The sequence below is a fragment of the Rattus norvegicus genome, chromosome X, assembly GCF_021556685.1.
Source record: "Rattus norvegicus strain SHRSP/BbbUtx chromosome X, alternate assembly SHRSP_T2T, whole genome shotgun sequence".
NCBI classification, from domain to species: Eukaryota; Metazoa; Chordata; class Mammalia; order Rodentia; family Muridae; genus Rattus; species Rattus norvegicus.
Genome location: NC_141554.1, coordinates 142,625,805 through 142,697,893, shown reverse-complemented (window position 1 = coordinate 142,697,893; position 72,089 = coordinate 142,625,805). Strand labels below are relative to the sequence as shown.

The following is a 72,089-nucleotide window of genomic DNA, read 5'->3' as shown; positions in this document are numbered from 1 at the left end:
CATTCTGGAAATCAGTCTGGGGGTTCCTCAGAAAATTGGACATTGCACTACCTGAGGACCCAGCTATACCACTCATGGGCATATACCCAAAAGATGCCCCAACATATAAAAAAGACACGTGCTGCACTATGTTCATCGCAGCCTTATTTATAATAGCCAGAAGCTGGAAAGAACGCAGATGCCCTTCAACAGAGGAATGGATACAGAAAATGTGTTACATCCACACAATGGAATATTACTCAGCTATCAAAAACAATGCCTTTATGAAATTCATAGGCAAATGTTTGGAACTAGAAAATATCATCCTGAGTGAGGTAACCCAATCACAGAAAAACACACATGGTATGCACTCATTGATAAGTGGCTATTAGACCAAATGCTTGAATTACCCTAGATGCCTAGAACAAATGAAACTCAAGACAGATGATCAAAATGTGAATGCTTCACTCCTTCTTTAAAAGGGGAACAAGAATACCCTTGGCAGGGAATAGAGAAACAAAGATTAAAACAGACAAAAAGGAACACCCATTCAGAGCCTGCCCCACATGTGGCCCATACATATACAGCCACCCAATTACACAAGATGGATGAATCAAAGAAGTGCAGGCCGACAGGAACCGGATGTAGATCTCTCCTGAGAGACACAGCCAGAATACAGCAAATACAGAGGCGAATGCCAGCAGCAAACCACTGAACTGAGAATAGGACCCCCGTTGAAGGAATCAGAGAAAGAACTGGAAGAGCTTGAAGGGGCTCGAGACCCCATATGAACAACAATGCCAAGCAACCAGAGCTTCCAGGGACTAAGCCACTACCTAAAGACTATACATGGACTGACCCTGGTCTCTGACCTCATAGGTAGCAATGAATATCCTAGTAAGATCACCAGTGTAAGGGGAAGCCCTTGTTCCTGCTAATACTGAACCCCCAGTGAACGTGATTGTTGGGGGTGGGGGTTAATGGGAGGAGGATCGGGAAGGGAACACCCATAAAAAAGGGGAGGAGGAGGGGCTAGGGGGATCTTGGCCCGGAAACCGGGAAAGGGAATAACACTCAAAATGTAAATAAGAAATACTTAAGTTAATAAAAAAATTAATTAAAAAACACTCAAACTTGGAACATGAATAAAACCAATCATTGTCAAAATGGAAGAAAGGAGGAAAGGGGTCTTGTGATGTGGGAGCAGGGCAGAATGTCCAGGAAACGGGCTGTATAGAATGTCTTGACTTCCTCCTCATAATGAGCAAGTTGAGTAGGTGCTAAAACACCCAGAAGACATGTTGCCCTACGGGACTCTGCTCCCCCACACTGCTTATTACAAGTACCCATACCGCACAGAGAATTCAAAAGGAGCTAAATCTCTCCAAAATGTCTCTCAAATCATGCATTAGCTGTTGTGCCCCGGCTCTCTCAGGGTCAGCTTCATGGTGATCAATGGTTTATATGCGCTAGCTTGTCCGTGTGCATTTCTATTCCCTACGTAGATTCCTTGCTAAGATCCTGTCCCCTGCCAGGATTCCCAGCGAAGCCATCAGCGACTTCCAAGTTATAGACGGGACCAACATTCCAGCTGTGTGCCTATGCAAGTTGCACTGCTGGGGTAGAGCACTGTCACGAGCCCTTCTCCACCAGCAAAGTCCCACTAACGCTCTCAAAGATTCTCATCCATGACCGTATACCCCACCTATGAAAAGTAGCAAACAGCCCTGCTTTCACAAATGTCTGAATGTCATTGCAGACTAAGAAGTTCCAAGTTCTCACTCCACAAGTGTTTGAGCAATCCATTCCTTACCCAGTGTCCAAACTTGTTGCAAATCTACATGCCAATATGGTTTCTGGTTAACGTTCTACTCACCAGCCGCTAGCAGCTACTCCCTCGTCTCTCTCTAAGGGAAGGAAATAGAAGCAACCTGCAAAGGCAGCTCGTCTGCTCCTGTCACACCACGGAGAATTTGTCTACCTAGGAGTCTTTGGCATCCCAGGGATTGCTTTTGTGCTCAGAGTACTTTCCCCTGAAGATGTGTCCACCAAGCAAAGAGTCTGTCTAGCAAAGCCCAGCAAGCAGTTCCTCGTGCAAAGTCCCTCCTCCCCGTGCTGTCCATGCCTATGGGGGCGGGGGGCAGGCTCTATATCCGCGGTATTCTGTGAGGTCGCACAAGGCCATCCCACTCTCCAATTCTACTTTTCCAAGAAGAGGGAGAGTCTTAGTCTACGCTTCATTCACTTTACTTTAAGATACGTGAAGGTGGCTATAGTTGGGTGTGTACATGTGTGTTTGCATAGAGACTTCGTGTAAGCAGTAACTGGATGGTCCAGAAGAGGGCGCAGCAGCATATGGCTCCGGAATGCAGGCAGTGAGAGCCACCATATACCTGCTAGGAATCGAATCCCTGACCTGAGTGAAACAAACAAGACTCTGCAAAAGATAAGTCTTGGCGCAGCTGCCGGACATAATCTGATAGTCACTTGAAGAATGTATTTAAGGGCCGGATTCTGGTGACAAGCTGACCTGCTGAAAATAATGGAATCCCTTATAATGAATTCTGGTCAATGGGCCATGGACCTTAATGAACCCTGCTGCTTCTAACCTATACCCTGTCCAGTTGTCGACCTGAGGCTTATCTGAGAGATTGCTGCTGTGAATCTGTAAAACGGTGGCTCTTTCTGGCTAGATCCCATGTCGAATAAGGCAAATACAATTGGACCAATCTTTCTTTTTTTTTCGGAGCTGAGGACCGAATGCAGGGCCTTCCGCTTTCTAGGCAAGCGCTCTACCACTTAGCTGAATCCTCAACCCCCAATTGGACCAATCTTAGCACTGGTTAAAGTGAGGTACCTGCCTGGTTTATGCTTCTCGGTACAGCGATCATTCGGGCAGTAGTACAGTCCTGGGGAGACCTCCCTTAGATCACCACCAAACTTCCTTTTCTGCTTCTTCTCTTTCTCATTCTTTGATCCTGTTATTTTTGCCTTGTGTTTTCTGTTCTTTTCTTTTCTTTCTTTCCCTGTAGTCCTTGCATGCATTAATCTAAGCTATAATAAACCGTGACCTTCTAAGAAACTTTCTAAAGAACACCCTTCATAAGACAGGAAAAGACATGGAGCTGCAGACGTGCTTGGCTAAGAGGGTAAGAGCACTGGCTGCTCTTGCAGAGGAACCGGGGTTCAATTCCCTGGGCTCACTCTGTATCACACAGCCACCCCTAAATCCTACTGTGGGGGTTCTGACACTAGCTTCTGACCTCCACGGCTGCAGACCCAGCCAACAAACACATTCTTGATGGTACAAACATACCTACAATCGAAATGATGAAAAGTATACATTTTACAGAGTACCAGGTACAACTTCACATCCAAATAATCACAGACATTATCAGGGGCAGACCTCAAAATATTGATGTAGGTCAACCTGTTTGATATATTTTGTCCTTATTTCTTTTTCATACTTTGCTGTTTATTTTCCCCGCATTTGTGTGACTTGGAGGAGAGGAAGCCAGGGTGCTACCATAGCCTCTGCTTCAGTTCCTGTCTCCATGGTACAGTTCTGATTCAGGTCCTGTCCTGAGTTCCCTAGCTGATGCAGTTTAGACAGTTAGAGTTGTAAACACAAGCAATCTCCTCCTCTAGTATTTTGACCCTGGTATTTATGATATTGAAAGAAAGACAGCATTTAACTCTCTCACTGAAGCCATCTTACTGCACTTAACGTATTGGTTACAAATCATTTTGTTGAGAGCTCTTATGAACAGCAGTTAATTTCAATTGTTGCCCTATGAATTTGGAATACAGCTTTGATTTTGTTAGTGAATCATATCAAATTAAATGGTTTCCCTTCAATCAAGAGAGTAAATGGTGATAGAAAAAGAGTTCTACAGTAGATTTTTTTGAAAAATGAACTAATGATCGTGTTACCACAGTAGTAAGGGGAAAGCAGTGTCAGACTCAGAGATAGAGTCTGAGTGAGGGTCAGAGTCAGGAGCAGGAACAAAGTAGCATTCAGAATCAGAGTGAGAGATAGAGTCAGGGTGAGAGTGAGAGTCAGAGACCGAGTCCTAGTGAGGGTCAGAGTCAGGACTAGGGTCAGTGTCAGTGTCCGCAGCAGATTTAGATTCACAGTCAAATCAGAGGCAGAGGTAAAGTCAGATTCAGAGACAGAGACAGAGGCAGAGGAAGCACAGAGAATTCAAAACCACACTGAGATGTATAATTGAGGCTTTATTAGAAATTCATTTATTTATGATACATTAGTACACTGTGGCTGTCTTCAACACACCAGAAGGGGCATCAGATCTCATTTCAGATGGTAGTGAGGAACCATGTGGTTGGTGGTATTTGAATTCAGTACCTCTGGACGAGCAGTCAGTGCTCCTCAGCACTAAGCCATGTCTCCAACCCTGAGGCTTTATCTTTAGAAACCCTCAATTTCTCAAGGGTCCCGTGTATTTCCTGTCCCACTATTCACAAGTCTGGCATGATTACACTTTGACAGTCTTTGCACGTAAGATTTTCATATTAGGAATTTAGTATGACAGTAATTTCTTGTGAAAGAAATTCATTTATTCATCATGTTATTTTGATACTTTTGTTTATAAATTCAGATAGGGCTCCTTGGAATATTATTAGCTCTCCTGGTACGTGCTCTATAGAACAGGCTGACCTGGAACTCAGAGATCAACCTGCCTCAGCTCAGTGAGTGCTGGCCTTAAAGAATGTAGCACCATTGGCTGGCTGCTTGGAATGAATTCGAAGACTTAATACATTCCTTCATATAACTTACTCTCCTAAAATGTGACAAAAAGAAGGCCCAGCACATTAGTTCACGCTTTAACCCCATCACCAGGGGATGGAAATAATAGGATCGCTTTTGTCTTCATAGACACCCTGATCTACTACATAGTCACATGGAGGGAACAAGGAATATTTAGTAGAATCTTCGGATAGAGAGGATCGTTCAAGTCTTTAAGCCTGTGCTCAATTAAACTATTATAGACAAACACACACACGCACACACACACAGACACACACACAGACACACACACACACACACACCACATCAATTGCAGAAAAATTTATGTCTCCTCAAGATGTCTTCTGTTGAGAATGGCAAGTTGACTCAGGGACTAAAGGAGCAGACAAATTCCCCTCATGACTTGATTTACATCCCTGGGACTCACAGGATCTCAGAGGTGGCTCAGAGTCTAAGAGCATGCACTACCACTTCCGAGGACCATGGTTCGTTCCTGACACATTACATGATGTCGGACTGACTTCTGTTCAAAAATACAGTGCCACAGGAACAGTCATGTCTTCTGGTTTCCAAAGAACCAGACAAATTATAACACACATACCGGCAGGCAGGCAAGCATACAAGAATCAAGGGAAAACACTCATACTTGGAAAATGAATAAAACCAACCATTTTTCAAATGGAGGAAAGCAGGGACAAAGGCCTTCAGCTGGGGGCGACAACCTGCTACCCCAGGAAACCAATTATGGAAAGTGGGTTGGCGTCCACATGAACAAGTAGCAATTTGAGGAGGACCTAACACACCGAGAAGACGTGGTGTCCTTAAAGAGGACGTTGGGTTCTAAGTCAAAGGAGGAAATAGGCCGAGTAGCAAGGCAAGCAGCAGCAGCAGCAGTAAAACAAGAAAAAAAAAAAAAAACACCACCATACCAAAATAACTCCAAATTCCTTCACGTAGTAATGTTAGTAATGTGAAGGATTTTTTTAAATGGCTTATTGGTTCTGGAGATTTGGCTCAGCCCTTATGAGCATTGTCAGCTCCTTGGGTAGCCCAGACTTCCACTTGCAACCATGCCACAGAAAGCTTACATTTCCTTCTACAGCAATGACCATTGGGATACGATGTCTCGGCTGCCCTACACTCCCTATTCAAAATACCCATACCACACAGAGAATTCAAAATGAGCTAAATCTCTCCAAAATGTCTCACGAATCATGCATTAGGTCCACTACCCCAGCGCTCTCACGGTCTGCTTCATGGTGGTCAATGGTTGACACGTGCTAGCTTGTTCATCTGCACTTCTATTCCCTATGTAGACTCCTTGCTAAGATCCTGGCCCCTCCACAGATTCCTTGCAAAGCCGTCAGAGACTTCTAAGTTTCAGACAGGACCAACGTTCCAGCTGTGTGCCTATGCAAGTTGCACTGCTGGGTAGAGTGCTTTGAGAAGCCTTCTCCACAAACAAACCCATAAAAATGCTCTCGATATTCTCTTCCATGACAATACTCTCCACCTATGAAATGTAGCAAAGCAGCCCTTCTTTCCCTAATGTCTGAATGTCCATGCAGATTAAGACGTTTACGTATGGTCTCCGAAGACTCACTCTCCATGAGTGTTTGAGGCATCCATTGCTTACCCGGTGTCCAAACTTGTTGCAAATCTAGAGGCCAATAAGGTGTCCGGTTAAAGTCCTACTGACCAGCCGCTAGCAGCTACTCCCGGCCTCTCTCTACGGAAGGAAATAGAAGCAATCTGAAAGGCATCTGGTCTGCTCCTCGTCACACCAGGGAAAATATGCCTACCTAGGAATCTTTCGCATCCCAGTGGTTGCTTCTGCGCTCTGAGACCTTTCCTCTGTAGCTGTGTCTGCCAAGCAAAAAGTCCGACTTCAAAAGCCCAGGAACGAGTTCCTCAGTTCCTGGTGCTAAGTCCCTCCTCCCCGTGCTGTCTATGCCTGGGGGAAGGGATAGGCTCTATTTCTGCGGTTTTCTGCGAGGGCACAAACAGTGATCGCAGTCCCCTATTCTACCTTGCCCACAAGAATAAGACTCTTACTCTCCACTTCATTCATTATAGTTTACAACCTGTGAAGCAGGGGGATGGTTCTGTGTGTACCCGAGAGTTTGTGTGGACATTTGAGTTGTGCAATACCTGTACGGTCCAGAAGAGGGCGGAGCAGCGTAAGGCACCAGAATGCAGGCAGAGACAGCCATAGTGTAGGTGTTGCAAATCGAATTCCTGTCCTCAGTGAAAGAACCAAGCCTTTGCAAGAGACAAGTCACCTCTGCAGCTGCCCGATCTCCTCTGACAGTCAGGTGAACAACATATTTAATCTCTAGGTTCTGGAGACGAGAAGACCTGCTGGAAGCCATAGGATCCTTCAAAATGGTTCCTGGCCTATGGGACATGGACTTTAATATATCCTGCTGCTTCTAACATTTACCTTGTCTAGTCGTCGACCTGAGGCTTATCTGATAGAATCTTGTTGTGGATCAGTTAAACCGTGGCCCTTCCTGGCTAGAAACCCATGGTCAATAGGGCCAATACATTTGGACCAATCTTAGCACTGGTCAGGGTTGGGTACATGACTGTTTTATGATTTTTCAGTAGTGTAGTTCCGTCCCGGACAGAACTCCCCATAGATCACAGATTTCCCTCTCAGGTTTTTCTCTGTCTCTTTGAACTGTTTTTGTCTTTGTTTTATTTTGTGTTCTGTCAGTCACCTGCAAGCTTTTATCTATAGTTATCTCCTCTGGACCTGTTGAGGAACATTGCATTTCTACTCCCTTCTTCAGACATGAACAAATGTGGAACTGCAGGCCTGCATGGCTAACTGGGGAAGAGCACTGGCTGCTCTTACAGAGGATCCTGAGTTCAATTCCCAGAGCCCACTCTGGATCACACAGCCACCTGGAATTCCTACTTCAGGGGATCTGTAGTAACCTTCTGACCTCTAGAGGATTTAGACTCAGACAACAGACACCTTCTTTAGGGGAAAACACTCATAGAGTAGAAATAATGAAAAGTATACATTGTACAACCTGTCAGGTAGAAGTTGATCTACCATCCAATGATCACACACATTATCAGCGGCAGACTTCAGTATAATTATGTATGTCAACTTTCTGACATACTTTGTCCTTTTTTCTTTTTCATACTTTGCTGTTTATTTCCCCCACATTCAGGCGACCTGGAGGAGATTAAGCCAGTATTCTAACTTATTTCTTTTTCAGCTCATATCTCCATGGTCCACCTCTGATTCAGGTCCTATCCTGACTGCCTTAGCTGAATCGATTTAAAAAGTGTGAGTTGTCAATTTCAAAAAAAAAAGCTCTTTTTCTCCACTAGTAGTTTTGGCCTTGGTATTTATCCCACTGAAAGCAAGACAATATTAAAATCTCACACTAATGCCATCTCCCTGCACTTAATCTATTGGTTACAAATCATCCTTTTGAGAACACTGGAGACACTGATGAACTACAGTTAAGTTTCAATTGTTGCCCGATGAATTTGGAAGACATCCTTGATTCGATTGATGACTGAAAGTAATTAAAATGATTCCCCAAAAATTTTCAGAGAAAACAAGTGGTGATATAAAAAGAATTCTACAGTAGATAGTTTGAAAACTGAAATAATCTGCATGTTAACCCGTCACTAATAGAAACCTATTGTCAGAGTCAGAATGAGGGTCAGGATCAGGTCACGATCAGTGTCAGAGTGAAAGTGACTGTTAGAGTGAGAGGCATGGTCAGGGTCAGGGACAGGGTCAGGGTCAGGGTCAGTGTCAGGGTCAGGGTCAGAATCAGGATGAAGATCAGGGTCAGGGTCAGGGTCAGAATCAGGGTGAGGATCAGGATCAGGGTCAGGGTCAGGGTCAGGGTCAGGGTCAGGGTCAGATGCAGATGCAGAGGCAGAGATAGATACACAAGGAGAATTCCAAGCACCACTGAGATGTATAATTTTGCCTTGTAAAAAATTATTACTTCTGATATACAAGTACACTGTAGCTGTATTCAGAAGACGCATCAGATCTTTTGACAGATGGTTGTGAGCCACCATGTGGTTTCTGAGATTTGAACTCAGAACCTCTTTGATAGCAGTCAATGCTCTTACCCACTAAGCCATGTCGCCAGCCCCGGAGGATTTCACTTTATAAATCATCATTTTCTCAAAGCTTCTGTCTATTTCCTGTCCCACTATCCACAGGGTTGGCAATATTACAGTTTGGTATTATCTTACGGTAAGATTTTCATATTAGGTAAGTATTATGACTGAAATTTCTTGTGAAAGTAATTCCTTTATTCATTCATTAATTATGTTGTTTAAAAATTATTGGTTTTAGTTTCAGACAGGCCTCATTGGAATATTCCTGGTTCTCCTGATAAGTGCTCTATACTCCAGGCTGACCTGTAACTCAGATTTCAATTTGCCTCAGCCCAGTAAATGCTGGCATTAAAGTATGTCCCACGATTGGCTGGCTGGTACGAATTAATTAGACGACTGCCTACATTTGTTTTTATGATTTGCTGTCTTAAAATGTTAGAAAAAGAAGGCCCAGGACAGCATTTCATGTTTTAACTGCAAGACGTGGGGATCAATAGGATCTCCGTTGTCCTTATAGACACTCTCATATACAAAGTCAGGTCCAGAGAAAAAGGGCTACTTAGTACAGTATTTGGAAAGAAAGCATCTTTCAAGTTTTTCGCACTGTGCTCCATTAAATTATTATAGACAAATGAACACACACAGAACACACACAGACACACACTCACAGACAAACACACACACACACACATACACACACACAAACATGCCACCGCACATACAGGCACACATGCACTCACAGACCAGCAAGCATGTAGAAAACACTTGCAGAAAAATTTACATCTTTTTAAAATGTCTTCCCTTTAGACTGGCACTTTGTCTCAGGGACTAAAGGAGCAGACAAATTCCGTCATGACTTGATTCACATCCCTGGGACTCACAGGATCTCAGAGGTGGTTCAGAGTCTACGTGCATGCACTACAACTTCAGAGGACCATGGATTATTCTTACACCCCACATGCTCTCATACTGACTCCTCTTCAAAAGTACAGTGCCACAGGAAGAGGGATGTATTCTGGCTCCCAGGATCACGAAAAATTATAACATGCATACATGCATGGAAACGTAAAAAAATCCGGGTAAATCACTCATCCTTGAACCATTGTGGGGGTTGGGGATTTAGCTCAGTGGTAGAGTGCTTGCCTAGGAAGAGCAAGGCCCTGGGTTCGGTCCCCAGCTCCAAACAAAAGAACCAAAAAAAAAAAAAAAGAAAATTGGACATTGTACTGAGGACCCAGCTATACCCCTCTTGGGCGTATACCCAAAAGATGCCCCAACATATAAAAAAGACACGTGCTCCACTATGTTCATAGCAGCCTTATTTATAATAGCCACAAGCTGGAAACAACCCAGATGCCCTTCAACAGAGGAATGGATACAGAAATTGTGGTACATCTACACAATGGAATATTACTCAGCTATCAAAAACAATGCCTTTATGAAATTCATAGGCAAATGTTTGGAACTAGAAAATATCATCCTGAGTGAGGTAACCCAATCACAGAAAAACACACATGGTATGCATTCATTGATAAGTGGCTATTAGCCCAAATGCTTGAATTACCCTAGATGCAAAGAACACATGAAACTCAAGACGGATGATCAAAATGTGAATGCTTCACTCCTTCTTTAAAAGGGGAAGAAGAATACCCTTGGCAGGGAATGGAGAGGCAAACATTAAAACCGAGACAGAAGGAAAACCCATTCAGAGCTTGCCCCACATGTGGCCCATACATATACCGCCACCCAATTAGACAAGATGGATGAAGCAAAGAAGTGCAGGCCGACAGGAGCCGGATGTAGATCGCTCCTGAGAGACACAGCCAGAATACAGCAAATACAGAGGCAAATGCCAGCAGCAAACCACTGAACTGAGAATAGGACCCCCGTTGAAGGAATCAGAGAAAGAACTGGAAGAGCTTGAAGGGGCTCAAGACCCCTTATGAACAACAATGCCAAGCAACCAGAGCTTCCAGGGACTAAGCCACTACCTAAAGACTATACATGGACTGACCCTGGTCTCTGACCTCATAGGTAGCAATGAATATCCTAGTAAGAGCACCAGTGTAAGGGGAAGCCCTTGGTCCTGCTAAGACTGAACCCCCAGTGATCGTGATTGTTGGGGGGAGGGCGTTAATGGGGGGAGGATGGGGAAGGGAACACCCATAAAGAGGGGAGGGGGAGGGGTTAGGGGATGTTGTCCCGGAAACCAGGAAAGGGAATAACACTCAAATTGTAAATAAGAAATTCTTAAGTTAATTAAAAAAGTAATTAAAAAAACTCAAACTTGGATCATGAATAAAACCAATCATTGTCAAAATGTAAGAAAGGAAGGAAAGTGGTCTTGCGATGCGGGAGCAGGGCAGAATGCCCAGGAAACTGGCTGTATAGAATGTCATGACTTCCTCCTCATAATGAGCAAGTTGAGTAGTTCCTAAACCACCGAGAAGATATGTTGCCCTAAGGACTCTGCTCCCCCACACTGCTTATTACATGTACCCATACCGCACAGAGAATTCAAAAGGAGCTAAATCTCTCCAAAATGTCTTTCAAATCATGCATTAGGTGTTGTGCCCCGGCGCTCTCAGGGTCAGCTTCACGGTGAACAATTGTTTATATGCACAAGCTTGTCCCTGGGCACTTCTACTCCCTACCTAGACTCCTTGCAAAGATCCTGTCCCCTGCCAGGATTCCCTGCGAAGGCATGAGCGACTTCTAAGTTACAGACAGCACCAACATTCCAGCTGTGTGCCTATGCAAGTTGCACTGCTGGGGTAGAGCACTGTCACGAGCCCTTCTCCACCAGCAAAGCCCCACAAACGCTCTCAAAGATTCTCATCCATGACCGTACACCCCACCTATGAAAAGTAGCAAACAGCCCTGCTTTCACAAATGGCTGAATGTCATTGCAGACTAAGAAGTTCCAAAGTTCTCACTCCACAAGTGTTTGAGCAATCCATTCCTTACCCAGTGTCCAAACTTGTTGCAAATCTAGAGGCCAATATGGTGTTTGGTTAACGTCCTACTCACCAGCCGCTAGCAGTTCCTCCCTCGTCTCTCTCTAAGGGAAGGAAATAGAAGCAACCTGCAAAGGCAGCTCGTCTGCTCCTGGTCACACCACGGAGAATTTGCCTACCTAAGTCTTTGGCATCCCAGGGGTTGCTTTTGAGCTCGGAGTCCTTTCCCCTGAAGATGTGTCCACCAAGCAAAGAGTCTGTCTTGCAAAGCCCAGCAAGCAGTTCCTCATGCAAAGTCCCTCCTCCCCGTGCTGTCCATGCCTATGGGGGCGGGGAGCAGGCTCTATTTCCCCGGTTTTCTGTGAGGTCGCATAGGGCGATCCCACTCTCCTATTCTACTTTTCCAAGAAGAGGGAGCGTCTTAGTCTACGCTTCATTCACTTTACTTTAAGATACGTGAAGGTGGCTATAGTTGGGTGTGTACATGTGTGTTTGCATGGAGACTTCGTGTAAGCAGTACCTGGATGGTCGAGAAGAGGGCGCAGCAGCATATGGCTCCGGAATGCAGGCAGTGAGAGCCACCACATACCTGCTAGGAATCGAATCCCTGTCCTCAGTGAAACAAACAAGACTCTGCAAGAGATAAGTCACTGGCGCAGCTGCCGGACATAATCTGATAGTCACTTGAAGAACGTATTTAAGGGCCGGATTCTGGTGACAAGCTGACCTGCTGAAAGTAATAGAATCCCTTATAATGAATTCTGGTCCATGGGCAATGGAGCTTAATGAATCCTGCTGCTTCTAACCTATACCCTGTACAGTTCTCGAACTGAGGCTTATCTGAAAGATTGCTGCTGTGAATCTGTAAAACGGTGGCCCTTTCTGGCTAGAAGCCCATGTCATTTATGGCAAATACAATTGGACCAATGTTTTTTTTTTTCGGAGCTGAGGACTGATCCCAGGGCCTTCTGCTTGCTAGGCAAGCGCTCTACCACTTAGCTGAATCCTCAACCCCCAGTTGGACCAATCTTAGCACTGGTTAAAGTGAGGTACCTGCCTTATTTATGCTTCTCGGTACAGCGATCATTCGGACAGTAGTACATTCCTGGGGAGACCTCCCATAGATCACCACCAAACTTCCTTTTCTCCACCTATGAAAAGTAGCACTTATAGGCACTCTCATATACAAAGTCGGGTCCAGAAAAAAAGGGCTACTTAGTAGAGTATTTGGAAAGAAACAATCTTTCAAGTTTTTAAGACTGTGCTCCATTAAAATATTATAGACAAATGAACACAAACAGAACACACACAGACACACACACGCAGACACGCACACACACACACACACACACACACACACACACACAAGCCACCCGCACAAAGGCACACATACACTCAAAGACCAGCAAGCATGTAGAAAACACTTGCAGAAAAATTTACATCGTCTTAAAATGTCTTCTGTTGAGACTGGCAAGTTGTCTCAGGGACTAAAGGAGCAGACAAATTCCCCTCATGACTTGATTCACATCCCTGGGACTCACAGGGTCTCAGAGGTGGCTCAGAGCCTAAGAACATGCACTACCACTTCAGAGGACCATGGTTCATTCTTACACCCCACATGCCCTCATACTGACTCCTCTTCAAAAGTACAGGAAGAGGGATGTATTCTGGCTCCAAGGATCACGAAAAATTATAACATGCATACATGCATGGAAATGTAAAAAAATTCCAGGTAAAACACTCATACTTGAACCATTCTGGAAATCAGTCTGGAGGTTCCTCAGAAAATTGGACATTGCACTACCTGAGGACCCAGCTATACCTCTCTTGGGCATATACCCAAAAGATGCCCCAACATATAAAAAAGACACGTGCTCCACTATGTTCATAGTAGCCTTATTTATAATAGCCACAAGCTGGAAACAACCCAGATGCCCTTCAACAGAGGAATGGATACAGAAATTGTGGTACATCTACACAATGGAATATTACCCAGCTATCAAAAACAATGCCTTTATGATATTCATAGGCAAATGTTTGGAACTAGAAAATATCATCCTGAGTGAGGTAACCCAATCACAGAAAAACACACATGGTATGCACTCATTGATAAGTGGCTATTAGCCCAAATGCTTGAATTACCCTAGATGCATAGAACACATGAAACTCAAGACGGATGATCAAAATGTGAATGATTCACTCCTTCTTTAAAAGGGGAACAAGAATACCCTTGGCAGGGAATAGAGAGGCAAAGATTAAAACAGAGACAGAAGGAACACCCATTCAGAGCTTGCACCACATGTGGCCCATACATATACAGCCACCCAATTAGACAAGGTGGATGAAGCAAAGAAGTGCAGGAGGACAGGAGCCGGATGTAGATCGCTCCTGAGAGACACAGCCAGAATACAGCAAATACAGAGGCGAAGGCCAGCAGCAAACCACTGAACTGAGAACAGGACTCCCCTTGAAGGAATCAGAGTAAGAACTGGAAGAGCTTGAAGGGGCTCGAGACCCCATATGTACAACAATGCCAAGCAACCAGAGCTTCCAGGGACTAAGCCACTACCTAAAGACCATACATGGACTGACCCTGGTCTCTGACCTCATAGGTAGCAATGAATATCCTAGTAAGATCACCAGTGGAAGGGGAAGCCCTTGTTCCTGCTAATACTGAACCCCCAGTGAACGTGATTGTTGGGGGGAGGGCGGCAATGGGGGGAGGATGGGGAAGGGAACACCCATAATGAAGGGGAAGGGGAGGGGTTAGGGGATGTTGGCACGGAAACCGGGAAAGGGAATAACACTCAAAATGTAAATAAGAAATACTTAAATTAATAAAAAAAATTAATTAAAAAAACACTGAAACTTGGAACATGAATAAAACCAATCATTGTCAAAATGGAAGAAAGGAAGGAAAGGGGTCCTGCGATGTGGGAGCAGGGCAGAATGCCCAGGAAACTGGCTGTATAGAATGTCTTGACTTCCTCCTCATAACGAGCAGGTTGAGTAGGTCCTAAAACACTGAGAAGACATTTTGCCCTAAGGGACTCTGCTCCCCCACACTGCTTATTATATGTACACATACCAAACAGAAAATTCAAAAGGAGCTAAATCTCTCCAAAATTTCTTTCAAATCATGCATTAGGTGTTGTGCCCCGGCGCTCTCAGGGTCAGCTTCATGGTGAACAATTGTTTATATGTGCTAGCTTGTCCCTGTGCACTTCTATTCCCTACTTAGACTCTTTGTGCAGATCCTGGTCCCTGCCAGGATTCCCTGCGAAGCCATCAGCAACATCTAAGTTACAGACAGCACCAACATTCCAGCTGTGTGCCTATGCAAGTTGCACTGCTGGGGTAGAGCGTGGTCACGAGCCCTTCTCCACCAGCAAAGATCCACAAACGCTCTCAAAGATTCTCATCCATGACCGTACACCCCACCTATGAAAAGTAGCAAACAGCCCTTCTTTCACAAATGGCTGAATGTCATTGCAGACTAAGAAGTTCCAAAGTTCTCACTCCACAAGTGTTTGAGCAATCCATTCCTTACCCAGTGTCCAAACTTGTTGCAAATCTAGAGGCCAATATGGTGTCTGGTTAACGTCCTACTCACCAGCCGCTAGCAGCTCCTCTCTCGTCTCTCTCTAAGGGAAGGAAATAGAAGCAACCCGCAAAGGCAGCTCATCTGCTCCTGGTCACACCACGGAGAATTTGCCTACCTAGGAGTCTTTGGCATCCCAGGGGTTGCTTTTGTGCTCGGAGTCCTTTCCCCTGAAGATGTGTCCACCAAGCAAAGAGTTGTCTTGCTAGCGCAGCAAGCAGTTCCTCGTGCAAAGCCCCTCCTCCCCGTGCTGTCCATGCCTATGGGGGCGGGGAGCAGGCTCTATTTCCGCGGTTTTCTGTGAGGTCGCACAGGGCGATCCCACTCTCCTATTCTACTTTTCCAAGAAGAGGGAGAGTCTTAGTCTACGCTTCATTCACTTTACTTTAAGATACGTGAAGGTGGCTATAGTTGGGTGTGTACATGTGTGTTTGCATGGAGACTTCGTGTAAGCAGTACCTGGATGGTCGAGAAGAGGGCGCAGCAGCATATGGCTCCGGAATGCAGGCAGTGAGAGCCACCACATACCTGCTAGGAATCGAATCCCTGTCCTCAGTGAAACAAACAAAACTCTGTAAGAGATAAGTCACTGGCACAGCTCTCGGACATAATCTGATAGTCACTTGAAGAACGTACTTAAGGGCCGGATTCTGGTGACAAGCTGACCTGCTGAAAATAATGGAATCCCTTATAATGAATTCTGGTCCATGGGCAACGGAGCTTAATGAATCCTGCTGCTTCTAACCTATACCCTGTCCTGTTGTCGACCTGAGGCTTATCTGAAAGCTTGGTGCTGTGAATCTGTAAAATGGTGGCCCTTTCTGGCTAGAAGCCCATGTCATTTATGGCAAATACAATTGGACCAATCTTTTTTTTTCGGAGCTGAGGACCGAACCCAGGGCCTTCTGCTTGCTAGGCAAGCGCTCTACCACTTAGCTGAATCCTCAACCCCCAATTGGACCAATCTTAGCACTAGTTAAAGTGAGGTACCTGCCTTATTTATGCTTCTCGGTACAGCGATCATTCGGACAGTAGTACAGTCCTGGGGAGACCTCCCTTAGATCACCACCAAACTTCCTTTTCTGCTTCTTCTCTTTCTCATTCTTTGATCCTGTTATTTTTGGCCTGGTGTTTTCTGTTCTTTTCTTTTCTTTCTTTCCCTGTAGTCCCTTGCATGCATTAATCTAAGGTATAATAAACCGTGACCTTCTAAGAAACTTTCTAACGAACATCCTTCATCTGACATGAAAAGACATGGAGCTGCAGACGTGCTTGGCTAAGAGGGTAAGAGCACTGGCTGCTCTTGCACAGGAACCGGGGTTCAATTCACAGAGCCCACTCTGTATCACACAGCCACCTGTAACTCCTACTGTGGGGGTTCTAACGCTAGCTTCTCACCTCTAAGGCTGCAGACCCAGCCAACAAACACATCTTGAAGGTACAAGCATACCTACAATCGAAATGATGAAAATTATACATTTTACTGAGTACCAGGTACAACTTCAGATCCAAATGATCACAGACATTATCAGGGGCAGACCTCAAAATATTGATGTAGGTCAACCTGTTTGATATATTTTGTCCTTACTTCTTTTTCATACTTTGCTGTTTATTTACCCTGCATTTGTGTGACTTGGAGGAGAGGAAGCCAGGGTGCTACCATAGCCTCTGCTTCAGTTCCTGTCTCCATGGTACAGTTCTGATTCAGGTCCTGTCCTGACTTCCCTAGATGATGCAGTTTAGACAGAGTTGTAAACACAAGCAATCTCCTCCTCTAGTAGTTTTGGCCCTGGTATTTATGACATTGAAAGAAAGACAGCATTTAACTCTCTCACTGAAGCCATCTTCTTGAGCTTCACATATTGGATACAAATAATTTTGTTGAGAACTCTTATGAATGGTAGTTAATTTCAATTGTTGCCCTATGAATTTGGAATACATCTTTGATTTTGTTAATGAATCATATCAAATTAAATGGTTTCCCTTCAATCTAGAGAGTAAATGTTGATAGAAAAAGAGTTCTACCGTAGATGTCTTTGAAAAATTTACTAATGGTCCTGTTACCACCGTAGTAAGGGGAAAGCACTGTCAGACTCAGAGACAGAGTTTGAGTGAGGGTCAGAGTCAGGGTCTGGAACAAAGTAGCATTCAGAATCAGAGTCAGAGGTAGAGTCAGGGTGAGAGTGAGAGTCAGAGACAGAGTCTGAGTGAGGGTCAGAGTCAGGATTAGGGTCAGGGTCAGTGTCAGCAGCAGATTTAGATTCACAGTCAAATCAGAGGCAGAGGTAAAGTCAGAGTCAGAGACAGAGACAGAGGCAGAGGGAGCACAGAGAATTCAAAACCACACTGAGATGTATAATTGAGGGTTTGTTAGACAATTCATTTATTTATGATACAGTAGTACACCGTGGCTGTCTTCAGACACTCCAGAAGGGGCATCAGATCTCATTTCAGATGGTAGTGAGGAACCATGTGGTTGGTGGTATTTGAACTCCGTACCTCTGGACGAGCAGTCAGTGCTCCTCAGCACTAAGCCATGTCTCCAACCCTGAGGCTTTATCTTTAGAAATCCTCAATTTCTTAAGGGTCCTATCTATTTCCTGTCCCACTATTCACAAGTCTGGCATGATTACACTTTGACAGTCTTTGCAGGTACGATTTTCATATTAGGAACTGAGTATGACACTAATTTCTTGTGAAAGAAATTCATTTATTCATCATGTTATTTTGATACTGTTGTTTATAAATTCAGATAGAGCTCCTTGGAATCTTATTAGCTCTCCTGGTACGTGCTCTATAGAACAGGCTGACCTGGAACTCAGAGATCAACCTGCCTCAGCTCAGTGAGTGCTGGCCTTAAAGAATGTAGCACTATTGGCTGGCTGCTTGGAATTAATTCAAAGACTACCTACGTTTCTTCATATAACTTACTCTCCTAAAATGTGACAAAAAGAAGGCCCAGCACATTAGTTCATGCTTTAACCCCAACATGAGGGGATGAAAATAATAGGATCGCTTTTGTCTTCATAGACACCCTGATCTACTACTTAGTCACATGGAGGGAACAAGGAATATTTAGTAGAATCTTCGGATAGAGAGGATCATTCAATTCTTCAAGCCTGTGCTCAATTAAACTATTATAGACAAACACACACACGCACACACACACAGACACACACACAGACACACACACACACACACACACCACATCAATTGCAGAAAAATTTATGTCTCCTCAAGATGTCTTCTGTTGAGAATGGCAAGTTGACTCAGGGACTAAAGGAGCAGACAAATTCCCCTCATGACTTGATTTACATCCCTGGGACTCACAGGATCTCAGAGGTGGCTCAGAGTCTAAGAGCATGCACTACCACTTCAGAGGACCATGGTTCGTTCCTGACACATTACATGATGTCGGACTGACTTCTGTTCAAAAATACAGTGCCACAGGAACAGTCATGTCTTCTGGTCTCCAATGAACCAGACAAATTATAACACACATACAGGCAGGCAGGCAAGCATACAAGAATCAAGGGAAAACACTCATACTTGGAAAATGAATAAAACCAATCATTTTTAAAATGGAGGAAAGCAGGGACAAAGACCTTCAGCTGGGGGAGACAACCTGCTACCCCAGGAAACCAATTATGGAAAGTGGGTTGGCGTCCACATGAAAAAGTAGCAATTTGAGGAGGACCTAACACACTGTGAAGACGTGGTGTCCTTAAAGAGGACTTTGGGTTCTGAGTCACAGGAGGAAATAGGCCGAGTAGCAAGGCAAGCAGCAGCAGCAGCAGCAGCAAAATAAGAACAAAAAAACCAGCACCACCACCGTACCAAAATAACTCCAAATTCCTTCACGTAGTCATGTAAAGGATTTTTTTAAATGGCTTATTGGTTCTGGAGTTTTGGCTCAGCCCTTATGAGCATTGTCAGCTCCTTGGGTAGCCCAGACTTCCACTAGCAACATCGCCATAGAAAGCTTACATCTCCTTCTACAGCAATGACCATTGGGATACGATGTCTCGGCTGCCCTACACTCCCTATTCAAAATACCCATACCACACAGAGAATTCAAAATGAGCTAAATCTCTCCAAAATGTCTCACGAATCATGCATTAGGTCCAGTACCCCAGCGCTCTGACGGTCTGCTTCATGGTGGTCAATGGTTTACACGTGCTAGCTTGTTCATCTGCACTTCTATTCCCTATGTAGACTCCTTGATAAGATCCTGGCCCCTCCACAGATTCCTTGCAAAGCCGTCAGAGACTTCTAAGTTTCAGACAGGACCAACGTTCCAGCTGTGTGCCTATGCAAGTTGCACTGCTGGGTAGAGTGCTTTGAGAAGCCTTCTCCACAAACAAACCCATAAAAATGCTCTCGATATTCTCTTCCATGACAATACTGTCCACCTATGAAAAGTAGCAAAGCAGCCCTTCTTTTCCTAATGTCTGAATGTCCATGCAGATTAAGACGTTCACGTATGGTCTCCCAAGACTCTCTCTCCACGAGTGTTTGAGGCATCCTTTGCTTACCCGGTGTCCAAACTTGTTGCAAATCTAGAGGCCAATATGGTGTCCGGTTAAAGTCCTACTGACCACCCGCTAGCAGCTACTCTCGGCCTCTCTCTAGGGAAGGAAATAGAAGCAATCTGGAAGGCATCTGTTCTGCTCCTGGTCACACCATAGAAAATATGCCTACCTAGGAATCTTTCGCATCCCAGGGGTTGCTTCTGCGCTAGGAGTCTTTTCCCCTGTAGCTGATTCCGCCAATCAAAGATTCGGACTGCAAAAGCCCAGAAACGAGTTCCTCAGTTCCTTTTGCTAAGTCCCTTCTCCCCGAGCTGACTATGCCTAGGGTGTAGGGATAGGATCTATTTCTGTGGTTTTCTGCGAGGGCACACACAGTGATCGCAGTCCCCTATTCTACCTTGCCCATAAGAAGAAGACTCTTACTCTCCACTTCATTCATTATAGTTTACAACCTGTGAAGCATGGGAATGGTTCTGTGTGTACCCGTGAGTTTGCATGGACACTTGAGGTGTGCAATACCTGCACTGTCCAGAAGAGGGCGGAACAGCGTAAGGCACCAGAATGCAGGCAGAGACAGCCATAGTGTAGGTGTTGCAAATCGAATTCCTGTCCTCAGTGAAAGATCAAAGCCTTTGCAAGAGACAAGTCACCTCTGCATCTGCCGGATCTCCTCTGACAGTCAGGTGAACAACATATTTAATCTCTGGGTTCTGGAGACGAGCAGACCTGCTGGAAGCCATAGGATCCATTAAAATGGTTCCTGGCCTATGGGACATGGACCGTAAGAAATCCTGCTGCTTCTACATTTACCTTGTCTAGTCGTCGACCTGAGGCTTATCTGATAGTTTCCTGTTGTGGATCAGTTAAACCGTGGCTCCTCATGCTAGAAACCCGTGGTCCATAGGGCCAATACATTTGGACCAATCCTAGCACTGGTCAGGGTTGGGTACATGACTGTTTTATGATTTTCAGTAGTGTAGTTCCGTCCTGTACAGAACTCCCCATAGATCACAGATTTCCCTCTCATGTTTTTCTCTGTCTCTTTTAACTGTTTTTGTCTTTGTTTTATTTTGTGTTCTGTCAGTCACGTGCAAGCTTTTATCTATAGTTATCTCCTCCGGACTTGTTGAGAAACATTGCATTTCTAGCGCCTTCTGAAGACATGAACAAATGTGGAGCTGCAGGCCTGCATGGCTCACTGGGGAAGAGCAGTGGCTGCTCTTGCAGAAGATCCTGAGTTCAACTTCCAGAGCCACCCTGGATCACACAGCCACCTGTATTTCCTACTGCAGCGTATCTGAAGTAATTTTCTGACCTCTAGAGGATTTAGACACAGACAACAGACACCTTCTTCAGGGGAAAACACTCATAGAGTAGAAATAATGAAAAGTATACATTGTACAACCCATCAGGTAGAACTTGACCTCCAAATGATCACACACATTATCAGGGGCAGACTTCAGTATATTTATGTAGGTCAACTTTCTGACATACTTTGTCCTTTTTTCTTTTTCATCCTTTGCTGTTTATTTCCACCACATTCAGGTGACCTGGAGGAGATTAAGCCAGTATTCTAACTTATTTTTTTTTCAGCTCATATCTCCATGGTCCACCTCTGATTCAGGTCCTATCCTGACTGCCTTAGCTGATGAGATTTAGAAAGTGTGAGTTGTCAATTTAAAAAAAAAAAAAGCTCTTTTTCTCCACCAGTAGTTTTGGCCTTGGTATTTATCCCACTGAACCCAAGACAGGATTTAATCTCACACTAATGCCATATTCGTGCAGTTACATATTGGTTACAAATCATTCTTTTGAAACACTGGAGTCACTGATGAACTACAGTTAAGTTTCAATTGTTGCCCGATGAACTTGGAATACATCCTTGATTCGATTGATGACTCAAAGTAGTTAAAATTGTTCACCTACAATTTAGAGAGAAAACAAGTTGTGATATAAAAAGAATTCTACAGTAGATAGTTTGAAAACTGAAATAATCTGCATGTTAACCCTTCACTAGTAGAAACGTCGAGTCAGAGTCAGAATGAGGGTCAGGATCAGGTCACGGTCAGGGTCAGAGTGAAAGTGAGTGTGAGAGTGAGATTGAGAGGCATGGTCAGGGTCAGGGACAGGGTCAGGATCAGGGTCAGAGGCAGGATCATGTTCGGGGTCAGGGTCAGGGTCAGGATCAGGTTCAGGGTCAGGGAAAGGGGCAGGGGCAGGATCAGGGTCAGGGGCAGAGTGTAAGTGATTGTGAGAGTGAGTATGTGAGGCAGGGTCAGGACCAGGGTCAGGGTCAGAATTAGGGTCAGGGTCAGGCTCAGGGTCAGGCTCAGGGTCAGGAGCAGGTTCAGGGGCAGGGACAGGGTCAGATGCAGAGGCAGAGGCAGATAGAGCAAGGAGAATTCCAAGCACCACTGAGATGTATAATTTTGCCTTGTAAAAAATTAATTCTGATATACAAGTACACTGTAGCTGACTTCAGAAGACGCATCAGATCTTTTGACAGATGGTTGTGAGCCAACATGTGGTTTCTGAGATTTGAACTCAGAACCTCTTTGATAGCAGTCAATGCTCTTACCCACTAAGCTATGTCGCCAGCCCCGGAGTATTTCACTTTATAAATCATCATTTTCTCAAAGCTTCTGTCTATTTCCTGTCCCACTATCCACAGGGTTGGCAATATTACAGTTTGGTATTATCTTACGGTAAGATTTTCATATTAGGTAAGTATTATGACTGAAATTTCTTGTGAAAGTAATTCCTTTATTCATTCATTAATTATGTTGTTTAAAAATTATTGGTCTTAGTTTCAGATAGGGCTCATTGGAATATTCCTGGTTCTCCTGATAAGTGCTCTATAGTCCAGGCTGACCTGTTACTCAGATTTCAATTTGCCTCAGCCCAGTAAATGCTGGCATTAAAGTATGTTCCACGATTGGCTGGCTGGTACGAATTAATTAGACGACTGCCTACATTTGTTTTTATGATTTGCTGTCTTAAAATGTTAGAAAAAGAAGGCCCAGGACAGCATTTCATGTTTTAACTGCAAGACGTGGGGATCAATAGGATCTCCGTTGTCCTTATAGACACTCTCATATACAAAGTCAGGTCCAGAGAAAAAGGGCTACTTAGTACAGTATTTGGAAAGAAAGCATCTTTCAAGTTTTTCGCACTGTGCTCCATTAAATTATTATAGACAAATGAACACACACAGAACACACACAGACACACACTCACAGACAAACACACACACACACATACACACACACAAATATGCCACCGCACACACAGGCACACATGCACTCACAGACCAGCAAGCGTGTAGAAAACACTTGCAGAAAAATTTACATCTTTTTAAAGTGTCTTCTGTTGAGACTGGCAAGTTGTCTCAGGGACTAAAGGAGCAGACAAATTCCCCTCATGACTTGATTCACATCCCTGGGACTCACAGAATCTCAGAGGTGGCTCAGAGCCTAAGAACATGCACTAACACTTCAGAGGACCATGGTTCATTCTTATACCCCACATGCCCTCATACTGACTCCTCTTCAAAAGTACAGTGCCACAGGAAGAGGGATGTATTCTGGCTCCAAGGATCACGAAAAATTATAACATGCATACATGCATGGAAATGTAAAAAAATTCCAGGTAAAACACTCATACTTGAACCATTCTGGAAATCAGCCTGGAGGTTCCTCAGAAAATTGGACATTGTACTACCTGAGGACCCAGCTATACCTCTCTTGGGCATACACCCAAAAGATACTCCAACATACAAGGACACATGCTCCACTATATTCATAGCAGTCTTATTTATAATAGTCACCAGCTGGAAACAACACAGATGCCCTTCAACAGAGGAATGGATACAGAAAATGTGGTACATCTACACAATGGAATATTACCCAGCTATCAAAAACAATGCCTTTATGAAATTCATAGGCAAATGTTTGGAACTAGAAAATATCATCCTGAGTGAGGTAACCCAATCACAGAAAAACACACATGGTAGGCACTCATTGATAAGTGGCTATTAGACCAAATTCTTGAATTACCCTAGATGCCTAGAACACATGAAACACAAGACGGATGATCAAAATATGAATGCTTCACTCCTTCTTTAAAAGGGGAACAGGAATACACTTGGCAGGGAATAGAGAGGCAAAGATTAAAACAGAGAAAGAAGGAACACCCTTTCAAAGCTTGCCCCACATGTGGCCCATACATATACAGCCACCCAATTAGACAAGATGGATCAAGCAAAGAAATGCAGGCAGACAGGAGCCGGATGTAGATCTCTCCTGAGAGACACCGCCAGAATACAGCAAATACAGAGGCGAAGGCCAGTAGCAAACCACTGAACTGAAAATAGGACCCTGTTGAAGGAATAAGAGAAAGAACTGGAAGAGCTTGAAGGGGCTCGAGACTCCATATGAACAACAATGCCAGGCAACCAGAGCTTCCAGGGACTAAGCCACTACCTAAAGACTATACATGGACTGACCCTGGTCTCTGACCTCATAGGTAGCAATGAATAGCCTAGTAAGAGCACCAGTGGAAGGGGAAGCCCTGGGTCCTGCTAAGACTGAACCCCCAGTGAACGTGATTGTTGGGGGGAGGGCGTTAATGGGGGGAGGATGGGGAAGGGAACACCCATAAAGAAGGGGAGGGGGGGGTTAGGGGGATGTTGGCCCGGAAACCGGGAAAGGGAATAACACTCAAAATGTAAATAAGAAAGACTTAAGTTAATGAAAAAAATTAATTAAAAAAAACACTCAAACTTGGAACATGAATAAAACCAATCATTGTCAAAATGGAAGAAAGGAAGGAAAGGGGTCCTGCGATGTGGGAGCAGGGCAGAATGCCCAGGAAACTGGCTGTATAGAATGTCTTGACTTCCTCCTCATAACGAGCAAGTTGAGTAGGTCCTAAAACACCGAGAAGACATGTTGCCCTAAGGGACTCTGCTCCCCCACACTGCTTATTACATGTACCCATACTGCACAGAGAATTCAAAAGGAGCTAAATTTCTCTAAAATGTCTCTCAAATCATGCATTAGGTGTGGTGCCCCGGCTCTCTTAGGGTCAGCTTCATGGTGATCAATGGTTCATATGTGCTAGCTTGTCCCTGTGCACTTCTATTCCCTACCTAGACTCCTTGCTAAGATCCTGGCCCCGGCAAGGATTCCCTGCGAAGCCATCAGCGACTTCTAAGTTTCAGACGGGACCAACATTCCAGGTGTGTGCCTATGCAAGTTGCACTGCTGGGGTAGAGCGCGGTCACGAGCCCTTCTCCACCAGCAAAGTCCCACTAACTCTTTCAAAGACTCTCTTCCATGACCGTAAACCCCACCTATGAAAAGTAGCAAACAGCCCTGCTTCCAGAAATGGCTGAATGTCATTGCAGACTAAGAAGTTCCGAACTTTTCACTCCACAAGTGTTTGAGCAATCCAATCCTTACCCAGTGTCCAAACTTTTTGAAAATGTCCATGCCAATATGGTGTCTGGTTAACGTCCTACTCACCACCCGCTAGCAGCTACTCCCTCGTCTCTTCGAAGGGAAGGAAATAGAAGCAACCTGCAAAGGCAGCTCGTCTGCTCCTGGTCACACCATGGAGAATTTGCCTACCTAGGAGTCTTTGGCATCCCAGGGATTGCTTTTGTGCTCGGAGTCCTTTCCCCTGAAGATGTGTCCACCAAGCAAAGAGTCTGTCTTGCAAAGCCCAGCAAGCAGTTCCTCGTGCAAAGCCCCTCCTCCCCGTGCTGTCCATGCCTATGGGGGCGGGGAGCAGGCTCTATTTCCGCGGTTTTCTGTGAGGTCGCACAGGGCGATCCCACTCTCCTATTCTACTTTTCCAAGAAGATGGAGCGTCTTAGTCTACGCTTCATTCACTTTACTTTAAGATACGTGAAGGTGGCTATAGTTGGGTGTGTACATGTGTGTTTGCATGGAGACTTCGTGTAAGCAGTACCTGGATGGTCGAGAAGAGGGCGCAGCAGCATATGGCTCCGGAATGCAGGCAGTGAGAGCCACCACATACCTGCTAGGAATCGAATCCCTGTCCTCAGTGAAATAAACAAGACTCTGCAAAAGATAAGTCACTGGGGCAGCTGCAGGACATAATCTGATAGTCACTTGAAGAATGTATTTAAGCGCTGGATTCTGGAGACAAGTTGTCCTGCTGAAAGTAATAGAATCCCTAATAATGAATTCTGGTCAATTGGCCATGGACCTTAATGAATCCTGCTGCTTCTAACCTATACCCTGTCCAGTTGTCGACCTGGGGCTTATCTGAAAGCTTGCTGCAGTGAATCTGTTAAACGGTGGCTCCTTCTGCCTACAAGCCCATGACGAATACAGGAAAACAATTGGACCAATCTTAGCACTGGTTAAAGTGAGGTACCTGCCTTGTTTATGCTTCTGGGTACAGTGATCATTCGGACAGTAGTACAGTCCTGGGGAGACCTCCCATAGATCACCACCAAACTTCCTTTTCTGCTCCTTCTCTTTCTCATTCTTTGATCCTGTTATTTTTGGCCTTGTGCTTTCTGTTCTTTTCTTTTCTTTCTTTCCCTGTAGTCCCTTGCATGCATTAATCTAAGCTATAATAAACCGTGACCTTCTAAGAAACTTTTAACGAACATCCTTCATCTGACATGAAAAGATATGGAGCTGCAGACGTGCTTGGCTAAGAGGGTAAGAGCACTGGCTGCTCTGGCAGAGGAACCGGGGTTCAATTCCCAGGGCCCACTCTGTATCACACAGCCACCTCTAAATCCTACTGTGGGGGTTCTGACACTAGCTACTGACCTCCACGGCTCCAGACCCAGCCAACAAACACATTCTTGAAAGTACAAATATACCTACAATCAAAATGATGAAAATATACATTTTACAGAGTACCAGGTACAACTTGACATCCAAATAATCACAGACGTTATCAGGGGCAGACCTCAAAATATTGATGTAGGTCAACCTGTTTGATATATTTTGTCCTTACTTCTCTTTCATTCTTTGCTGTTTCTTTACCCCTCATTGTGTGACTTGGAGGAGAGGAAGCCAGGGTGTTACCATAGCCTCTGCTTCAGTTCCTGTCTCCATGGTACAGTTCTGATTCAGGTCCTGTCCTGAGTTCCCTAGCTGATGCAGTTTAGACAGTTAGAGTTGTAAACACAAGCATTCTCCTCCTCTTGTAGTTTTGGCCCTGGTATTTATGACATTGAAAGAAAGACAGCATTTAACTCTCTCACTGAAGCCATCTTCTTGCACTTAACATATTGGTTACAAATCATTTTGTTGAGAACTCTTATGAACAGCAGTTATTTTCAATTGTTGCCCTATGAATTTGGAATACATCTTTGATTTTGTTAGTGACTCATATTATATTAAATGGTTTCCCTCCAATCTAGAGAGTAAATGGTGATAGAAAAATGGTTATATAGTAGATGTCTTTGAAATCTGAACTAATGGTCCTGTTACCACCGTAGTAAGGGGAAAGCAGTGTCAGACTCAGAGACAGAGTCTGAGTGAGGGTCAGAGTCAGGAGCAGGAACAAAGTAGCATTCAGAATCAGAGTCAGAGGTAGAGTCAGGGTGAGAGTGAGAGTCAGAGACAGAGTCCGAGTGAGGGTCAGAGTCAGGATTAGGGTCAGGGTCAGTGTCAGCAGCAGATTTAGATTCACAGTCAAATCAGAGGCAGAGGTAAAGTCAGAGTCAGAGACAGAGACAGAGGCATAGGGAGCACAGAGAATTCAAAACCATACTGAGATGTATAATTGAGGGTTTGTTAGACAATTCATTTATTTATGATACATTAGTACACCGTGGCTGTCTTCAGACACACCAGAAGGGGCATCGGACCTCATTTCAGATGGTAGTGAGGAACCATGTGGTTGGTGGTTTTTGAGCTCAGTACCTCTGGACGAGCAGTCAGTGCTCTTCAGCACTAAGCCATGTCTCCAACCCTGACGCTTTATCTTTAGAAACCCTAAATTTCTCAAGTGTCCTGTGTATTTCCTGTCCCACTATTCTCAAGTCTGTCATTATTACAATTTACTAGTCTTTGCAGGTAATAATTTCATATTAGGAATTGATTATTCATGTATTCGTCATGTTATTTTGATACTTTTGTTTATAAATTCAGATAGAGCTCCTTGGAATATTATTAGCTCTCCTGGTATGTGCTCTATAGAACAGGCTGACCTGAAACTCAGAGATCAACCTGCCTCAGCTCAGTGAGTGCTGGCCTTAATGAATGTAGCACCATTGGCTGGCTGCTTGGAATTAATTCGAAGACTTCCTATATTCCTTCATATAATTTAGTCTCTTAAAATATGATAAAAAGAAGGTCCAGCACAGGAGTTCATGCTTTAACCAAAACACGAGGGGATGAAAATAATAGGATCGCTTTTGTCTTCATAGACACCCTGATCTACTACATAGTCACATGGAGGGAACAAGGGCTATTTAGTAGAATCTTCGGAACGAGAGGAACGTTCAAGTCTTTAAGCCTGTGCTCAATTAAACTCTTATAGGCAAATACACACACACACACACACACACACACACACACACACACACACACACAAATCACTTGCAGAAAAAATTACGTCTCCTTAAAATGTCTTCTGTTGAGAATGGCAAGTTGTCTCAGGGAATAAAAGAGCAGACAAATTCCCCTCATGACTTGATTTACATCCCTGCACTCACAGGATCTCAGAGGTGGCTCAGAGTCTACGTGCATGCACTAACACTTCAGAGGACCATGGTTCGATCCTGATACTTTACATGCTGTCAGACTGACTTCTGTTCAAACATACAGTGCCACAGGAACAGTCATGTATCCTGGTCTCCAAAGAATCAGACAAATTATAACACACATACAGGCAGGCAGGCAAGCATACAAGAATCAAGGGAAAACACTCATACTTGGAAAATGAATAAAACCAATCATTTTTCAAATGGAGGAAAGCAGGGACAAAGGCCTTCAGCTGGGGAGACAACCTGCTACCCCAGGAAACCAATTATGGAAAGTGGGTTGGCGTCCACATGAAAAAGTAGCAACTTGAGTAGGACCTGACACACTGAGAAGACATGGTGCACTTAAAGGGGGGATTAGGCTCTAATTCACAGCAGCCATCATGTCTAACAGCACATACAACAACAACAACAACAACTACAACAACAAGAAGAACAACAACGGCATACTTTCCAAAGTCCTGTCACATTGTCTTTTGTGGTTTCCTTTGTTAAATGATTTTTTGTATCCGGAGAGTTGGCTCATACCTTATGAGCACTCTCAGCTCTTCAAAGGCTATCAGAGATTGTCTTCCAGGACAAAACTCCATGCCTAAGAAAAAAAGCAAAGCATCCCTGCTTGCAGCAATGGACCAAGAATGCAGAGTCCGAAGAGGCAAAGAGGTAGGGACCGAGAATGTAAGGCCCAAGGAGGCTGAGGAGTCCAAGATGTCAGGGGCTGAGGATATCGACTAGACATGTGCTAAGGAGGCAGATCTGAGGAGACAGAAGAATTGGTAGAGGCTGCGGAGACAGGGCAGAGGAGGTAGAGCAGGCAAAGGCAGGGGCATAAGCAGGATCTTGAATTCCAGACCAGTCTGGTTTGCAGAATTGAGGGCTTGTCTTGAGCTATGTGGAACATTTTTCTGTTTTACTTAAAGTCATTTTATGTGTATGAGTGGTTTGCCTAAGTGACTGTGTGTGTACCATGTACTGACCTGGTAATTGAGGAGATCAGAAGAAGGCATCAGATCACTCTAAGTGTTTGTGACCTGCTCTGTGGGGACTCACTAAGGGCAGTACTTGCTCTTTACTACTGAACCACGTCTTCCACACCTGTTCTTTCCTTTCCTTTTGAAACATGTTTGAGAGTTTCTATATAGCTAAAGTGCAATTTGAATTTCTTATCTTCCTCCACCCACGTGCTGTGATTTCTAGTATGTGCCACCATGCTCAGCTAAGTAGTCATAATTATCAATATTTCTCACTGTTCTTTGCATGTATTTGCCTTATATAGACAAAGATATAGAGCATATTTTCTAATATTTGTTTTTAAGTCTTTTTGGATAAATCCTGTTCAGATTCTTTGTCCATTTAAAAATATTTCTTTTTTTCCTCCTTGTTTGTATACACATCATATACATCGCTGGTACCTCTGCAGTTCAGAAGCAGATGTCATGTCTCTAGGAACTGTGTGTTATAGATTGTTGTGAGTCTCCATATGGGTGCTGGAAACTGGAACCCAGGGCCTATTACAAGATAAATAAGTTCCATCAACTTCTGAGCTATCTCCCCAGCCCTAGCTTAATGATTCTTGTAATAAGATGATGTGAATAGGACCTTCTTATCATCAGAGATGGGACTGTGAACATCTGTTAAAAGGAGCTAGTAAAAGTACCTTGAGTTACAAGCAGTCAGTGTATAGAACATTCTCTATTCTGGCAAAATTATACACTTCCTACTTCAGGCAGTTTCACAGAAGAGTCATTCAGACTCAGTTTTTCAACATTCAAAATATCAAGAAAACTCTGTGTAGACAGGCTTATTGTTTCCCCATCCTGAGTAGGGAACTTATGATTTCATAACGTCAAACGAACACAACTGACATAGTTGATCAGCACGGAATCTTTCCAAAGTAAGCAGCTAGAAATATGCAATCTCCGTACTGGGTTGAAGAATCTGTAGGTGTAGCTAACAGAAACCAATGTATATGAGCATAATTGGCAGGAAAGATCCAGACACACCAAGAGTAATAAGCTAGAAGCTTCTTAAAATCTCTTCTTTTTTTACATGAGAAAAAAAGAAAAGACTTGAAAGAGGAAACACTTGCAATGTATTACCAGCCCTATGTAATCTTTCTATCTCCATGGGTATGATATTTCTCCATTCTTAATGAGGGATACACTATGCTGGAGAATTACTTCCATTCATTTGAATAGTACCAGCTAAGACCCAAGGAAATACATCAGGATCAGAGAAACGAGAGACCAAATTAATATCAAATGGGGCTAATAACCAGCTAATACTGAAATAATTTTCAATAAGAGAAATAAAGCTGCATGATAAAGTAAATCAGGGAAGCTCTATGATAAAATGAAATATTTGAAGATTCTTACTGTTCCAATGTAAAAGAATAGATGATAAATATCCAATTAAAAAACATCAGTGAACGAAAGACAAGAAATAACCCGAGAAAGGGAATGTAAAGAAGAATCCAAAAAATAATTTTTATAAAGGATATTAAGTATACATTCATAATCTGTTGAATGAGTAACACATTTTAAAGATAGTTTTAATATACTGTATTAGTGTTAAACGAAATTAAAATATATGGAATATAGTACAAGAAGTGATCCAAGGAATGTCTAGAATTAGGGTTTGCAATAGTAAAGAGGAGCCATCTCAAAGCATCCCAAAGAACTCAGGAAAAAAATTGACCAAAACTTTGCAAAGCAGAAACGCTAAATACATACTCACACACTCAAATTGAGTGCCTGTACTAACAGCCAAACAGAGTTTTTCCAGAGGCTTTTCTATTGGTTCATTCATGTCTAGTGGGTGGGGCTAAATTTCTTATATCACTGTCTCTCATTGGCTTTCGCGGTGATGTAATCACAACACTGACTCTCATTGGCTGGACAGTCAAAAGTAGAGCGCCCGCTAGTGATCTCCTAGGAGAGGGGAAAAACCGGAAACCTGGAAGCTGCCGTTGAGGTATCCTGTTTTTTGGCTCTCTTCTGGGTTGTCTTTCATTGACTGAAATCTCAGTGAGGCCGAAGAAGCAAACTTGAAAGGATATTTTTTTTTGGTTCTTCTTTTTTTTTTTTTTTTTTTTTTTTTTGGAGCTGGGGACCGAACCCAGGGCCTTGCTTGAAAGGATATTTTAAGCACAGTCAGAAGGCATTGGTGTTGCCCAGGCCTTTGTTAGCATATCGCTATGCTGAGAATTTTGCGAAGGATTTTAACCTTCTTTCAGAGGAAGACAAAGCCTGATGGAAAGCTACAGCTCAAAGGTATGTCTCTGGGAGTCTGATTATCACCCCCAACAGCCCTCCACACCTTCACTCAAGGAAACTCCTCAGAAGAGCTTTCCTCCACCTTGAGGTGCGGTGGGGACACAAATAGCCTAGACGGACCTGCCGCCATCCTGGGTGGCAGTTGAGCATGAGGATGTCCCTGAGTTTCCACGAGTAAGGCCAGTACTGAACTGTGTCCCAAGCTCCTTTGCGATGGCAAAGCAGGAGGGTGTTTGGCAAACTCACAGAACACTTGACACAAGGCTATATGGGTTGTACTGTCTCTGCCTTCGCATCTGGCCCTTGAAAGATATGTTTGTCTCTCCCCTAGAGAAGGGGCGCATCGCACATTGAGAGTGAATTAGGCTTGTTTTTCATGCACACATGGTTCTAAAGCCAGGAGGCAGGTATCTAAGGGGGACTCCATAAAGGACGGTGGCCAGTGGTCCCTGCAGAGTACTCGAGCCAGACTCTCAAACATTACTTACCCATTACCCATTATGCTTATGAAGAACAAAAGGAAATTTGACACTGTGTCCTTAGATCCGTGCATCTTTAAAGCTTTCTCAGAAGGGATGTTGAAGAATCTAGGGGTCTGGCTATGGATTTGCTGCTGCTGTCGAGTGAGGCGAATGCTAGTAAGAGTGGGAGTTTAAAGGGCCTTCCTGAGCAGTAGATGAACCCAGGACTTGAATACTTAGTGAGACAGGTCACCCACAGCTCAAATAGGTGCCATGGAGGTGCGATTGAGTACTCACAACCTTGGGATGCAGAGATGGCTGCTGTGTTACGGTCAGTGAAGTGATGCTTTGTGCTCATGTGTACACGGGTGGTGAGAGAAGAATTTGTATGTAGTGGGTGCTTGCATTTGCCGAGAATCAGTGTAACCTTTGTTTACCTATGTTGTAGATAATGCCACATTTAAGTCTGCCAGAGGAATTGTGACCTATCTCTGCACAGATTATGGCTGGATTAATGAAACCATCTTCTTCAGTGTTGATGTGGTGTGTGGCAATGCTCCACTGAATGTTGGAATGAACGTCATTGCTCTTGTGGAAAAAGATGAAACAAACCATGCCTTGAAAAACATCAAGGTAAGATGAAGGTTGCTAAGCTTCCCTTGTAGTAATGGGATTTTGATATTTTCGCTTGGACTAAGATAAGCATTGTTTTGGATATAGGGTGAAAATTGACATTCTCCTGTGAGCTTAGCAGATTTGATGTTCTAATATTTGGTTGGCATGATGTTTTTTTTAGTTTCTAAAACTTTTGTATCAGTTCTCCAAGGATTTGAACAACATGGTGACTGATAACTTTATACAACCCTGTAACTTTAATCTTAGTGAAAAGCCACTTTCTATTCAACCTAGTAGAATTAGCATAGCAAGCCCTGTGTACTTCATATTCTTTAACATAGCAATAAAGATATATTTAAAACATTACAGATTCTAAGTTCTATTATAAAAATTTTGAATAGAGTTTTGTGAACACCGTGACTGTCTAAGTGTTTACTTATCACGGCCTAGTTTTCAATTATTTTTACCTACATAGTCCAAATTGATTATCTCAAAAACAGGCTATCTCAATATAGGCTTTTGCCTGTATTGGTAAACACTGATGATGATGATGATGATGATGATGATGATGATGATGATGATGATAGAATAATTCCCAAAATGAGAAGTAAAATGAATTCATACTATTTTTTGTTTTTTTAAAAGATTTATTTATTTATTATGTATACAGCGTTTCACCTGCATGTACACGTGCAGGCCAGAAGAGAGCACCAGATCTCATTACAGATGGTTGTGAGCCACCATGTGGTTTCTGGGAATTGAACTCATGACCTCTGGAAGAGCAGATAGTACTCTTAACCTCTGAGCCATCTCGTCAGCCCCGAATTCATACTATTTTTAAAACTCCCTTTTTGCCATTACTAATAAACATGTGGGGTGGAGTGAGTGTGTGTGTGTGTGTGTGTGTGTGTGTGTGTGTGTGTGTGTGTGTGTGTTTATATGGTATATGCATGTATGGCTGCATAAGCAGACATGTTTAATGGCCACAGTTTAAAAATGGTATGTATCCTAAGTTACTCTCCTCCTCATGTTTAGAGACATATTCTCATTGAACCTGGAGATTCCTATTTGGGTTATTTTGGCTCTCCCAAAAGTCACAGAATCCTGCTGACTCTACCTCACAGTATTGAAGATATGGATGTACCACTATGCCCTACATTTTATGTGGGTGCTTAGAACCAACATTCAGGTCCTATGGGTTGCACAGTAATCACTTCACCCACTGACATACTTCCCTAATGCCTGAATTTCTTTACATCTTAATGATAAAGTAGTACTTTACTCTTTGTGCCCCTCTCATGAGTTAGATTCATAATAGTTTCTTCCATGTTAGGAAAAATATCTATTTTTTTAGGAAAATTGTGCATCTTTCTTTCTACTCTTTTACCTAATACTACATTTTCTTGATTGTATTTGTAATTCTAACACACTGTAAGTATGCTTGTTGTGTTATTATCTTTTGATTTAAGAAAAGATTGTAAGGATAATGTTAACTTATCATTTATGCAGACATTCAATTGTTTTACTATTTATTAATTCTTGCTTTTAGGAGAAATGGTCTCAATATGTACATCACATGCCTCAAGTTCATTTTCACATAGCCTTGGCTAGCCTCCAGTGCATAGTCAACCTCCTAGGTTGTTGCTCATTCAAACTGCTGGCATTCCAAACCTCAAATACCGTGCCCTGTTTGGGTTTTGGTTCTTTCTAAAAGCTATATGTATATTGAAATGTAAGCATTCAGACACCCTGATTTTGACATAGGGTTCTAAGATGAGGATCCACATTTTGCTTTGTAACCGCCTAGGTAGTAGTCCTGTACCATTACTTGGATCATCCACTTAGTGCACTTTGTTTTAGGAGGACACCAGTATATTAAGATATTTTCTTAAGCCTTACAATCTATCTGTATATTTCTGTGTTCATGGTAGTTCTACTTTTAAAGGTTTGTTTTATTTTAATCATGTATACACATATCTCTCTGTGTTTCTGTCTCTCTCTCTGTCTCTCTCTCTGTCTCTCTCTGTCTCTCTCTCTGTCTCTCTCTGTCTCTCTCTCCCCCTCCCTCCCTCTCTCTCTCTCTCCCTCTCTCTCTCTGTCTCTCTGTCTCTCTTTGTTTTTATTTCTTGATCCAGGGTCTCTTTTTGTAGCCCTGGCTGTCCTGGAATTATTCTGTAAACAAAGGTGGACTCAAGCTCACAGAGACCGCCTGCCTCTGCCTACTGAGTGCCAGGATTAAAGGAGTGTGCTGCTGTCGCCTAGCTGCAGATGTCTCTGTGACTGCCTGCCAACCATGTATAGATGCCTATTGAGAACAGAGTCACTAGTGATAGACGTAACCTCATTATGAGGTGCATGACATGGGTACTGGGATTCAAACTCAGGCCATCTGGAAAACTAAATATGCTATTAGCTTCCATGCCATCTGTCCAGGCTGATTAGTGGTACTTCTTAGGTGAAAAAAAAGAGAGAGCTGGGAGAATACAAGTTTGACGGGGAAATCCCCACATTATTGAAGGCACAGCATGCCTGTGGTTTAGTGTAGAGTCAGCAGAGGGAGTATTTCCAATTTCTGAAGTTAAGGCTGTGAGTGCATTAAGTATAGGTAGGGAATTTATTTGTGGAATGCACTTACAAATCCTCTGAACAAGCACAGACACAATTAATGCATATTTTCAAGTCCATGCTCATGTTGAGAGGTGTCATTTAAAAGATAAAATGGGGGCTGATTTGATATGAGTAATAAAGTACTTTGTTTCTGACACAGAAGTCATATGTCCCCAAAATCCTTACAACTATGATAAACCAACTCATTAAATTGCCATTGTTTTGATCACTGACACATATACAAAAGTCCTCCTGGGATTGTTGTTTTAGCTTCAGACACCGTCTCCTGATCTTTCACAGGTGAAAACTATGTCTGATCCCATTTATGGTATCGAGCCTTCAGAAGCTGACAGACGACTTTGCATTAAGTGCATTACTGCTGCAACACAGGACAGTATTTATGTCAGCAAGGAAACTTTCTTCCCCATACAACTTCTTTCTGGAGGTATGGTTTAAATTTTATTTAGTTCCCCAAGAATTTAATACAATGAACTTTGACCATTCCCCTATTCAACCCCCTGAACAGCCCACGCTTGCCTTTTTTTAACTGATCAAGTCCAATTTGCACTGCCTATACATCCGTGGATGTGTGGCCTTCCACTGGAGCATGGTGAACCTATCAGTAGCAGCATTCTTTTTTTCCTTTTCAAATACATGAATAATTTATTGCTGACATGATGGGTATACTCACATATATCTTTTCAGTTTTCTACTTATATTTGTGTTTCAACATCCTATAATATTTTTCACATATTTGAATGTATTTCTTTTAATTGCATTTTAAATATTAAAGATTTTGTGTAGTTAAAATATTTTATTGGATAATTTATGTATTTACATTTCAAATGTTATCCCCTTTCCTGGTTTCCCCTCGAGACTCCCTATTCCATCCCCTTCCTCCTGCTTCTGTGAGGGTACACCCCACCCACCCACCCACTCCCACCTTACCATCTACACTGGGCAATCGAGCTTTCACAGGACCAAGGGCCTCTCCTCCTGTTGATGCTTGGCAGGGCCATCCTCTGATACATATGCAGCTGGAGCCATGGGTCCCTCCATCTATACTCTGTGGTTGATTAGTGGTTTAGTCCCTGGGAGCTCTGCAGGGTCTGGTTGGTTTGTATTGTTGTTCTTCCTATGGGTTGCAAACCCCTTCAGTTCCTTAAGTCCTTTCTCGAACTCCTTTAGTGGGGACCTTGTTCTCAGTTCAATGGTTGGCTGCGAGCATTCGCCACTGTTTCTCAGGCTCTGGGAGAGCCTCTCAGGGGATAGCTATATCAGGCTCCTTCAGTAAGCACTTCTTGGCATCCTCAATAGTTCTGGGTTTGGTATCTGTATATGGCATAGATCCCCAGGTGGGGCAGTCTCTGGATGGCCTTTCCTTCAGTCTCTGCTCCACATTTTATCCCTGTATTTCCTTTAGACAAGAGCCATTCTGGGTTAAAATTTTGGAGATAAGTGGGTGGCCCCATTCCCAAACTGAGGGCATTGTCTAACCTCTGGATCTTGTCTCTACAGGTTCTCACTCGGCCCTTTGTTGAGCATTTCAGCTAATTTGATCCTTGTTAGATCCTGGGATTCTCTTGCTTTTCAGGCCTCTGGAACATGCTGATGGCTACCACTGGCTCCCCATTCCCCATTGCTACACACCTCTGTTCAAATTCCTGACCCTCTGTATAACATTCCTGTCTCCTCCCATACCCGGTCCTGCCTCCCTTTCCCCTCCCACTCCTCTCTTCCTCCAAAGTCCTGTGAGAATTTTGTTCCCTTTTCTAAGAAGGACTGAATCATCCATATTCTGGACTTCCTTCTTCTTTAGCTTCATGTGTTCTGTGAATTGTATCTTGGGTATTCCGAGCTTTTGGTCTAATATCTGCTTATCAATGAGTGCATACCATGTGTGTTCTTTTGTGATTGGGTTACCTCACTCAGGATGATGTCTTCCAGTTCCATCCATTTGCCTATGAATTTCATAAAGTCATTGTTTTTGATAGATGAGCAATATTCCATTGTGTAGATGTACCACATTTTCTGTATCCATTCCTCTGTTGAAGAGAATCTGGGTTCTTTCCAGCTTCTGGCTATTATAAATAAGGCTGCTATGAACATAGTGGAGCACGTGTCTTTTTTATATGTTGGGGCATCTTTTGGGTATATGCCCAAGAGAGGTATAGCTGAGTCCTCAGGCAGTTCAATGTCCAATTTTCTGAGGAACCTCCAGACTGATTTCCAGAATGGTTGTACCAGTTTGCAATCCCACCAACAATGGAGGAGAGTTCCTCTTTCTCCGCATCCTCGCCAGCATCTGCTGTCACCTGAGTTTTTGATCTTAGCCATTCTCACTGGTGTGAGGTGAAATCTCAGAGTTGTTTTGATTTGCATTTCCCTTATGACTAAAGATGTTGAACATTTCTTTAGGTGTTTCTCGGCCATTCGGCATTCCTCAGCTGTGAATTCTTTGTTTAGCTCTGAACCCCATTTTTTAATAGGGTTATTTGTCTCCCTACGGTCTAACTTCTTGAGTTCTTTGTATATTTGGATATAAGGCCTCTATCTGTTGTAGGATTGGTAAAGATCTTTCCCCAATCTGTTGGTTGCCATAATACTGATTCACTGTACTGGCTAAGTGTTATGTCTTCTTGACATAGGCTAGATAGAGTCTGTTGAGAAGAGAGAATATCAACTAAGAAATTGCCCCCTTGTGGGCATGGTGGTGTATACCTTTGGTCTCAAAACTTTTTAAAACCTTGTCTCAAAAAACAAACGACCAAACAAACAAAAAGTCTACTAACTCAGCACTCAAAAGCCTGAAGCTAAGGTTTCTTGAGATTAAAGACAAATTGTGGATATATGATGTGATTTAAATCACTCTGGAGAAACCTAACTGAAAAACCAAAAAGTTTAAAATGAAAAACTAAAGAAACACTTGATAAATAAGAACCATATAGAATGATTAGTGGCTGCATCCACATGGTAAATAATACCAGGAAAGTTTTAAACTATATTGCCAATTCCCTTTCTATATTCTTAATTTACAATTGTTAGAACACCAAATACATTCTTAAGATCATATAACCCAAGCCCATTAGACTATACCTATCTTACTTGTTGAATGGCTTTAAAAGAAACTTCCTGCAAACTGAACCTCTTACGGCCTAGAAAATGTGATATGACTGCTTTACTACTTAACAATTCTCACTTTCTTGGCTGTTTTAGCATTCAAACCTTTTAAAGGAGACTTGGTACTGGTTGAGTATTCCATGAATGCAGGCACTTCAAACATCAAAAACCACTCTGTGAGCCCCCTCAACTCTCAGGATATGGATGAGGTAATTGACCTCCATTTCGTCTTGTCATGAGTAGGCAGCTTCCTCTCCTTCTTACTGATCCCTTTCTTGCCCTGGATTTTGTTTGGTATGTTTGGCAGTAAATCTTCTGCAGAGTGGACAGTACTGTCCACTGACTGAAAAGTAAATATGGAGAGGATAATGTAGAGGGTGTGTGTGTGTGTGTGCTTAAGTGCTAAATCCGTAAGTTGTGTGCTTTCCTTGATGTTATGCTGTTCTGTGGACAATAGAGATCATCGTGGCTGTGAAGACATCGTGGGGAAATGTTGAGTGCATTGGGTTTGAGGTGTTCAGCCCGCTGATGAAGGCAGGTCAAAGCATTCATTGTAGGACAACCTGAGAATGAGTTGAAAAGTCAGGAAGGTAGAGCATGAGGTCATGATGGGGTGAGGGGCCTGCTGATTGGAACTGGGTGTCAGGGGGTGTGCAGGACCATCTGTGGTGGATTATATGCTTCCCTAGACTCATAGCCATCTTTCTCAACATTTCAGGTCTGTGTTACTAGCATTGATGGGAGAAATGGCGTGGTGGACGACATCGTCTTTTTCACCCTGGATTCTCTGGTTATACACCTAGACTATATGACATTGTGAATGTGGTCACTGTGGACAGCATCCAACCATATTGTTCTTGTAGAGCAGTGTCGATGACCCCAGTGGAAATGGTGTATTAACCATGCCTTATAGTTCATTTTCAGTATTATTTCTATGGTTCTAGTTTAATAAAATAATATGGGCATGTAATCCAAAGATCTATGAACTATGAGTCTTTTTTTAACACTCTGGTAATTTTATTGGCAACACGACTCACTTCAGGAAGGTACCTTGTCAATTAAAAAACATACTGTATTGAAACGTGCTTGAGCATAGAAATAGCCCTGCCCTCAGGTAAATGCACCATTCTCCATAAACTGAACCAGGTTTTCTGCTGCCAGTGGCCTTTTGGACCTCTAATCCTCATGCGGAAGCAAAACATTTAGTTCAAGATCCCAGGAGTGAACAGGAAATGTGACCAGGTATGATTTAACTTTGCAGCTCGCCTTCCAGTTTAAGAACCTTTGAGCCTTTCCGAAGTTTATTTCTCTACGATATAATTTTCGTTTTATACCAGCACTCCATTTGGTAGATACTGTGTTTATTATAGATTTTCTTCCTATGCTTCCATTTCATCCCCATAAAAATAGGGCATTAAGTTAGTCTTTTTCTCTCTCAAAGCAGTTAGAGTAGTTCTTAGTAGATCCTAGGGGCAGACCAACAGTTACAGACTAGTGAATGAATTCATTGGCCTGTATTAGTGCTTTGTTATAATTTAAATCATCAGAACTTAAATTGTTCCACATCCCATTAAGAACTCATTTAAATCTGGGTGATGGTGGTGCATGCCTTTAATCTCAGCACTTAGGAGGCAAAAGTAGGCAGATCTCTATGAATTTCAGGCCAGTCTGGTCTACAGTCTGGTGTATAGGCCAGTCTGGTGGTGTATGTTCTGGTGTTCCAGGACAGCCAGGACTACACAATGAAACCTTGTCTCAAAACAAAATAATACAAAAACTTGTTTAAACAAAGCATTACCGTATGTTTTTGATATCAATTCTGACCCATTTCAGTGGGGATAGGTGGACTTCGTTTGCAGACATGGATCAGGTGAAAGCCCAGAGTCCCTTGATATTCACATTGCTCACCCAAAAGGGGAAGTATCCGAGCAATCTCCATAGAAATGCATCTAAGGCTAGTGACAACGCATAGATTGAGTATCACTAAAAATCAGTGCTATGTATTCTCCATGAATTGACTAGAAGTTCATGTCCTTAAGTAAACATAGTTTTCCACATATAACCCTGGCTTTAATTTGCCATCACAGCTATACAAGAAAAAAAGCAAAAAAAAAAAAAAGTAAAGATAAAAATAAATAAATAAAACCGTCTAAATGGCATTTTCATTCTTGACTTCTCCATAATTTTTATACATAGCCAAATAATTGCTACACTTGATCTTAGCCAAAAGGCCAAGAAGCGATAGCCAAATAATTCCTTGTCTTCCTACTTGTTACTTTAACAACTCCAAGATATTATTTTAAAAGACTAGAACTTTGATGGCACCCCCACATTAACATGTAGAATTATTTCCTCACCTTTTGAAGCTGTCATGAGCTGTTTTAATTGTTTGAGCAAGTGTGTAAGTAGAGGCTTGAAGAGTGTTCAGAGTTTGCCGCCTTTTAGCTTCATTTGGGACAAAGATAACGAGGTTGAGAAAGAGTCTGGGCAGCATCCTGGAGAGCCAGAATACCTCCAAAGCTATAAATGAACTTGTAATAGATCATCCAGTCCCTTTGAGTCAGCCAGGTGCTGACAATTATTTGGAACACCCTAAAATGTTGACTTAGAGAATTTTGAGCAAGTGAGATTATATTTGCTTTAAGTCAGTGAATTTCAGTGTGGTTTACAATATAGCAACATGTAATCCATGAAAGTTAAGTCCAGACAACTCTTAACACAATTCAGTTGAAGTACTCAATAGGGATAATTGTTGGCAATCTTCAGTTTGAAATTATTTTCCATGAAACAAACAAAATCTACGTAGTAAGAACCAACATGGAGAAAGTACCATAAAGAAATAAAAGCACCTAAACAACGGCAATGAATATACCCAACACAAAAACCAATCAGGCAGAGAAAAAGTGGTGACTATGGAAAAAGAACTGTGATATTTTAGGTCACCTATATCACTAAGTTACTTTCCTCAGAAATAACTATTATGGAAGTATCAATATTGACAGTCTTATTGTTAATCATGTTTGCGTTTCATGTTTGTATCCCAAGACCTAGGTATCTCGAGTTAAGTTTTTGGTCACATTTCTTAGTATCATTTCTTGTTTTCCTTTTGTTGAGTGGGTTTTTTGAATTTATACATTTTATGTGCATTGGTGTTCTGCTTGACTATCTGTACTAGAGTGCCAGATTTTCTGGAACTGTAGTGACAGACAGTTGTAGGCTTCCATCTGCACGCTGGGAATTAAACTATGGACCTCTGGAAAAGCAGTCAATGCTCGTAACCACTGAGCCATCTCTCCAGCACTGTTGAGTGGATATTTTAATCTATTTCCTCTTATTCCACCTTGTCAGGTTGAAAACTAGCTTGGTAGGAATCAGTTTAGGACAAATTCGGTTTTGATATCCAAATGGAGTAGCAGAATTAGTTCTGGTTCAGCTCAATCTAAGTGATGTCTCAGAGTCTGGTAGTAGACTGTCTGAAGCACTAGAAAATTCCTACCGCCAATATTCCCAAGTCTGGATGAAGTGCTCAGCTCAGAACTTCTCAGGCAAAGGGGCTGGAGAAGTTGTTGATGCAAATGTAGGATTCCTACCTGAAAAAGAATGGCAGATGGAGGATCAGAAAGACAGGTTCCAGAACATTTGGTCCTCAGACAGGTCACAGGAATGTTAGTTTAGAGCTCTGATATGTAGAAGGACAGTACCTGGTTGCATATGGTTCCCGTAAGAAAAGACTTATTTACCCTGATGAAGGAGATATATTTGAAGTACTAAACAAAAACAGTTGTCACTCCAGAATTTAAATAACATTTTCTATTTATATGTATGTTTCATTTTCCTGCATGTATTGGTACATAAATATTTGTATGTGTGTGCATGTATATGTGTGTGTGTATGTGTGTGTATCTATATATGCATGTATGTATATATATGAAACATTTGTGTGCACTGTCAGCTGAGGTCAGAAGAGGGGATTGAATACTCTGGAACTGGAGTTACTGATGGTTGATAGCCACAAAGTGGGTGCTGGGAACTGAACACTGGCCCCGTGCAAGAACAGGAAGTTCTTTTAACCCATGAGCCATCTCCCTAGTCCTCCACTACAGAATTTTGTACTTTTTAAAATGAAGACAAAATAAGGACAATTTCTAAAAGCACAAAAGTTTTTATTTTTCAAAAATCTTCACAAAAGTTAATTCTAAGGCAGAAAGACAAGAATAAAAATGGTATAAAGGGGGTTGGGGATTTAGCTCAGTGGTAAAGTGCTTGCCTAGCAAGCACAAGGCCCTGGGTTCAGTCCTCAGCTCCGAAAAAAAAAAAAGAAAAAAATGGTATAAGGAGGGGATTGTATTGCTCTGCTTTCTTGGTTCATGTGGAGCTACACTTTCTCTGACAATTAGCTTCCTCAAAAGTTTCCCACCACCTGGCCTAGCAGACAGGCTCTGGCTGTATCAGCCAGACACCGAAAGTGTAGTGAATGGAAAAGGGCTCTTGGCACCAGCACCCTTTACATTTCAGAGAGCTGCCTGTTTTGGTTAGATGGTTCTAGATTAAGATTCTCACTGGAATATCTCGCCATTAGTTTACATGCAGTGTTCTGGGACCCAAATGCTTATTGTCAAGAGCATTTGTGTGTTATAGTGAATGCCAAATTTGGAGAAGAATCAAAAGAACCTCTCTCTGATGAAGATAAGGAAGACAATGATGATGTTGAACCCACCTCTGAATTTACTTTTGTGCCCATTGATAAATCAGCACTGGAGGCGCTATTCACAACACAGTGTGAGTGCCAGGCCTTGCATTCAGAACCTGAGGATGAAGAATCAGATAACTATGAGAAGAGTATGATGTGGAAGCACATGAACAAGGACAGGGGGACATCCCTACATTTTATACCTATGAAGGAGGACTACCCATTTAACAAAGGAAGGGTAATCCACATTGGAGAGATTATAAGGAATGCTTTCTCAAGTCTGTGAGCAGCCAATATAATATGGCAGGAGTCTGAACAGAAGGTTCAGTAAGAAATTATGAAGATGGCATGGAGGGAGAAAGCACACCAGCTGTTGGCAGACAGTTTGAGGATGCAGATATTGATAACTGAAAATAATTTATGTTGCTATACAATACTGCTCATAACTGTAGGCAAGAATTTGGTGCCTCTTCACTCAGAATGGTGAAAGGCTTTTATTCTCCTTCAAAACTCATTTCTCAAGACAAACTACAATGGCACAGCAAGCTGTCACCAGCAGAAGAGACTCTGGTCTCTATTAACAAAGGTGAATAAACCAAATGGGTATTTGTAGTTTCTCATTTACCCTGAAGCTTCCTGTGACTAGGTATTTTCTGAGAGGGCCCCTAATTCATGCCTTCGCTGTGTGCAATCTGTCAGCTGCAAGGCCTATGTGGTGAAATGTACAGAGCTCACACTGGGCGAAAGTGAGGTAGGAAGCTTAAATGTCTCTGGGACTTAGGAGAACTCTCTGATCCCCGAGATAAAAGCAGAGGCCTCCGAGGGAGCAGCCTCTAGCCTTTTCCACAGAGGCAGGGGCCCTCTACCTGGTGCTCAGCCACATCTCGTCATGATATAATGCTTGTGTGCTAGCTTCTGCTCCTCCTCACTTACCATCAGCTCTGTTACGTTCTCCTAGCTTAGTCCTTGACTGTCTGCCTTCTATGATAGCTTTCTGTCACAGAATAAACTGAAATGAAAAAAAATGGTATAAGAAACAAGAAGAAGCCATAATCCATTCCCGGAGAATTTTGCTTGTTGCCTCTGAGTTCATATGACCTTTGATCATATTAATTTAGAGGGACCTTGTTTCCTTGGTGTCCTCCATTCCCTCGGGCTCTTACACACCTTGTACCTCCTATTCTTCTTTTATAAATATCAAATGGAAGAATTGAAGGCAAGATTACTCTGGTCAATATATAATTCTTAGTGCTCAAATCATAGAAAAGGTTGTATATTTTAAATTTATAAATTCAAAATACAAATGTAGATGGGGGTGGTGGTGCATGCCTTTAATCCCAGCACTCAGGAGGCAAGAGAATGTACATCCCTGTGAGTTTGAGGCCATCCTGGTACACACAGAAAGTTCCAGGACAATCAAGACTTCATAGTGAGATCATGTCGTGTGTGTGTGTGTGTGTGTGTGTGTGTGTGTGTGTGTGTGTGTGTGTGTGTGAAGTTGATAGCTATAAAAGGAACAATTCATTAATACACTATTAGCATATAAGACTTTTAACTCATATCTAAACATTCCTCAATTACTTTGCAGCCAAAGAGACAGATGTGTCAGCAACATAAGCAAAAGACTAAATGTTAGTGAAGAAGTTCTATTTAATGCATATAACCAGAATTCTGTGGAAATCAGAATGTCTTTCTTATCAAGTACACATGACTTTAAAAATGAACATACTATGTAACTGATAAACTTCAATTCACAGGTTTTATTCGGAGGACAGATACTGTTAGAATATCCCAGGAAAACAATGTATCTTTAGAAATATGTTTATTTGAAGTGCTATCAGCACATTAAAAAAACTCATGAATCAAAGAACACACAAAAGAAAATTTCAGATACACAGAAATGGTAGCAAAACCACACTGCTTATCAGAACCTCGGGGATTTACACAGGGAGATGTTTTATCATTCTAAAAGGAAAAGTACTAAAAAGAATACAAGCTAGTGGTCTAAAGTTAATAGCCAGCAAGCAAAAGAGAAAGAGGACATAAAAAAGATCAGAGCAGAAAGTAATTACAAATTAAAAAGCAAAGAAAAAGCCTGTGTGAGGTTATCTGTAATCCTAGTAGTCTAGATGGAGTCAGAGGCAGGAAGGCATCAGAGTCAAGGATATCGAAGATTAAATAGTGACATTTTTCCCGAAAAGGAGACAAAAGCATTAGTCTTGGTTGTGCAATGCTGCAATCTCGACTCCTCAGGAGGATGAAGCAGGAATATCTTGTATTTGAGGATGGTTACAACTAAGTAAGGTCAAATTCCAGTATCAATAATAACAGTGAGAATAAATATCATGAAAAAGCAACTTTATGAAGGGTTTACTATGACTTACAGTTTGAGCTCTTGTAAGATGTCCCCATACAAATACCGAGTATCTTTATGCCACAATGGCATAATTAAATTATCCTAAAAATAATAATAATATATTTTGTTCATAAATCGGAATTTATTATAATATATCATATAGTTTATTGTTCATTTAAGCACAAGAAAAAAATTAACATCACATATATTTTATTATATTACACCATTCATTTATTATATATCCACAACATTTTTCAAAACTAAATGTAGTAGAATTGTGTAGAAAATGACAGTTAACTAAAATTTACCTCCATTGAGACCAAAAAACTCCACAATTATCAAGCTACTATCCCACATGAAATCAAAGTTTAGGAACATGTGTAGCCAGTATTGCAGTTTCAGAAATTAAAAATGAAAAAAATTTATTATATTCAACAAATATACAACTTTCTACTTAAATATGACCGTACAGAAAAGAAAACAAAGTTGAAACTCTACAAAATGATTTTAAAAATTCAAAAGTAGGGCCTGGGAAGAAGACTTAATCCATGAGAACTAGCCCAGTATAGTGCTACATATAATTCAAGGCTGAAGATAAAGACAGACAAATTCCTGGATCTCATTACACAGCCAAACTAACTGAACCATTAAGTTACAAGAATAATGTGGACACACTTGAGGAATGATGACACCCATGGTATCCTTTGGCTTCTATATGTACAACAGGTATGGACTCACACAAATATATAGACAGAAAAGCATTTTTACTTATTGGAAAAAACACCCCTTATTCATTGTTAGGATATTTTAATATAATCATAATACCAATAATCAATTTTAGAATTTGGAAGTGGTACTGATACATAAATAGGTAGATTAGCAGAGTGAGATAGAGACAATATTATATTAAGAGGCTAATTTTTTAAAATGAAAAAAAAAACTGTGCTGGAGCCAGAGCCTCACAGAATTGTTATCAAGCAAAACACAGAGACATCATCAGCACTTGGGAGAGATGCAGATTCCCATAGACAAACATTAGGAAGAGTTCAGAGAGGACTGCAGAGGAGGGGAAGAGAGGATCAGAGAAACTAGAGGGGTCAGGATCACACCAGGAGAACATGGCCCACCAAATCAACTGACAAGGACTCAAGGGGGTGGGCTTGGAGAGAGAGCAGGGGACCTTTAGGGGTCTGACCTAAGTCTTCTCCATATATGTTATGACTGAGTAGCTTGGTGTTTTTATGGAAATCCTAACAGTGGGAATGGGGCTCTCTCTGATTTATTTGCCTACTTGTGGAGCACTTAACCTCCTACTGGGCTCCCTAATCTAGCCTTGATGTGATGGTATATGCCTGGTCTTATTGTAGCTTGTTATGCAGTGTTTGGTTGATATCCCTGGGAGACCTGCTCTTCTCTGAGAGGAGGAGGAGGGGGCATGGATCTGAGGGAGAAGAGTTGTAGGGGAGAGAGCCTGGGAGGAGGTAATGGAGGAAAAACTTTGGTTCAGATATAATATATGTAAGAATTCTTGTTTTAAAAAAGTAGGAAGGAAGAAAGAAAGAAGAATAAACTATTGAATCCAAACACCTATCAGGAGAACTGGCTTAGAATATATTAAGATATATAAAAGAATTTTAGAATTTAGAAGTGGTACTGATATATAGGTAGATCAGCAGAGCTGGAAGTTTACAAATTGATTTGGTTCAGTCTATAAAGACAATATGTTGAACTAATAGATGATATAGAAAGGATATTAAATATGTTGGGATACTTAGACAGCAATTTGAAAATGAGACAAGATTAAACTCAATCAAAATGGATTTCTACCTGCAAAAGAATGAAATTATATCTTTCACCTTAATTATTCTGAAATGATTAAAGTAATTCCATCTTGTCCTGACTCCATTTTTTTCATGTTCTTAGACAATTCTCAGCTCTCTATCTCCACAACAGTCATCATATCTATGTTTTTGAATTTCCATCTCCTTGACCATGGTCCAGATGTATTAACTAAAATGACTAATGTTTATACAAACTCAAACATTAATAACTAAATAAATTATACATCTAAATTGGTGGCATGCTGTATCTGAAATAACTACTATGTTCTGTCAAACCAAATGTTGGAAGGTTACTCAGAGCCACATCTAACACTGGTATAATTTTGCATTTTGCCTTTCAAAATGTTGTGCCCCTGAGTTTTGGCATCAAGACACTTATAATATTTTTATTTGTTTGTTTGTTTATTTTTACTTATTCACTTTACATCCTGCTCACTGTCCCACTCCTGGTCACTCCCTCCCACAAACATTCACCCCCTCCCCTTCTTCTCTGAATGGGTGGGGCTTCCCTAGGTATCCCCCCACTCTGGCACATCAAGTGTCTGCGAGAATAGGTGTTTCTTCTCCCACTAAGACCAGACAAGGCAGCCCAGCTAGAAGAACATAGCCCACTTATAGGCAACAGCTTTTTGGATAGCCCTGTTCCAGTTGTTCAGAACCCACATGAAGACCAAGCTGCATATCTGGTACATATGTGTGGGAGACCTGCATCTATTCCCTGTATGCTCTTTGGTTGGTGGTCCAGTCTCTGAAAGCCCCAAAAGTCCAGGTTAATTGACTTTGTTGGTCTTCCTGTGGAGTTCCTATCCCCTTCAGGGCCTGCAATCCTTCCTACTCTTCCATAAATATCCTCAAACTCCATCCACTGTTTGACTGTGAGTGTCTGCATCTGTCTGAGTCAGCTACTTGATGGAGCCTCTCAGAGGACAACATGCTCCTGTTTACAGACAAAACAGAAGATCATTGATAGTGTTAGGGACTGGTGCTTGTCCATGGAATGAATCTCAAGTTGAGCTGGTTATTGGTTGGTTATTCCCTGAGTGTCTTCTCCATCTCCCATCCCTACATTTCTTTTAAACAGGATAAATTTTCAGTTCAAAGTTTTGTGGGTGAGTTGGTGTCTCTATCACTCCACTGGGGTTCCTGCCTCGCTACAGGAGGTAACCTCCTAAGGTTCCATATCCCCAGTGCTGTGGACTCTTACAATCTTAATTGACTGATTAAAATCATATCATGGTTTGTATCTTTTTCACTTGGATTTATTAAATTTTTTGGAGGTCCCAGTGAAACAAACTTCACGCACACAGGACTCAGTCTTGCTCCTGATCTCCCCAGCCACTGGGGAAGATTCAGGGGTTGTGTCCTGAAGAATTTCTAGACCTCCACACCTCCCACTAGACATGGAGAGGTTTTAGAACTTTTGTGTTCCCAGATGCCAAAACTGAGTCCTTATAATATTCTTAAGGGACAAGTCTGTCTACAGAATTCAGTTCTGATTGAGAAAGACAGGCCTCTTAAGGAGCATTCTTGGGGATTAAGAAGGATAGGGATTTTGGAATCCCTTTTTTAGAGAAGAAGGTGACACTTGAGGAGCCTTCTTCTGGACAAGACTTCTTGGGAAGTCTCCTTACTGTTAAGAAGATTAGACCCTTTGAAGACCTACTTTATACTTCTGAATGAGGAATGACAAATAAGCATGGGTGAGACAAGTGCAGTATAGAGGCCCAGAAAATTGTTGAATAGTGCATAATATTCCAATGAACATGGGCAAAATGCTGGTTCAAAATGGAGGAGTTTGTATTTTTCATATTTGACTCATTTTTGTAGTTTTAAAACAGTAAAAATTATATTTATGTTCACTTATGAGTATGAACATATTTGTTTCTGCACAGGTACCCAAGGCCAGGAAAAAAACAACAAACAAACCATCTGCTATGTTTTGGGACCAAATTCTGGTCCTCTGCAAGGGCAACCCTGCTATAAACTTAATAAACTGGAAAGCAAGAGACCGCAGATCTAGAAGCTCAGCAGTTCGTGGGAGAGTCATGAAGGGAAAACCAGAAAAACTGTAGCTGGTTCTTGAACTTCTAGGGCACCATCCACATAAAGAGGGCCAGGTCCATGGGCCTCGCTCAGAACCCATTTGTGCCATCCCCAGGGCCCAAGTGTATGCCTAGGGTCCATGCACCACCCCCAAGGCCCATGCGCATGCCCAGGGTCCATGCACCACCCACAGGACACACTCTTATACCCAGGGCCCATGCACCACCCTCAGAACTTATGCGCATGCCCAAGGTCCATGCACCGCCCCTAGGGCCCAGGAGCATGCCCAGGGTCCATGCGCCACCCACAGGACACACTCTTATACCCAGGGCCCATGCACCACCCTCAGAACTTATGCGCATGCCCAAGGTCCATGCACCGCCCCTAGGGCCCAGGAGCATGCCCAAGGCCCACACTCCGCCCCTGGGGCTTATGCGCATGCCCAGGGCCCATGCACCACCCCCAGGGCCATGCGCATGCCCATGGCCCATGTACCGCCCCCCAGAGCCATGCGCATGCCCATGGCCCATGTACCGCCCCCAGGGCCATGCGCATGCCCACGGCCCATGTACCGCCCCCCCAGGGCCCATACACTGCTCCCCAGGGTCCATTGCAGCATCAAGTGCGCATGAGCTTATCTTTCAGCCAATCAGCAAGGAGCCTTGATGGTCCTGGCTTTTCTCTCACTCGGCTGAGACTCCATTTTGCCGAAGAAGCTTCAAGAAGAATGCTGGAGTTGTGAGAGTCTTCGCTTAACTGGAGACCGGTAAGCCAGGTTCATTCAACGGGGTTCAAGTGCAAGGAGGGGACAAGTGTAACAAGGAGGGAGTGTGAGAAGGAAAGGGATGTAAGAAGGAAGGAGTACGTAGGAGGGGGAAGAGTGCGCTGCATTGAGGGAGGTCCGTCCAAGCCGCCATTTTATCTGTGAGACAAATCTGTTTGGCTTTATTCTGGATGCTGATGGAGGCCGTGGTCAACCCTTGCTTTAGTTACCGGGAGGAAAATGGAGATGGTAGTGATCCTTACTGAGCTTGCCAAGGGGAAAATGGAGGCGGTAGTCAGTATTGCCGAGGGCGCCAAAAGAAAAATGGAGGCAGTGGTAAACCTAGCTGAGGTCGTCAATGGCAAAATGGAGGCGGTGGTGAATCTTGCTGACGTCCCTGAGTGGAAAATGGAGGCAGTGGTGAACCTTGCTAAAGCCTCTCACAGGAAAATGGATGTGGTGAGCCTTGCTTCGTAATGGACCTTGAATAGGCTGAAGGAAGCCTAGGTGGAAGGAAGGAAAGCCCAGAGGAGTGAGGACCCTGGGAAGTCTCAGCAGTCATTACAAAGATGGCAACTGAGATCAAAGAGGGATCCTATAAGAGAGATGAGGGGATGAGGGCAAGGAGGAGCTGTAGAGGGTAGAAGGGATTGGATAATACAGACTTGGGTGGACTGAGGGTCTAGGATATGTTAAGTGTATTGAGGAACCACTATAGGCCTCAGACGTGTGGCTGGAGGCATGTTGTCTGCAGCTGGTATATAGCAGAACAGAAACTTATTTCTGTACTCTCTTAAGCCAGACCTGTATACTTTAAAAACTCACTTTAATTTTCCTGTATATGTTGTTGCATGTTTGGTATAGATTGTGTGTGGACATTACTTTTTCAAGAACCATACTAGGTTTTTTTTTAAAGGGTGTGTGTGTGTGTGTGTGTGTGTGTGTGTGTGTGTGCTGGGGAGGCTAGAGAGAATATTATGTCCACTGGGGTTTGAGTTCCAGGCATATTTGAGCTTGGATGCACTGACTGCTGATATTGATAAGACTGAATATTTGTCTTTGAGAAGGGGCGGTGACCTGGTGGCACACATCTTTAACCCCAGCACACTAGAGGCAGAGGATCTCTGAGTTCAAGGACAGCCTGGTCTACAAACTGAGTTCCAGGACAGCCAGAGTTACCAAGAGAGACCCTGTATTGAATTCCCCATCCCCAAGTTGCTCAGGGAGCCCAACTGCTGAGCCATTTTTGAAGTCCTATTTTTTTGTTGTTTTGTTGTATTTTGTTTTGTTTCTGTAAGAAAATGATACTGCTTGTATCTGCTTCAGTCTTTCGAGTATTGGGATTATAGCAGTATACAGGCACATCCATCTTTTTGTTTGATCAATTAGGCTTTTGTTTGCTTGACTCCTTTTAAGATAGGATCTTACTGTAGGGCAGAATGACCAGAAACTCCATATGTGGCTTAGTCTGGCCTTGAGATCGCCATTTTCAGCCTCCAGATGGAATACTGTAATTAAAGAGATCAGAGTCATCATGTCTGTTTTTTTTTTTCTGGCAGTTTTGACAGTTGAGCCACACTTGCATTGTAAACCACCAAACTACATATCTAGCCCTGTCAATTTTTGTTTTATATTTATTTTGCTATGAGATTTTGGGTATGTGTGTGATCTATAATCCACTGGTTTATTTGGGTCAGAGGCTCCCTTAAATATTTGTTCAAAATTCCTAAGATTCTGACAGTGATGGGACCAAAATATTAGATGTCTCAGTGCTTAAGTACAAACACATTAGGAGTCAGGGTTAAAGCTATCATTACATTTTTTCCTAGGATTTTAATTTTCAAGTATGTTTGGATGCAGGTAAGTATGGGTATGTGAGTTCAGTTGCTTGTGGAGGTCTGAGTTGTTGTCCCCTCCTAGAGTTGGAGTTATAGGAAGTTCTGAGCCACCTGATGTGAGTATTGGGAATTAAGTTTAAGTCCTCTGCAAGAACAGTATGCATTCTTAATAACTGAGGCATTTCTTCAGTCCTCTTCATTTTTAAATTCAGAACTTACAGATATCTGACTTCTGACTCAGTAATATATTAAAAACTGGTAACCTTTTATTCAACTCAGGTAATACTGATTGGATATTTTGCATTATATTGGTTTAAGTTCGTTGCTCTGGATTAAGATTAGTGATCTGTTCTTATTTCAGTTTTAAATGAGAAAACATTAAAATATATTTTTTCCTGAAAAATACAGGCTACATTTTTGAAGCTGATAATGGACAGTCGGAAGCACTTTTCAGTCTATAGCTTTTATAGTGGTGAAGACGAAGAGGAAGTGGGAGAAAATGATGATGTTCTGGAGTACTCAACACACTCTACTCCCACAGGTACAATTTATCCTGTTCTGAATATTGATGGTATCTCATAGTTTATTTTTGTGTATTGGGTAAGGGGGCTGATGAGAGGACAATTTATAGGATTTGGGTCTTCTCCTCCCTCATGTATGTCTCAGATATAAGTCATGTTGTTTTTAGGCTTGGAAGTAAGCTCTACTTTCTTACCTCCCATGTCATCTTACCTGCTTGATTCATTTGACTTTTTTTTTACATAGTTGCTTAAAATAGAATAAAAGGTTAATCTTTCCATGCACACTTGTTTTTACTCTTATTTGTTCTTCATAAGTTTGTACAGTTCTAGAAATACATATGGTACCTTGCCTTTACAGTCTTCACACATCAATAATTTGTAAATAACTTACAATGGTATTACCTCAGAAAGACTTAAAAACTTATAAAACAGACATAATTTATGATTTTATTTCATCTAACCTTCAAAATAATAACGCATTTATGTTTATGCTTTAAAATACAGTGTTGGAAATGCCTGAAAGAATTACAAATAAAATTGGTATTTTATTTAAATGAACAAAAATAGCATATTTAATTTCAAATGTTTTTAATTTTTCTTGTTTAATACAGCAAGAAGCCCAGTATTTAGTAATACTGAGAAGGCAGTGGTTCCTCCAAGAAGGGATGGTAGAGATACAAGGTAATATATTGACTTTTTGCCTGCTCAAAAAATTATTTCCATAACTGTAATCTCAGCACTGGGGAGGTAGAGGCAGGAGGAAAAGATGTTCAGTGACATTCTCAGCTACAAAGCTAGCTCGCGGTCATCTTGGACTGAGTTCGCATTGAAAAGAAAAACACAAAAAGATTAGGAAGTTTATTCTGTTTTTATCTAACAAGCAGTGTATATGTTATTTTACATTTGATATTCTCTTGAAACCAAGCACTTATATTACAAACATTCAAATGAAAGGTTTGGTTTTGTTTAGTGGTAGGTATCAAACTTAGTGCTTTGAACATTGGGGGGTGATACTTGACCATTGAATTAAACTCCCAGCTTTAACTTTTTAAATGCATTTTCTTTACAGAAATGAAGTAAAGAATAGGATGGAAAACATTGGAGGTACATTTTTTGATGTATCTGTATCTAGAGAAAGTTGTTTAAAGTATATACTGTTAATGTACTATAAGATTATTAATTTGATCTATTTGTTTATTCTCAGTGATAGGATTTTACTCTAATATTTTTGACTTAGCATTGGAGATTTTCTTAGTTAACTTTTTCCTTAATAGGAAAGTAAAAGTGGTACTTTTGGGTATGTCTGACTTAAATGGAATTATAGAAAGTAAAATTGATAAGAAATTTTATAAAAATAATTCTTTGGATTAACAGATTTCTACATACACATCTTTATGTATATCAATGCTTCAATTTACTCTGTTCTCTAGCTCTTCACTAGGAATCCTCCTGGGTTCTTTTCTCCCTCTCAACTTTTTTCTTTTAACATGGTGTCTTTATTATAACAACACCCCCAGAACTTCGTAGACTCCCAAATCTTAATGGGCTCCCAGAATTTATTACAACTGATACCAAGATAGAAGCACCATTCAGGCCAGCAAGTAGGAAGAAATTCCTCCTGTTTTAGTCAGGGTTTCTATTGCTGTGATGAAAAAACATGACTAAAACAACATGGGAAGTAGTAGGTTTATTTGGTTTACTACACCAAAGTTCAATATTTAAGGAGGCCAGAAGAGGAACTCAGATAGGTCAGGAACCTGGAGATAGAAGTTAAGAGAGATATGGAAGAGTGCTGCTTACTAGCTTGCTTCTCATTGCTGGTTCAGCCTGCTCTCTTACAGAACCCAGGAGCATGTGCCAAGGGACGTCACACTGCCATAAACACACACACACACACACACACACACACACACACACAGAAGGAGAAAGAGAGAGACAGAGACAGACAGAGATAGACCTGGGCCTTCTCCCATCACTAATTAAGAAAATGCCCTACAGGCTTGTCTGTAGTCCCATCCTATAAAGGCATTTACTTATTTGGGGATATCTTCTCTTAGATGGGTTTATGTCAAGTTGACTAAAAAGAAATCAACTACAAAAAACTAGCCAGCCCACCTGTTAAAAAAGTAACAGTGACAAAGTCAGAGATTCTAGGATGTGGTTGGGAAAGTCTCTGAGTGGAAAATTCATACATGTAGTAACCCTGCTTTTTTGTTCCTGTAGTCCCATTACTGCCTGATATGCCAACCAGAATATGGTTTTTATGTGTAAAAGGTTAAGAAGTAGAAGGACCGGGACTGCATCATCTGGAAAATTTCCCCATACATCCCCTGGCCTGCAATAAAGACTTTCTATTCAGCTTTAAGAAATAACCATATGGTGGTCTCTGGCGGGATCACCTTGAAATACTCCATAGACCTGGCTCAGGCTTGCCTCAAACTCAAAGGCATGTACCTGCCTCTGCCTGGGCCAGACTCTCTTACGATGTATGTATTTAGCACACTGAGTCCAATTAGTTCTGCCCATAGCATTTTAACAATAAATTATGTCTGAAAAAAATCAAAGACAATTTTACTGGTCAGTGAGAGATCTTCAGTTAGATGCCAAAAAATCATAATTATCAGTTTTATGAGCTTTTTAAGAGATAGTACTCATTTATTTGAATCTTATGCAGTAATATTTTAATTTCTGAGGTTATATTATTATTATTATTATGTTACTTCCCTTTCTTTCTTCCAAATCCTCCAATATATGCAACCCCTGTATTATTTCAAAGCCATTTAAATCTTGTGATATATGTTTATTTTTAAATTGTGACAATTAAAGAAATACCTCATCCAGCTTAGGAGACAATATTTTTTAAAAACAGCTAACATTTCTTCCTTTTCAAGGATAATTCATACTATCAAGTCTTTTGGACTGTTTCCCAGCTGGGTGGTGTTAGAGTACCTGTTTTGTAAATTTATTATAGGTGCTGAAAACATCAAATACTTATGTAATAGTTAAGTTTCATCATAAGTAGTGACAGTTGATTTTGGTATATGATATGGCATACTTTTGGCAAACATTATTTGAAGTATTAAAATTTTTTATGAACTGTAAAAATGTTTTATAAAAGCTTCACAGAATTTTTTAAAATCTTCTTAATAATTACTAAAGTAAAATTGTTTCCGTCTTTGGCCCTTGCTTGCATTTGTAAAAAGTCCATCAAATTATCATTGCTGCATTATGGATAAATTTTTTATCACTTCATTGTTATCCTTTTTGAGTGCTTGCTTTCAATTTTTTTTAAAAAATTCAACTTAATTTAAAATTATTTTGAGACAAGGTCTCACTATGCAACCTTAGTTTGTCTGGCATTTGCAGTATCTGCCTGCATCTGCCTCCTAAGGGGTATAAAAGGACTGTGACCACCACATCCATCCTGGATTCTGGCTCTGTTTTGTTGTTGTTGCTTTTTTCCATATAATTAGTTGCAACAATAATGCAGTCAAACATCCTTCCAATTGGAGCGTATTCTATAAACTAAAAATATGTCTTACGATTTTTCCATGGAAAAATTAAAGGTTCATTTTGTTTTGTCATTTTGTTTATTAAAATTTTTATATCTCCAATTTTAAAACATTGTCTTTAGTAGGAACATCAGAATTATAGTAATGTTAGGTAGTTCGCATTCACAATGCTTAGGAACAGAGGTGTTTCATATACTTAGAATTTTGTTTAACTTTGGAATATTTCTATGAACATTACTGCTTGAGTATATCTAGTCTAAAAATTAAAAATTTTGATTGCTATAAAATACAACATGCATTAGGCATTTTCTTGACTCTATTTTTCCCCATCTTTATTAACTTGAGTATTTCTTATTTACATTTTGATGCTATTTTTTAATTGGAAATTTTACTGTTTGTTTTTTATTAGTACTTTTATTTTTTTACAGTCCAGTTGTTTCCCTTCCGGTCAACTATCCCACAGTTCCTTATCCCATTCCTCTTTCCCCTAGACTTCAAGAGGATGCCCCCCCAAGCCCCCAATCCGGCAGGCCTCCCCACTCCCTGGGGCCTCAAATCTCTAGAGGGTTAGGTGATGTTTCTCCCAGTGAAGCCAGACCAGGAAGTCCCCTGCTGTCTATGTGTCAGTGGCCTCAGATCAGGTTATATATGCTGCCTGGTTGGTAGCTCAGTGTCTGAGAGATTTCAGGGGTCTGGGTTAGGTGAGACTGCTGGTATATCTCTGTTATTGTTCAATGGCTTTTACTTTTATCTGTGTTCACTTGCATATGTGAGAGCAATGTTTTTTTCAACATTAAATTATAATATTCTTTCAATGTAGCTCACCTTAGCAATGCTGTTCTTGAAAAGAAAAAGAGAATGGAGTCATACATTAAAGGTGCTGTTAAAGACTGTGACAAGCATATCAAACAACATTGGAAAGTTCATCAGGATGAAGTGTAAGATCCTTTCTTTATAGCCATATTTGTATGATGTTCTTGTTTATCCATTGGTGCTAATTACTCCCTTACACGGAGTCAAGTAAAAATTTGTGGCTCTGTTTTTCTTCATGTTGATAGTTTCCTGTACTGAAATAAGTTTCTGGGAAGCCTGTAAATATCATTGTTTTCTCTTTTTAAATAATAATTGAGGAGAATTAGCATTTCTAAAAGGCCATTCCTGTTCATTCTGGAAGTACAGTCAAAGGTGGATATCATAGAAGCTATTAATTTTTTAATAGATATGTTTGACAAGGTAGAAAAAAGTCAATTTCATATAAACAATTTATGTATTTTATAAGATTTAATTATTCCCTTGTAATCTTGGCTGTGTCAAATAGATAAAAGTCTTAAGTGAAATATTTCTATTTGGAACTCATGGTGTTGATATTAGAGCATGTATTCAGTAGAAAAAAATGGAAGAAAACTGCTTGGAGATGAACTGATTTTTCACGTCATTATGTATATGATATTGCATGTATATATATATACACACACTTATATAAATATATACAGATAGATGAATGGTCAAACATTCTTATTATTTAATAAGGCATGTGTGATCAGATTTTTAGTTAGAAACAATACTTCTGGAATCAATAAAAGTCTAATTTTACTTTTTAATTTCCCATAAGAATATTTACTTTGCTATAATGTCCTTTTATATTGTATAAAACGGGAATTAAATTCTTTGTACATTCTCTTCATCTTGATCTGTAACATGGCATTCATTATTATGTTTTACAGACGGGAGTTTAAAATTGAATATACTGAGCAGATTATAACTCTGTTTCATCAGTGGGATTCTGATATGAAGAAAGTTGGAGATCTTGAAGATAACCTAACTGTTGGTATCACAATTGGTGTTATACTTCATCTATTATAACTAAGTCTCAAGTAAAAATAGAGAAGCTAACCTTGCTTAAATCAAAGGGAAATGAGTCAGGTTTTGTGATGTTACTAGTTTTGTGTTCTGTTCCTGGTGAACCATAAAGCACAGTAATATAGACACATTCAGTGCTCATAAAAAAGCCATTTGACTTTTGATATTAGCTAAGACCTTGTAATTTCAAGCAGCAGAAACTGGTAAAAGAATAAATGAAAGATTACTGATTTGTATAAAAGAAATTGTGGGTAGGTTTGCTTCAGACATAGTAAAATGGTGTGAGGGATGCATTATGTAGTATTATGTAAGCTGTGTCTGGGTCTTAGTGAATTTACTGAACACCATATGGACTTCCGTTTTCAGACTTAACTACAAATTTATTAGCTTTAGTGAACTGAGACAGGCCTTTCTCGATAGCCCTGGAATAATATTCCTGTGCAGGAATTATCACTGAACTAGTTTTGATCGTCTTCCCATTCCTGAATCCATCACTGTCATCAGAATATGGTTTACATCGTTTTCTTCCTCTCATCTTCTTGCTCTTCTTCTTTCTCCCTTGTTTCACACACCCTTTCCTTCCTTTTCTCCTCTTTCTCCTTCTGACTTCTTGACTTAACCCAGGGCACATTTGCAAGTTAGATGAGCACATTTTTGCAAAGCTTAAAAGAACCATTTCACAACATCATTTACCCTCGGTAGTAAAAAATATGTTACTTATCTAATCCCATCAAAATTAACCCCATGCATACATTTTATGTCATCAACTACACTTTTCATCAGTTTCTTTTCACTTTTTAGAAAACCATTTTCATTATATCAGAACAGTTGTGGGGTTGGATGGTTTCCATTTGAAACACTTGTGACATTCAGTGGAGCCCATTTGAAACACTTGTGACATTCAGTGGAGCACTAGTATGTGAGGATGGAGTTGAGAAAGCCATTTGTTAAGGACGCAGAGTTGAGAATTGTTAATTTTAGTTAATTTTTAAACCATGAAGATCAAATGAAGTCATTGAAGCTATCAAGAGGTGACTGAGCTGTAAATGAGAAGTGTAAGGGCATCTAGATGTCTGGGGTCCTTCCGTGCATTGGTTCTCAAGGGTGAGAGCGAGCTGGTAAAACAGATTGAGAACAACTAATTGATTAGGTAGAAATTAAATTCCTCCAAGTAAAGGAAGCCTTCTAAAAGAAGAAGAGATTATTACTTTTGCAGTATGCCAATTACATGTGAAAGAAGATAGATTTGACAATTTAGAGTTCATCATTGGTGTACTGAATCTGTATGATTAGATTGAAAAAGTGAGCAGAATCTGTATAGAAATAAATGTGCCACATGATAGGAAAACCTATGACAGGCCAAGGAGTAATATAATGGTTTCTGTTGTTTGTTCTAAGAAGAGGCATATATTTACAATGAGGAAAGCAAAGGCAACTGCTGAGTTTCTAAGAATGGGGCATGTGAAGAGATTGAACTTAGTCCAAAAGAAGTGTACCATAGGTTTAAAACTAGAAGGGAAAGCACATGGCATACACACATAGATACCTGGGGGATGCAATGATGGGAGACTGAGTCATCACTTGGGTACATGTGTACATGTGTACATTTCTATATACTCCATGAAGTGGGGTCATCCGATTGTGTAGGTGATGCCATCAGGTAGAGTAGCTAGAGCTGAGGTTTGCAAATTTAACATTTAGCCAAGTAAATGTGAAAGAGTAAGTACTGAGAAAAGTTTATATACAAAGTGTTGTGGTATGTTTTTAAAAAATGGAACACCAACCCACACTATCAACAACACCGTTAGGCTGCGTGGTATGTGTGTGGCGTTCTCATCTCAGTCAGCCAGACTCGGCAGACTCTCTGTCCTGGAGCTTTCAAAATGTCTCTACCTTACTCACTAAATTCCCAATTTCCATCCCATGCTACTTCCAGCTACTCTCTGGGCCCTATGACGATCTCGCCACCATGGTTGCAGTGACCTCCCTTCTAGTTCCCATGGCAGGTCGCTGCCAAACCAGCCCTGTGGTTATAGTCACAATTCCCAGTAACCCAGCAAAATTAAAACTCTAGAAGCTTGTAAGTTATCAATCAGATTTATAACAGTAAATTCTCACCCCACAAAACATCCACACAATAAACGCAGAGCCAATTGATAGTGATAGAAACTGCCCAGTTAGATAAGACAAACTGTCCTGTAATAATTCAGTCCTTAAAAGATATTTATAGCTACCCATGACAATTTAAAGCCACATCTTTCTCCTCCATCTTGGTTCTTCCTTCTTCCCTCTCCCTCCTCTCAAAAACTCTGTGCCTGCCTTACTTTTTCACTGTTAAATTACAGGCCTTGACTTACCTTGTGCCTGCCCTCACCTGCATATAGACATCAACCCACAGCAAAGGGGTAATTTTAATAACTGGTTATGGAATTTAAGGCTAGAAAGAGAAAACTGAAGATAACAGGAGTAGGTACAACAGTGAAAAGAACGTAGAGTTAATGGATGTTTTTGGTCATGAAGGATCACAGCCATAATACTGGGAAGAGTAAGCTACAGTAAAATGTGTATATGAGCACATAATATGTGGAGAGAGAGTTTCTATAACAATTATAGCATAGATTCTAGAAGCATAATGTTTTGGATCTGATTCAGATTTCAGTAATAGGTAGTTCAGGAACAGCAGACCGTGTACCACTGTATCTCACTTTCCTCATCTTGGAAATTGAATGGTGAGCATCCATTTCCTGTAGCTGTTTGAAGTATTAAATGAGTTTGCACAGACTTAATCTATATAATAAGGTTCAAAACAACATCTGCCATGGAGTTAATAATGCATATTTGCCATTACCAGCAGTATAGAGAGATGTGTTAACACCAGCGGCAAAATCTAAATGAGTGTATAAAGTAGGTTAGAGGGCAGAGTCCTTGGTGGAGAATAGGTTAAGGAGCTGAATGGACACCATTGTTGAAAAATCATCTGTGTAAACATTGTGAGAATAAGTTATATCTTGAATATGAAGAATTCCTGCTCATTGGCACACGCTGCATGCATGTAATTCCAGCTGCTAGTAATGTTGAGGCAGGAAGATCATGAGTTCCTAACTGCTCTGTGCAGTGCAGAATGTCTTTTAAAGTTCCTATGCCAGAACTTTGAGAATGTTTTTTCCTGGTTAGTGACAAAAACAAGAATTGCCTAAACTAAGTGATAAAAAATATCAAAACAAATTATTGATTACATCTATTATAAAAACAAGTCCTTTTAAGGACTCCTTTCAAGATTAATTGATAATTGTTCTTTCTTTCTGAATTGAATATTTTAGTCCATGTGGTTAGCTGAGTTGTAGACTTGATCTACAGAACAGCCTCAAAAGCAACAGACTTCATACATGCCTGCTATTACATAGCTATTCATTTCTATTTGTAGAGTGCCTTCTGTCAGCAACAGAAGACCTTTCAACAAAGTAGATCACGGCAGAGCCACAGCCTGAAAGCCCTTAAGCAGGAAAATGACAAGTTCTTAAAGGTATGTAATACATTGTAACACAGTACATTCTCTTAATACATTTTAACTGATTTCTATTCTGAATTAATTGTGACTGAAGTAATAAGCAAATTGGCAGATCTCTTCATGATTTTGATGAGGAATTATGCAAAACAGAAAACGTTGAGACTTTCTATCAGAAATGTGCATACACATCAAGCCTGTATATTAACATCATTTTAACATAATTATTTGAATGTGTATACCTTAATACTGTAGAATAAGGGAGTACTTAGTTGAGGTTGTCCAGTATTTTTGTTTCCAAATGTACTGTAGAAATATTTTCTGACACAATAGATTTTAGAATAATTACAGTGGCCAAAATGGTTTCATAATCTTTTTTTGAGTCCAGAACATAAAAGGTGAGGGTTAAATTTTGTAGATTCAGGGGATATAGAGGTGGCTCAGCAATTAAGATCACCTGCTGCTCTGTCAGAGAACTGGAATTTGCTTCCCAATGTCAAGAGGCTCGTGACTCCAGCTGCAGGAGATAGGACACCCTCTGCTGGCATTCATGAACACCCATATGCATGTGTGTGCACATAGACATGCCCATATAGATAAATGATAAAACCTTTTAAAATGTTACACATTTATAGAATTACCTATAAGTCAGCATATGCACATATTAATAAGTCAAGGTCCCAACAGTAATTTTAAGACATTTTCAAATACTATTAATTTCTAGAAACATCAAAGAGTGGGTCTGAAGTCCAATTAGAGCGTTTTTGGTTACTGCCAATGTGTTCATGCCACTGCTTCAACTTTAGGGTTATTATGTCACGCTAGAAATTGTGCTTCATATTCACTATAGCTGAACAGGACTATTGGTTGCCTCTCTCTTTTGGAATCTTTCCTGCCACCATGAAAACTAGTTCACAGGGAGGCTTTCAGGTCAGATCTAGCTTGGGTCCTCTTGGTCCTATATCCAAAGTGCACAAAAGAATAGTTTAGTTTAAAAAATATTTAAATATTGAGCAGAGGATTAATTGCATATGTCTGCCAAGTAAGCTATCTAAGCTGGTTCTTTCTTTTCTGCAAATCTAATCTATAACTACCTCTTCTACAAGATCCTTTCCATTTACTATATATGCTCATTAACATCATCTCTCTACATAATTGCCTTATACTAGATATATTTTTCCCTTGAATATTTTTAATTCCTTTATTTTTGAAGAATTATTCTTTTACCAATGTAGTTGGAATCACCCCATTTTCTACACAATAGCTAAAATTAGATTTCTTTCTATTCTAGTTACAGAGTGTTTGAATAATATTGTTTCCACTTTTCCATTCAAATGGGTGAGCTATACTGTGTTATTTTTAAAAATCTATCTACACATAACAGCACACCATAAATACTAGACAAAAAAAGTAACTTGTTAGTTAAATTCACTCAATTTTTCAATGGATATACCAGTTCTGGGGAGCCTTGAGAGTAAAAGATGGAAAGTTGGAGACTAGCGTGGGCTACACAGCATGATCCTGTAATAAAAACAGAAGTACAAAAATGTAGTTTTTGTTTTATATAACTTGAAAACAATCTCATAATACAGAGAATCTGATTAACTTTATTCACGTTGTTAGTCATAATAAACTATAACCTGATACTTGAGAACTTTATTAGAAATTTTCAAAAATGATCATGGGTTTTCTAGTGTTTCTAATTCTACACATTTTTGTCCTTCCTCTATATTTAAAGGTATGGTCTTAATGTGGCTCATTCTGGCCTTGGTCTACCTATATTCCTGAGAATATCTGTGAGGCCCTTAATCCTTCTGCCTTCACCTCTCTAGCGCTAAGATTACAAGCACATCTCACTACTTGGTTTATACTGCCCTAAGAATCAAATTTAGGATTCATTCATGCTAGGCAGGCACTCTTCCAACTAACATAAATCCCTGGTCCCACCCTGCTTTTCAGACTGAGTCTTGGTATATTGTCTAACTTAGTGTTCAGTTCTTTATCCTTCCAGCTATGCTTTAGGGTGACTGGTGAGCTTTACTTTTTTTGCTCTATCTAAACTTAGCCTCCCATTAAACTATTAATTCACACAAGGTGTACTACTTTTGCCATTCCATAATTACCTTTGATTCACATATATATTCTTTATGGTATGAATTTGGGTGTTTATATATTACAATGGTTTTATGAAGATGGAATAGGTAAAGATAATGTTTGAATATGAAGAGATTCTTAATTTTGACAATTTAAAATTTTAGAACCTGTGATGTAAAGCTGTTTTATAATTAAACCATTCTTTTGTGTTTTAGAGTATGGAGAACTTGGAAAAGGACAAGAGCAGTGTACTTTCTAGTATACACAGTGAGTTTAAAAAGCAAATTGTTTTCCTGCAAAGAAAAATTACAGATGGCTAAGTATCAATTTCTAAAAGCATGGAATACAAAAAGCACCAAGATAATTTGTTTTCCTGACGTTAAATGTTTTTCTGATGAGTTTTGAGAAAATCTTGAACCTGAGTTGATGTAATTCATATTATCTCAGACACATGTCTTACCAATTTGACTGTATTTTATATTATCTTCTGTCATTAACTGTTTAAAGTGTGACACCTCTATTCCTATTGAGTTCTAAATAAACAGTTGTTAACCTGTGGTAGTGAATTTTTCTTTCAATGTTAATTAACTTTTAAGAGTAAAGATACAGGTTTAGAGGTATGGAATGGTAGTGAGTGCCTTTAATCTCAGCACTTGGGAGGCAGAAGCCAGTGGATCTCTTGAGTTCATTGCCAGCCTACTCTATAAAGCAGCAGTCGCCTAAAACCACTGGGAAACACAGATATTTACATGATGGTTTATAGTAGTACATTCCGGGACATTTAAGGCTATACAGTAAAACCTTGTCTCAGAACAATATGTAGGTTTTGGGTTCAGAATGGGTACATTTCTTATCAATCACAAGGCACAGATGATGAGGCAGTGGGGGACTAGGCAGCGTCTAACCTCACTTCAAAAGTCAAATCTCCCCTGGGGGACCCTGACTTAAGGAACATGAATGAGGTATTACTGACAGAAATGTTGGTGACCCTGCAAAAGCCACACTAGGATGTCTTCACCCAGTATAGATAATGGCTTCCCCATAAATTCATAGATGGAATCGCCCAACCTATATACTCTAACCACTCCCTAGCTAAGAGGAGTGGTGAGACCCCAACAAATCTCGCTGCCCTCTCCTATGAAGGAATGACTGTGCAGTCAACAAGCCCAGTGTCACTGTTTTTTCTTAAGCAGGTACAACCGGCCATATGAAAATGGCAGTTCTGTTTGTAGGATACTGATGTATAACATCCCCCTTTTCCAAGTATTTTCTGAAATGTTGTTCTGGGAGTAAGATTCTGTGAGGACACAGAAGTAACATGTAGAGTGTAATCAAGCATATGGAATGTTTTGGTCCAGGCACTATTCCAGGAAATGTGCTGAAGACCAAAGCTCACAATTCCAGGCTCTAAACGTGACTATGGGTGCTGGCACAGTCCCTGCTCTTGTGTATAGGATTAAGGAAACACACTAGTGTTGGGCTTTAAATTTTAAATCTCGGCCAGTGTCCAGACAGAACATACCAAGCCAACATGGTTCCACATGGAAAGGTTTAATGAAAGAAGAGTAGAAGAGAGGCAGAACAAAGGAGGCCGACCTTTGTGCGCACATGGAAGAAAGGGGGGAATGGGGACAGAAGGGACAGGGAAGAGGGCATGGGAGTGTAGAAGAGTAAGGGCAAAAGAGTAAAAGAAAGGGGAGTGGGCAAGCAGCCCCCTTTATAGTCAGGCACAGCTGGCTGTTGCCAGGCAACTGGGGAGGAGCATACCTAGCTATTGCCAAGTAGCTGTGGGGGTGGAGCTTAGACAGAATTCCAACATTCCCCCATTTTGGTTTAAATAATAAAATAATTAAAGGCGACAGTGGAGCAGGAATAGGGTCGTCATGATCTCTGACTACTTTCTGCTTGCTCTAGGGAACCTAGAAATGTGGATATGGGATGTTTGTCCAGTCTTAAGACTTGGCAGTTTCCTTGTTGTCCAGGGTCTGTGGAACCATCTGAGGATAGGTCAGAAGGAACAGGTCCAATAGAAGCATCTGTGTCTGTGAAAGGAGATTGGAGCATCTGGAGGTCACTTCTCGGGAGCTGTTCTGGGTGTAGTAAGTGCCTGGACTTGACAAGATGCTGGGACACACACACACACACACACACACACACACACACACACACACACACAGATAGAGACAGAGAATAAGATTGAGTGCATTTGGGTGAAAAGAAAAATCTTTATCTTAGATGTACATTTGAAACCCAGAGGAATCCCACCCTTTGGAATAAGTAGTAAGTGGGAACTTTAGGCAGATGTACTTATCTGGGTGGAGTCTATTTGGTCCATGAGAGGTAGGTCTGAGTGGGTTTCCTGTAGCTTATAAGTTTACAAAAGAGATAACAACGTGAGTTAACAACATGAACATTATTTAAGATAAGCTTTTTGTGGAGCAGAAGGAACAATTTGTCCCTCAAAACTGTACTGGATGTCTTAAAACAGTTTGTCATGAAAAAAAAAAAAAGACAGACAGAGAAACCAGTTTCCAGATCCTACTTGGAAAGACTGTTTAGCAACAGAAGGGTTCTGGACCTCCCAGACCTGAGGTTCTACCTGAGAAGCTGGTAAAGGAAGCAACATGTCCCTGTTGGTAGGTTGGCTGGCTAGAAAGAGCAGAAGGGCTGCTGGTGAGCTTGAGTTTGGGCAAATGGGTGGAGCAAAACAGAGGCTCCCAACTTAGCTAGAAGATCCCTTCCCAATAAGTGGCCGGGCATGTTGGCTCTACCAAAAAGGAATGGGTGACAGGTACACCCCTAAAAATGTAACTATGTGGTGGGGTTTGGTGAGGAAGGTAAGGTTGTCCCCCTACCCTGACAATGGGGAAATGTGCGAGAGAAGTGTGTCCCCAGAACTCTGTTAGGACCAAGTAAGTGGCCCCAGTGTTCAAGCGGAAGGAAATGGGCTGCCCACATGCCATGATGGTTACCTGGGGGCTCCCTGCTGGTGATGGCAGTGGTCAGGTCCAGGGAACTCAGGCCCCTTCATTTGTCCAAAGCCAATCCTAGGAGATCCACTGGAGGGTTATCTGGACATGATGTTCCTCTGTCCTGTGCAACATGAGAGCAATCGACAGCCCAAATGTCCCTCCTGATGGCATTTAGAACAGAGCCTCTTGGCTTTTGGAAGTTAGGGCAAGCCCTTGCCCAATTACCTTGTTGGCCACATCTGTAGCAGGAGACTGGTGGTCTCTTAGTCTTAGAAGACCAGGAGTTCCAGGCAGTGGCTGAGGCTGGTCAGACAGCTGTCCAGCATATGGTTATTTTAGTCTGAGAGCCTTCTCATCACTTCCCATGGTACACCCTAAAGGTCCGCGCCAAAACTTCTGCCGGTGGAGTTAGGGGCTCTCTCTCTAGCTTTTCAAGTTTGTCTTTTAGGTCAGGGTAGCTCTGGGAAAAGAAAATAGGTCATCAGACGTTGCTTACTTTCTGAGTTTTCAGGTGTATTACAATAAAGCCTCGGTAAGGTGTTCTAAAAATTGGGATGGGTTTTTCTGTTTTCCTAAATGACCTTGTAGTTTTGTTTTGTTTTTAATTCATTGGTTTTCAGACTGTCCTGTAAAGACAGGCCAGGAGACAGGTCATGAATCTATCTCTGGCTAAAATACCAGCTGTGGAATTATAATTTCATCAGGGATCTTGGTCAGGTGCTACGACAAATCCAATTGGATATGTTGGTCTGCATGTATTCTCACCTGCTCCCACACTCGCCAGCGTTCCTCAGGAAGTAAATTATTAGTAACACCAAATGTCAAGACAGGATAGGAATGAAAAATCTGCAGAGCAAGGGAGTAGTGTGTGTGCAGACTTGTGAAGCTGAGTCACTGGCACGAGGGTGGCAGTGTGAGCCCACTGGAAAAGACAGTATGAACACTGTTTTTTCTCGATGCTGTGGAGGGCCGAGCACAGGAGTAAAGTCCTGGACAGAAAGAGCTCGCTTGCAAGCAGAATCCCTGGCAGGATGCAAGGGATGGGACTAGACTCGCTTTTCCTGGTGCTGCTAAGAGGCAGGCAGAGCACAGAAGTGAGTGCGTGAGAGAGTGCACCAAGTGTAGGGGTCCCATGCTCATGGGAAAGCAGATCTCACAGACAGGCCCTGGCTGATGCAAGGGACAGGGCCAGACCTGCTTTTCACGAGGCACGAACCAGGAGTTGCAACAGTGCAACAGCAACGAGGAAGGGAGGAGGTGGGAGGTCTAGGGGTCTCACAGAGTCCCTGTCAGACTCAAGGGATGGGGCCAGACATGCGTTTCCTGCTGCTGTGAACTAGGGACTGCAGCAGTGCAGCAGCAATGAGGAAGGGAGGAGGGAGATGGGGCCAAACAGAGATACTGTTTTCTGCTTAGTGTAAATTAGACCAAAACATCCCAGGAAATAGGGACAGGCGGCAAAGACCGATAGACCCATGAACGAGAATAGGAATTATTAATAGGGGTTATCAATTATTAATACTAGGGCTGGGGCTACACTCAGAACGGGTGCTCCTGAGCCAGAGAGCAGTTTATTCATGCCCGACCTGGCATTTTAAACTGTCTCAAAAACAGGGAGGTGGGAAAAGGTCCTAGAATGAGAGTCAGTAAAAAGATTCATCCCTAGAGGCAGCACAGGTAAGCTCCAAGCTCAAGAACGCTCCCCTGACACCATGTGTGCACATGGAAAGTCAAGTTCTGAGGTAAAGAAAGCTCACAGAGGTCGAGTAGGTCACTGCTCACCAGCACCTGCTTGAAGAGGGCGCTCTCCTTGGCAGGCAGCTGCATGCGGGGCATCAAGGCGATGGGGTGGCCTGCTGGACTGACCAGCCAGTACTCGTGACACAGGTTACTTCAGCGGGATGCCACAGGAAGCGAAACAGAACGATTAGAGCGAAGGTAGATGAATGTTTGGGCATAAAGAACGTCCTTCCATTTACCAGACAGGTTACCTCAGCGGGATGCCACAGGAAGTGAAAAAGAGAGAGTGATTAGATCAAAGATGGTTAGTGCGAGCCTAAGTGACCCCATGTGGAAAGAGCTGGTACTATGTGGTGAACCATGGAGGGCAGCTGTTCACACAGAAGGGGCCGGCCATGGGCATGTGGAGGGAAGGTGGGGATGGGGAGAGAAGGGACAGGGAAGAGGGCAGGAGAGCAGAGAAGAGTAAGCGAGAAAAAACAGCTGTTACCAGGTAGCTGTGGGGTTGGAACTTAGAATACCAACAACCAGTTCATGTAGAATGTTGATAATTTTGAATATGACTACAGCCCAGTGCACAACTACATCTGGCTGTCAGGATTTAAGTCTACTGAGACTAGTGTCAGTCCCAGCTTCCATCTAGAAAGTCAGAGACAATCCAGGTCAAAAAATGTGTTTCTCGCGACTTAATACAAGTACCAACCCTGTTTTGTCCCGGAGTAGAAGTGCTTTAAATATGTGACCCTTGTCATGTCTCCATAATTGGACACCAAGCAGCAAAAGATGGTCAGCAGACAGCAATTGGAATACAGGCTGGAGTTCAGAGGGATGCAGTTTGATTTGTTTTCAGTGTCTTGGTTACTGGGGAAAAACCAGAAATAAACTTCTGGGCCATTTTGATGAGCTGGGAGCTATTTATCCCTGCAAAAACCTCTAGCTTTTGGAGCTTTTCTCATACACAGCCGGGGCTGATTTTCAGATAAAAACCAAAGTTAATGCCCTACCATTTTCTGGATCTAGTATGTTGAAAGGGTGTAAATTTGGAAAGCGTCCTGTAACTACTTTAAAAGTGCCCTAGGAAACTCTTAAGGGCCCTAAAGTACCTTAGTGGTCTTAGATAAATTTGTGTGTTTTCAAGCTGTACCATGAATTCCAGGCATAATGTACCTGAAAAGTGTCCAGGGTTTGTGAACCAACATACATATTGGAGTTGCAATCAGGGTGCTTAGATGGGAAAATTTTCTCAAAGGTGAGTAGCTTTTCAGTATTCATACCAATTGATGAGGCCACAAGCTGATTTCCTTGCTTCTGCTTCAATGTGAGCCCTTTCCTTGAAGTAACTAGTCAAAAGGAGCTTCTGGGAACCATCCCAGGTAGATCAATGAGGACAGAGCACAGATGACAGGAGGAAGGTTGACACTCAGGGCCTATCAGAAAAGGGTCCAACAGTTACACAGATCACAAGTAGAAAAAGGAACATAGATCAGGAAAGGACAGTACCTGCTAAGTCATTGATTGCCCCCATTCCCAGGAAGCAGTGGGTCCTGCCAATGTGGAAAAACAGGCATGAACCTGAGTCAGGTCCAGAGAATGATGGGCTCTTAAGCAGAAAGCCAAGGGCAGTGAAGGAAATGGAAAAAGTTGGGGAAAACTGCACATCTCCACGAGGGATAGTGATGATCACAGAGGAGGGGATTAGAAACAAGGGGTTTAGATCCAGAAGGGGAAGTGAAAGAATTTAGGATGGGTGTAAGAGTGGGATGGGACAGAGGGCCCTGGTGTTGGAGGAAGGACAATGAATATGGAAGAGATACCAGAAGACAGTGATGGCATAGATGAATATGGGTTATAGGAAGGAGGAAGGGAAACCAGTAGAAGGTCCTTGATCTCTGAAGGGGGCAGGACAGGCAGTGGGAGGCTGGTAATGAAGATTTGCTTTGTTTTGTGCATTTGGTGTTTTGACTATTGTGTATGTGACAGGAGGAAATTCTTTTCTGGTCCAGTCTATTTGTAGTTCAGCAGGCTTCTTGTATGTTTATGGGCATCTCTTTTTTTAGGTTAGGGATTTTGTTGAAGGTATTTACTGGCCCTTTAAGTTGGAAGTCTTCACTCTCTTCTATATATAGTATCCTTAGGTGTGTAGTGCTCCTGAGATTCTCTCTTCCATCTCTTGTATTCTGTTGGTGATGCTTGTATCTATGGCTCCTTGTCTCTTCCTTTGGTTTTCTATATCTAGGGTTGTCTCCCTTTGTGCTTTCTTTATTGCTTCTATTTCCATTTTTAATTCTTCACCTGTTTGTGTTTTCCTGGAATTCTTTCAGGGATTTTTGTGTTTCCTCTCTATAGGCTTCTGCTTGTTTATTTGTGTTTTCCTGCATTTCTCTAAGGGAATTCTTTATGTCTTTCTTAAAGTCCTCCATCATCATGATCAAATGTGATTTTAAATCTAGATCTTGCCTTTCTGGTGTGTTTGAATATTCAGTGTTTGCTTTGGTGGGAGAATTGGGCTCTGATGATGCCATGTAGTCTTGGTTTCTGTTGCTTGGGTTCCTGCGCTTGCCTCTCGCCATCAGATTATCTCTAGTGTTACTTTGTTCTACTATTTCTGACAGTAGCTAGACTGTCCTATAGGCCTGTGTGTCAGGAGTGCTGTAGACCTGTTTTCCTGTTTTCTTTCAGCCAGTTATGGGGACAGAGTGTTCTGCTTTCGGGCGTGTAGTCTTTCCTGTCTACAGGTCTTCAGCTGTTCCTGTGGGCGTGTGTCTGGAGTTCACCAGGCAGGTCACTTGGAGCAGAAAAGTTGGTCTTACCTCTGGTCTCGGGTCTGAAGTCACTCCTTGGTGACTGTGTTTCAGCTCTCAGTGAGGGCAGCAACCAGAAGAGCCTGTGCCACCTTCTCCGGGGTCCCTCATACATGTCTCTCTTAATGCCTGATGAATAATACATCATTGTAAATGAACCAGTGTTTAAAGGGCTTTCTGCTTCCCTTCCTGTAGGAAGATGTTTACAGTATCTTAGTATTTGAGGAATTTCTTTACATTCAGGAAATGTTGGTCAGCACATGGCAGTGAGGAAGAGCCTAGAAAATGTGATATGACTGCTTTACTACTTAACAATTCTCCCTTTCTTGGCTGATTTAGCATTCAAACCTTTCAAAGGAGACTTGGTACTGGTTGAGTATTCCATGAATGCAGGCACTTCAAACATCAATATCCACTCTGTGAGCCCCCTCAACTCTCAGGATATGAATGAGGTAATTGTCCTCCATGTTGTCTTGTCATGAGTAGGCAGCTTCCTCTCCTTCTTACTGATCCCTTTCTTGCCCCGGATTATGTTTTGTATGTTTGGCAGTAAATCTTCTGCAGAGTAGACACTACTGTCCACAAATTGAAAAGTAAATATGGAGAGGATAATGTAGAAGGTGTGTGTGAGTGTGTGTGTGTGTATGTGTGTGTGTGTGTCTGTCTGTGTATTTGTGTATGTGTATTTGTGTGTGTGTGGCTCTGTGTGTGTGTGTGTGTGTGCATGTACGTCCATGTGTGCTTAAGTGCTCAATCCATAAGTTGTGTGCTTTCCT

The 72,089-nt window shown here is 41.7% G+C and overlaps 1 protein-coding gene, 1 long non-coding RNA gene and 2 pseudogenes across 3 annotated transcripts; 3 read left to right on the top strand and 1 right to left on the bottom strand.

The window, feature by feature from the left end:
* The first annotated feature begins 31,621 nt into the window (after positions 1-31,621).
* Ct55l2 (cancer/testis antigen 55 like 2) lies at positions 31,622-39,701 on the top strand (annotated as a pseudogene). The gene is made up of 5 exons (XR_015646778.1): positions 31,622-31,971; positions 32,884-33,068; positions 35,958-36,102; positions 38,874-38,986; positions 39,496-39,701. The product of XR_015646778.1 is annotated as a cancer/testis antigen 55 like 2 (transcript).
* A 937-nt stretch (positions 39,702-40,638) lies between these two features.
* Clns1a-ps1 (chloride nucleotide-sensitive channel 1A, pseudogene 1) lies at positions 40,639-43,878 on the top strand (annotated as a pseudogene).
* A 6,530-nt stretch (positions 43,879-50,408) lies between these two features.
* Sycp3l2 (synaptonemal complex protein 3 like 2) lies at positions 50,409-64,357 on the top strand. Its single transcript, NM_001447511.1, has 8 exons — positions 50,409-50,473; positions 52,717-52,849; positions 53,441-53,510; positions 53,899-53,933; positions 57,162-57,279; positions 58,066-58,165; positions 61,626-61,724; positions 64,016-64,357. Exons 2-8 carry the CDS (start codon positions 52,738-52,740, stop codon positions 64,118-64,120), a joined length of 639 nt encoding a protein of 212 aa, NP_001434440.1. The 5' UTR covers positions 50,409-50,473; positions 52,717-52,737; the 3' UTR covers positions 64,121-64,357.
* Positions 63,104-70,045, bottom strand: LOC120099270 (uncharacterized). The gene is made up of 4 exons (XR_015646779.1): positions 68,555-70,045; positions 66,998-67,232; positions 66,773-66,893; positions 63,104-63,227 (listed from the first exon to the last, which is right to left on the bottom strand). It is a non-coding gene; the product is annotated as an uncharacterized LOC120099270 (long non-coding RNA).
* Positions 70,046-72,089: the final 2,044 nt, after the last annotated feature.

Excerpts from the sequence above, each read along its gene's own strand:
- Sycp3l2 (NM_001447511.1), top strand. The coding sequence starts at position 52,738 with ATGGACAGTCGGAAGCACTTTTCAGTCTATAGCTTTTATAGTGGTGAA. Across the intron at positions 57,280-58,065 it reads AAAGTTCATCAGGATGAAGT|ACGGGAGTTTAAAATTGAAT; the intron begins GTAAGATCCTTT and ends TATGTTTTACAG. Across the intron at positions 61,725-64,015 it reads AAAATGACAAGTTCTTAAAG|AGTATGGAGAACTTGGAAAA; the intron begins GTATGTAATACA and ends TTTGTGTTTTAG.